This window comes from Cryptomeria japonica, chromosome 2 (genome assembly GCF_030272615.1).
Source record: "Cryptomeria japonica chromosome 2, Sugi_1.0, whole genome shotgun sequence".
Lineage (NCBI taxonomy): Eukaryota > Viridiplantae > Streptophyta > Pinopsida > Cupressales > Cupressaceae > Cryptomeria > Cryptomeria japonica.
In genome coordinates, this window is record NC_081406.1 from 312309866 (window position 1) to 312381954 (window position 72089).

General features: G+C 37.8%; 1 protein-coding gene across 3 annotated transcripts; it reads right to left on the reverse strand.

The window, feature by feature from the left end:
* Window positions 1–9155: 9155 nt before the first annotated feature.
* LOC131075345 (acyl-acyl carrier protein thioesterase TE3, chloroplastic) lies at window positions 9156–32066 on the reverse strand. 3 transcript variants are annotated; one of them, XM_058012159.2, is made up of 5 exons: window positions 31631–32063; window positions 20342–20442; window positions 18998–19107; window positions 9949–10044; window positions 9156–9699 (listed from the first exon to the last, which is right to left on the reverse strand). In XM_058012159.2, the coding sequence occupies exons 1-5, from the start codon at window positions 31846–31848 to the stop codon at window positions 9580–9582; spliced, it is 645 nt and encodes a 214-aa protein (XP_057868142.1). In that variant the 5' UTR covers window positions 31849–32063; the 3' UTR covers window positions 9156–9579. The 3 variants fall into 3 exon arrangements, with proteins under 3 accessions (XP_057868142.1, XP_057868144.1, XP_057868143.1); XM_058012161.2 differs by lacking the exon at window positions 31631–32063 and adding an exon at window positions 30651–30875; XM_058012160.2 differs by lacking the exon at window positions 9949–10044 and having other exon boundaries at window positions 31631–32066.
* Between the last annotated feature and the right edge of the window lie 40023 nt (window positions 32067–72089).

Genomic DNA, 72089 nt, shown 5'->3' on the forward strand with positions numbered 1-72089 from the left:
TTGTTGCTTTAATTAGTGTTCAAGCCTTTTATAGTCTTGTGTATACTATTTGGATTGCTCAAATTGTTTTGACTTAAAAATTGCAAGCATTTCAATAAAGTATGATCACTTGCTTTTTATTTAGTTTTCTTACAAGGCTTTCTAAAATCTTACAAATAAACATTATCTACACATTTTAATTAAGAAAGTTATGTCCATTTATGATAAAATTGTTTAAAAGTTTTATACAGAGAATGAATGGAATTTTTTTATGTCATTTTTTTGCTTCTCTATCTTTTTATAATCTTGTGTATGCGTTATTTAAGTGAATAAAATTGTTTTCCTTCAAAATCGCAAGCTTTCTATTGCTAATTTCAACAAAGTATGGTTATTGCAACTTTGTATGCAATTTTCTTCATATAGTTAGCTTAATCTTATGTACATTATTTATATAAATTAATTTAATTTATGTTATATATGTTTCAATCTCTACTTTTCAATAAAAGGAGTGTGCATATTTTACTTGTTATAAGTTGTTTTCTTTAAAGAAAAAACAAACATAAAAGCATCTTATATTGAATAGAAGTGTGGATAAGTCTTGTGCCCCACCCAAGAACTGTTTAGCTTTTTTAAAATGGATGTTCACCCCTCTCCCATTCCCCCCTGCCCGCTCCAATAAAGTTGTATATATTCTAAAAAACCTAGAGATCAAATCCTTAGGATTTAAGGTTTTGTTTAATTTTATGTTACATGGAGCTTCCCCTTCTGATTTGATTAAAAACTTATCCTCATACTTTCACAAAAAAATATAAAAAAACAATTGGCAGTTATTTAGTTTTTTTCCAATGGATTGTCAAAAACCCAAGAATCCAATTCTACACATTTTAAAATGCTACAAGCCATTTCCCTATGTTTTAAGATTTTTGTCTTATTCTTTGTTATAGGGAATCTCACTTCTAAATTGAAGAGAGCTTTATCTTTGCATCGTGTTTTGTTTTGAGTTGTACCAGAAGGCACAACTTAAAAAGTCAATACAGAGTAAATTTATTAAATTTTGGGAGTAATTTATCTTTTAAAGTTTATTTTGAAAGAGAATTGTCCAAATAACATTCTCTTATTTGTCAATATATTGATTAAGTGTTGTAAATCCTCCTGTTTTATATTAAGGGGGGATGTTGGAATGTTAATATTGTGTTGCACAAATTTATACATCACATAATATTGTAATAGTACAATGTATTAACAATTAAGCCTGAATTTATCTCACATGTTGTACCTAAAAGAGCATTTATTTAGAGACACTTTAAGTCAATTGTAACAAATGATGCCCAATGTATCAATTTTAATTTGTATACTTGTTTCTTCTTTTGCCTAAAATTACACAAAGCCGGTGTGCACTATTATTTCTAACAATAATCTTAAATATATTTTAGGAATGCTCAAAATTTCATTAAAAGATAGTGTTCACCTAAAAGATCTTTATAAAATAAGACCTGATACTACTGAATAATCTTTAACTGTAAAGTTCTACTATTATTACGTGTACCTTAAAAACCCTAAAAGATCTTTATAAAATAAGACCCGATACTACTAAATAATCTTTAATTGTAAAGTGATATGGAAGATGGCGTTGTGAGTGGGTTGTGGTCGAGCTAGTGCATGCGTGCCCTAGCTCAATTTCGTATATGTTTATGCTCTGTGTGCTAGGGGGGTTTCATGTTCCGTTGCGAGGGGGGTGTGGGTTGTTTGTAGACTGTGGGTGTCGTGTGGGTGAGGTGTCATGGGCAGGGTGTGGGTTTGGGGGTTGCAAACCCTTTGCTCATTTTGTTTCTCATTTTTTCTGGTGATTCTCGATTTTCATGGAGAACTGTGAGCTTTCATCTACGCAGGAGACTACTGGGGATTTGGAGATGCTAGACTCGTCACCTGCAGTGCATGCATGTGGTGGGGAGCAATCGGGTAAACCCCAATCTAGGGTAGGAGTTTCTTCTTCAAAAGGGACTATTCGTGTCAAAAAGGTGAATGGATGCTTGGAGAGATTCCAGGATCGCCTAGTTTTGGTTATACAACCTGAGCAAGTTTCAAATGATGTTGAATATTGGTGCTATCATGCACTCATTTGCAAATTCATGGGTCTTTGCCTCTCTTTGCCTATGTTGGAATCGTGGGTGTGTCAGGTATGGAATCCAGAGGGAGATATGGAGATACTTTTGGCGGCTAATAATTATTTTCTGGTAATTTTCACTAGTATGTCGGACAAGAATAGGGTGTTTGAGGGAGGCCCTTATTTCTTCAATCAAGTGGGGCTCTTTATCAAACCTTGGCATATTGGCTTTAATTATGTTGAGGAGATCCCTTCTCGTGTGCCTATATGAGTTCGGCTACCGAGGTTGTCGTTGGAGTTTTGGAGGGAAGACATTCTTCACTCAATCTCTCTGCTTTTGGGGAAACCTATGGGTTCGGCTACGCAGACTCGGGATCGAAAGGTAATTTTTTATGCTCGCATTTGTGTTGAAATTGATTTAGTGAACCCTTTGCTAGGCTCTATGGAAATCTGTTTGGGAACATCTTCTTGGGTCCAATAGTTGGACTATGAGACCCTGCCATTTAGATGCAGACTTAATCATGAGTATGGACATTTGCAAAGAAGATGTCTCAGAAGTAAACCTCCCCCCTCAACAGTTTTGCCCCCTCCTCACTCCACCCCTAGGGAGGATAAGGTGAAGGCTCCTACGTAGGATGGACATGCAAATAAGGAGGGATTTACTCTTGTTAAGCCATGTAATAAGGGTAAAGGAAAAAAGAGAACCTGGATGGATAGACAAAATGATGATACTTTTAACAGGTTTGATGTTCTAGAGGACTTGGTCCAAGAGGAAGGAATCCTAGTTGAGCTTTCTTCTAGGGCTAAGGTTTAGGGTGAGATGCAGGATAGTGATACAAAGAGAGAGGACTGAGCCTTATCTGCATGGAACCAATAGGATAGACAAATAGTCAAAGATTTGATCTCTCAAGTTCGGGATATCAGGGATCCCAATAGGGCACAAGTTCCAGATGGTGCAGTGGTGTTGACTTTTGCTCCCCCTTCTTCTAAGGTGCCTTCTGATTCTATGAAAAGTAACAAAGCTTCTCGTGCCTTAGGCTTGTAGCAAAAACCCCTTAAAAAGGGAACCTTAGACAAGTCTTTAAAGAGTGGGCAGAAGACTGATCAAGAGAAGGTCAAGATCGTTGGTGACACATTGGTTGAGTCGGGGTCTGTGAAGCTTAATGATTCCCATTTCTCTCAACCTCACAAATGATTGTTATTTCATGGAATGTAAAGGGGTTGAACAGCACCCCTAGACAAATGGTTGTTCACAGATTAATTGATTCTCAGTCTTCTGATATATTCTTTATTCGTTATTAATGGCCAGTTGCGCTCCTCGTATTTGGCCCCAAGGTCTTTGGCAAGGAGTGGGTGCTCATGGTAGTTTAGGGGGGGGTGTGTGCTTCTGGAACCCGAGGAAGATTACCCCATTATGGTGGATTTCTAGTCGCTCTTCTATTTCTATGGTCACTTCTAGTTTTGAAACAGGAGAAAGGTGTCTTTTCTCTAATATTTATGCTCTCACTGATCTCCTAGGCAATTCTCATCTTTGGTCTCACATTAATTTGGTTCGGTCTCTGGATCCTTTTCTCCCTTAGATTTTGGCTGGGGATATTAATGTCGTTATTAGTTTGGAAGAAAAACGTAGTGGGTTAGCCAAGTTGGACCCTTCTTCAAACTTGCTCAGAGATAATATTGGCTTCCTGAATCTCATTGATGTGAAGCCAATTAATGGTGACTTTACATGGAATAACAGGAGAAGTGATGTTGAGGCTATTTTAGAAAGGCTTGATAGATTTCTAATATCTTGTTACTGGGTGAATGACAAGTGTTCTACTAGCTCAGAAATTCTTGATTGGAGAGGCTCTGATCATTGGCCTATCAAGTTTATTGCTATCTCTTATAGAATTTCTAAGAACCCTTCTTTCAAATTTCAATTGATGTGGTTGCGGGACCAATCTCTACATGATCTTATGGTTGTTTGGTGGTATGAAGGGATGCATGCTCATGGTAGGGCTATGTATACTTTTGGGAAAAGGCTACAACATGTGAAATACATGCTCAAGAGGTGGAAAAAACAATGCTTTGGAAACTTGCATGCTCAGAAGTTAGCAGCTCAATCTCAATTGGACACTGTCACTCGTCAGACTCGGGATCAAGGGATGTCTCCTAATCTTAGTAAAGTTGAGTCCTTAGCCCTTAAGGAGTTAGAAGAGTGGGAGTTGCGTGAGGAGATTTTCTGGAAGCAGAAGTCTCAAGTTGATTGGCTTCAAGAAGGAGATAGAAACACAAGTTTTTTTCATAACTCTGTTAAGGCTCGACGGTATGGTAACTCTATTACTTCTCTCATCTCTCTAGGAGGGGCTCAACTCTCTTCTAGGGAGGATATTGCCAGGGAAGTCATATACTTTCGAAATTGTTCACCAAGGAGGATCTCGTAGCTATGGTGGAGGAGAGGGCCATTTTGGATTGTATCCCCTCTCTGGTTTCAGGTGAGATGAATGGTGCCCTCTTGCATCCCATTTTGTTGTCTGAATTGGAGGAAGTTGTGTTTCATATGAAAAAAAGGTAAGGCTCCTAGGTCGGATGGATTCCCAATTGAATTATTCCAAGAATTTTGGAAGATCATAAAATTTGATCTTTTAGCTATGGTTCAAGAGTCTTATAGGAATAAGCAAATGCTAAAGTCTATGAATTTGACCTTCTTGGCTCTTATTCCTAAGAAAGAGGGGGCTAATAGTTTGGATCAGTTCAGGCCTATTGCATTATGTAATGTGATCTACAAGATTATCACTAAATTGATTGTTGAACGACTCAAGCCATTCCTTGGTGTTTTGATCTCTATGGAACAAGGTGGTTTTGTGGGTGGTAGATAGATCTTGGAAGGTGTTGTGATAGCGATGGAGGCTATTCATTCTATCTCAACTTCTAAGGAGAAAGCTATGTTCATTAAACTTGACATTGCCAAAGCCTATGATCGGGGGAGTTGGGACTTCTTACAGAAAATCCTCTTGGCCTTTGGTTTTTAAGAGTGGGTGAATCGGGTTCTTAGTTGTGACTTTTACCTCCTTCTCGATACTTATTAATGGAGAATTTTCTGGATTATTTAGTCCTTCCCGAGGACTTCGGCAAGGGGACCCTTTATCTCCCTATTTTTTCATCATAATGGCAGAGGGTCTTGGTAGATTTATTAAATCTCAGGTGAGACAGGGTCTTATTCAGGGCTGGAGTTGAAACAATGATCTTCCTCCCTATTCTCATCTTTAGTTTGTGGACGACACTAGTTTGATGGGTAGGGCTAGAATCAATGAGGCAATGAATTTTAGGAGAGTCTTGGACATCTTTTTTGGTAGGACTCTTGGGATGGTCACCCTCCCATTCTTGCTAGCTTCCCTCATCTTCAATCCCTGTGCAATATTTTTACAAATGTTGGGTGGGTTAAGGTGGAGAATTTTAAAACAATCAGACGTACAGGATAGGTGGAGATGACTTGCTGGAAAGATCCTCAGGAATGGCCCCTGGGTGGCTCTGTTGAGGATCGCACTGAGCTGGCTAAAATCTTGGAGGGTAGATTATGCAGTTCTCTAAATGAGAGAGACACTTTGGCTTGGGGGCCCAACCCAAAAGGCAAATTTATCGTTGTTGCAAGCTATGCTATGTTAAACAGGCAATTGCATGGCTTGGTTGATGTGCCTTGGTGGAAAAAGGTTTGGTATAGCTCTTCTTGGCCCAAATGTATTTTTTTCTTATTGTTGGTTGCTAAGAGGAACTGCCTCACTTGGGAGAATCTACGCAAGAGAGGTTTCCAAGGGCCCTCTATTTGCTTTCTATATTTGCACGGTGAGGAAAATAGCTCCCATTTGTTTTTTCTTTGCCCTTTCTCTAGGGAGATATGGCACAGGTGGTGGGAGGCTTGGCAGCATGCTTATATTCACACAAGCTCCTTAATTGATTTTTGGGGGAGTTTGGGTAGGCCTCCTGCGAGAACATCCTTCCTTCAAGTGGCTTGGGCTATTGGGTCTGATTTTATTATATGGAACCTTTGGTTGGAAAGAAACCAAAGATTTTTTTGTGATACCAAGTTGGAGGGTCCTCAATTGTGGGAGAGGATAGTTTATAGGCTTCGAGAGACTATTGTTGCAAAGTGTGATTTGTCTGAAAATGTTGATCCTGGTGATTATGTTATTGTTCAGAATTTGAACTTGGGGGATAGCAAAAGGGATTGCCTTGCTAGTAAAAAAACCCGACATGTTAAGAAAAGGATTTGTAGAGATCGGAGGTGGATACCTCCTCCTGTTGGGGTTCTAAAGATTAATATTGATGGTTCCTCTCGGGGGAACACGGGACATGCTAGTATTGGTGGTATAGGTAGAGGTAGCCATGGTGGTGTTGTTTTTTTATTCTTTGTTTATAAAGGACAACACTCTAATAATTTGATGGAAGTTCTTGCTATCAAGATTGCAGTTGAGAAAGGTTACTCTCTAGGTTGGAGGAGGATTATTTGCGAATCGGATTCCCGGATTGTTGTGGATATGTTGAACAAACAGAGCTTGGATGATGTTAGCTGGCAGCTAGCCTTAGTGGTTAGACACATTTTAGTTATGAGCATACCCTTGGAGTTTGTCTCTTATCGCCATATTCCCAGCGAGTGGAATAGAGTGGCTGACTGCTTGGCGAAGTGGGCTTATGAGAATGTAGATGGTTAGGATATTGGAGGGAAAGATGGTTTATCTCCTGATTATCTCGCGACCTTGGAGAGGTTAATGTTGGAGGACAAAAGTATGTAATGTTGTAGTTAGTGGTGTCTGTTGGATTTTTTTGTACCTTTCTTGGTGGGCCTAAGGCCTTTGCTTTGTACTTTTGCTTTGATTAATAAATTTTTACCCTTTTTTCCAAAAAAAAAAACTTTAACTGTAAAGTTATACTATTATTACATGTACCTTAAAAAACTTACAATGGTAAAGTAAGGCTTATAAAATTAGTTTAAAAAAAAAAATCCGTGTGACAAAAGATGTATGCACAGTGTCGGCAATCTCCAAAGATTAACTAAATGTAAATTATGTATTCAGGAGGTCAAGAGACTAGACAACTATATGCTTAGCGCAACACACGAATGGATTAATTTGGTCATGGATGATTTCAAGAATATGACACCAAAGGCCCTTGGGATCCAAAGATTAACCAAGCGTAAATTATGCACTCACAAGGTCACAGGACTACACAACTACGTAGTTAGTACAACACAAATGGATTAACCTGGCCATGGATGATTTCAAGAATATGACAACCAAAGGTCCTTGGATTCCAAAGATCAACCAAGTGTAAATTATGCATTCACAAGCTCACTGGACTACACAACTATGTAGTTAGCGCAACACACACACAGATTAATTTGGCCCTAGATGATTTCAAGGATATGACACCAAAGGCCCTTGGGATCCAAAGATTAACTAAGTGTAAATTATGCATTCATGAGGTCAGTGGACTACACAACTATGTAGTTAGTGCAACACACGAATGGATTAATTTGGCCATGGATGATTTCAAGGATGTGACACCAAAGGCCCTTGGGATCCAAAGATTAACTAAGTGTAAATTATGCATTCACAAGGTCAAGAGACTACACAACTGTGTAGTTAGTGAAACACACGAATGGAATAATTTGGCCATGGATGATTTCAAGGATATGACACCAACGGCCCTTGGGATTTCTAAGGAAAAAAAAAGGCATCTTTCCAGGGCAATATTTCTATACTACAATTTATGTGTGACATTCCCTTGCGATAGTCTCTACGTTTTGCATTTTATTAGTAACATGGAACAGTACGCTAGCAATTGCCAAGTATATCACCTTTCCCATTTGACACTCATTTCAACATTCCTCCGTATTCAGAGAAAGGGTGACATTTTGCCATTCAATATGAGGTCATTAACTCTTCTCTTTCAAAGATGTAATGGAAGACAGGATTTCAAATTCTGATCGAATATTGTCTACTTACAAAACTTAAATAAACTAAAATCTATATTGAATATGGAATCTAAGCTCACCATTTCCAAGGTTATTTACAAGAAAGCTAGGCGGTTTTCTTTCAAACATAATCCTTCACATTGTTAATATCATGGTCACATTAAACTTACCCTGCAATGGTACAGCAAACCAAACGTGTAAATGAAATTCAATCACTAAGTTTAAAAAGGAAAAAACATGGGAAATACATATCAAATTGAAAGACTCTAAAATACTAATAAAAAAATGGAGAAAAAGAAAGCTGCAAATGTTATTAGGGGTCTCTAAACAGAAACCCATAGCCTGTTCAAGAACTGTCAGTTTTTTGAATTGCATGTGTTTTAAGCGCATTTATTTTGCTAAAAAAAAAATTAAAATTCCTAGTTTGACCCTTGTTTTGACTGGGTTTAACTGATTTTATTGAAAAAACTGGGTAACTCAGGTCAGACCGGTATGGCACCTGTTTAAAATGCAGGTACCCATTTGTTTTTCCGATTTTCTACAACTATGGTTAATAAAACTTAATATTACTACATTGTGGCTTGAATCCCTTGCCTATATATGTATCCTTAGGTTGCCAAAGCGAGATATGATTAAGTCTGCTTCTCTTATGGAAACATTTTTTTATTCTGCTATCTGAGTTTTGCTGACAGTTACAGTACTCATAAAAAAAATTCAAACTTCAAAAGTTCAATAAAATAAAACAGGCAATGTTGTTGCCCAGATAGTAACCAAAATGTTTATTAAACGAAGTCTTGATTAAGCCGGAGATAGCTGCTAAAAGTAAAGCATGATTATTTAAATTAATGTCTTGGAAGTTGGTTCCATTACCCTGCTGGCCAAAATATTAATCTTAAGGTGACTGAAACTGAAAAGTTAAAATAGAAAATGCATTGCAGTAAATTTTATTTTTATCAATTTGAGCATGAGAGGGAATGCTATCCATGTCATGACATAAACACATTACAACATAGCTTCTAATTGATTGTCAGTCAAAATTAAACTTTATGCCAATGGGATATACCAACGTGGATGATAGCAACAAAAGACATGCTATAAAATGGTCACTAAAACTAGCAAATCTCTTCAAAAAATCAACACAGCACCATAAGCTTGTGGTTATAACATGTATATAAGTAAAATACTAAAATTCCTGAAAAAGTTTAGCTAACTCACATCAGAATGTTCATCAGCCTCGAGGTAAAGATCCCTAAGTACATTTGCTGCAGCTTTCAAGTATAAGTGTTAATAAATAGTTACCAAGATAATTGGTGGCTAACATGGTGCTTTAAACGTTACCTTGTATCTTTTTTAAAGAACCTTATCAAGTGAATACTTAAAGATGTAAGATTGAAGGTATCAAATTAGACCTAAACTTGATCAAATTATATCAGATTGTATATGTGGTGTATGTTTGAATGCACATCAAATATGCAATGACAACTAATGAATTTATAACGACCCTATATGCATTACTGGTTATGACAAGTCCATCCTACCAAAGTTTTTAGTTTGTTTCATTGTTACGGAGGTACAGTGTGAGCTTAGATTTAAAATCAGGAGGAAAACGGACAGGACGATAGCTTTTATCAAGACAAACAACAGTCGCTTTTGCCTCCAACACAGGCTGCAGGAGAAAGCATTACGTTAGTACACAGCTCAAAAATATGATATGCTAGATGCTTTTGCTCAAAAAATCAACTGTCATCTGCTAAACAACTCCATGACAAATCAGCTAACCTTTTCCTAAAATCAAGCCATACAAATCATCAATTGCAACGAGGCATATGCAAAACCCAATTTAATAAAATATATTTTCAATCTTGTTTTTATTATAAAATTTGGAATAAATTAGAATGGAGATTAGAAGACTTACTTCCCTATTGGGCAACTTATAGATGAAGTGATCAAAAAAAACACGCACAGCAGATGAACTGGAAATTCTTGCAGCAACTACAAAACTATCACCACTCTGGCTGTGTAAAGTAGTACCATTAGTCATTTTCAGAATGTATTGCACTGCTTCTCTGCTATTTTAAAATTCTATTCAGACTTTTTATCTTTATTTCAGAAAGGAAAAGCAATATGGAGAATCCAATTTTTTGCATTTTAAATTAAAAGATTGAAATTTCTCCTAATCATCTATTATTGAATTTACCTAACTGTGACTAGGCTAATCCTTGTGATCTTGCAGCTCAACAGTTTTAATTTTTTGACTGAAAATTTAACATCAGTTTTGAGATTAAGATTTTTAAGACTTTAATCTAAAATCAAACGACAAAGAGAGGAAGAACAAAAAGAAACTGTCCTTATATTTTGACTAAATTACTTTTACCAGTACAAAATAAAAAGAGATTGATACAGAAACCATGCAGTCTGAAACACATGCTAGGGCTTCACAAGTAAAGAGCTTCTTTTACAAAACCAGTAAGTTAGAGGGGTATTGACTGCTCTCTCCAGAGTCCAGACAGCTTAGACTGAGCAATTTAAATCCTTACAGATTTTAGTGAATGAAAATAGTAACTCCAAATTTTTTGGTCATTAAGTGATAAATTGCCTTCCCAAAATACCACATATTGTGTGTAAATTCACCTGTAAATGAGATTTTTTCCTACTATTAAATGATTATTCAACAGTCTTCCTTTGGTTTCAAGTTATTACAGAACTATGGGAATCCTCGTTCCACGGGGACATGCGCCCCAACCCGCCCCCCTCCTCCCTTCCCCCATCAATCGGAACGCCCTCAAGATGCCAAGGGAATGTCCCTCTGCTGTCCCACCACCTCCACCATGCCTCCTTGCCATCACCAGGACGTTCCCCTCTGAGAGGGGGCATCTCCCAGGCATTTCCAAAGGCAAATGCTTTAAAAGGGGTATTGGGACATCCCAAGACTCCTAGGCATCCCTCAAGCCTGGCAGAGATGCGTAGGCGTTTCCAGACAGAAAAAGCTTTTTTTTTTAAATGAATCAAAAGTGACTAACCTAACCCTAATCCAATGCCAACCCCCAAGACCTACCAAAAAAATTATAAAAGAGACATTTGGACTCATTCTAATTCACACAAAATCATTGAGGAATCTAAAAGTGAAGACTGAAGTAGCTTAGTAGAGAGATTGAGCTAGAAGGAGAGGGAGCAAGCTAAGAGGGGGATTCTTCATTCTTGCAAGAGGAAGAGGGCATCAAGATTCAACACTATGATTCAAGATTAAAGGTAGGCATTCAAAACTTCATTTGTTCATTGTTCATTGCAGCTGTTATGATTCATGAATGATTGAAAACCCTGCTGTTTGAGATTGAAAAGTGAAAACACTGCCCCTTTTTGTCATTGTTTGTTGTTGGATAATCTTATATCAGAATTTGTTCATTGTTCAATGTTTACTTCAAAAATTTTAAACTCGTCGTTTTAAATTTGACCAATTATGACAGCAGCATATAGGATTTTTAAATTATGTTTTTTTAATCATTGTTTCTTGCAGCATCATTATCATTATGAGTTCTCACAGCATGAGTGAGGATTAGGGTCAGGGGCAAGGGATTGAAGTAGAAATTGAAAGTGAAAATGCATCATCTGTTGATCCTAGCATAGAAGCAGTGGGGGGTGACACTAACACTCAAATTGAAAGTTCTATTGAAAGTCAGAATTATGGTTGCCCTTCTTAAATCCTGCAAAAATGGGCCAAGGGCCCCACCCCTTTGATCTGAAGTCACCTTTAAAATAATTTACATCTAAGGTACCAATAAAGCCAAGGACAGTTGGGGGCACTAGGTTGTGGAAGTGCAACATGTGTAAACTTGAATGGTTTGGCAGCATGACTAGAACTAATCTCACTTCCTTCTTATCCAAGGTAAAGGTGTAGATGTATGTTAAAAGGTGGAAGGGGACCTGAAATATAGAGCTGAAATATTAAAATTATGCGGTTGTAATAAAGTACCTACATCTGCTAATTTGCTACAAACGATTAGGGGTCATCAAAGTTCTACAGTTACTACTTCTGCTTTGCAGAGTCTAAGACCACAGAATCCAACCAGTTCAGGGGCAGTAGAGCCCAATGAGAAACGTAAGGAGTAGTCTTGCATCTTCACAACCATTGACAGAATTATTCAATGTGCAAGCAAAGGATAATGCAGATGATGCCATTGGTAAATTCCTATTTGCCAATAGCATTCCATTCCATATGGTTTGCTCTCCTTATTATATAAGGAAGCTGTGGGAATGATAATAAGGTCAAGTTCATCATATATGCCACCAAGGGAGACTAAATTGAGGACAACAATCTTGGATCAGAACCATTCCAAGATTAATATTTTGATGGAGAAAATGAAGAGTACCTGAGTCACAAGTGGATGAAGCATAGTCATGGATGGTTGGACGAACATTAGGCATTGTCCACTCATCAATATCATGGTTTCATTTACAAAGGGCCCTTTATTTCCTTAAGTCTATTGATTGTTCAAGGAATCGCAAGGATGCTCATTTTCAATTCTAGATCCTCAAAGATGCTATAGAGGAGGTTGGGCCACAGAATGTGGTGCAAGTAGTGACAAATGTAGCCCATGTATGCAAAGCTGCAAGAAAGTTAACTGAGGCAGCCTATAGACATATTTGGTGGACTCCTTATTGTATGCATGCCACGAATAATGCACTCAAGAACATGGTCAACATCAGCTGGATCAAAACAATTGCTATTGATGATAAAGATGTGTAGATATTTATTTACAACCACCACACTTCACATGCACTCTTCAGGTCCTTCTCCAAGAAGGAATTCTTGAAACCTCTAGAGACTTGGTATGCATCATACTTTATTCTCTTGGAGAGGATGCTTGAGTTGCAAAAGGCATTGCAACTAATGGTTACGAGGGCAGAATGGAATTGATGGCCTAAGTCAAAGACACAATAGGGGAAGAGGGTGAAGGAGGTGGTGAAGAGTGATGCCTTTTGGCTGATGCCAAATATAGTCTCCATCATTACTCCAATCTTTAGAGTTACTAGATGTGGGGATTCTAATGCACCTTCCATTGGAGAGGTGTATGAGTGCATTGATTCTATGTTTGATCAAATGAAGGTTGTTGTGCAAGAGGACCCCTGTGATGTCCCCATAATAGTGATTGATATCTGAATATACTTACTTATCAGTTATTTAATTATATGAATTTATGACTGAAACTCTATAGTATTATGTAATCAGTTTCATAAACATAATAAATGGATTATTACACACATTTACATTAATAATACATATTCATTGAATATTACATAATATTAATATTCTTATTTACATGGTAATCAGAATGTAATATTGACAAGGCAACAATAACTAATAAGACTAATAAAACATTAATAAACAATATATAACAATATAGTGGCAGACAAGATCTGACACATGTCAGATCTGTCTGCTTTCCCATCCTTTAAATAAACCATACATTAAGGCAGCACCTATATTAAGGAAGTCTAAGATCAAAATGGTAATCGATGATCACATGTTTATCATGGAAATCGCTGTTTATACATAAAGTTGCTATTGTAATTTACTCCCACCGATTACATTAATAACTAATCACCAATAGAAGACGCCTCTACATAAAGATGCGTTTCTTATTAGAGTCACGACTTATGAAGAAGTCGTTGGAATTTATATATCTTAAGGTTAGGAATCCAGAACTAATTATTCTTGATCATACCAACTCTTATCCATAACTAGCAAATGAACAAGATAGAACAATTAAACAAGACAAACAAATTGTTAATCCTTAATATGAATGTAGTCGGAAGGTTGTCTGAATGAATAGGGAAAGGCTTGTGTAAAACCATCGGGCGTCTATCCCAAGATGGGTAGAGATCACAACCCATGTAAGACCTTGAGGGTGTTGTCCCAAAATTAGGCCTGGGCTTGATCTAAAACCCTGAGGTAGTCGTCACGCTGAGGTATCAAAGCATCCTATTCAAGATCATAATCCTTTCCAAACTTACATTAGTAGTAAGGTTTTTAAGTTGAACTCCATCGTGATGTTAATTTCTATTTCTATTTGTATTTGCTTTAAGAATGTTGGAATTATGATGTCTTAAATGGTTAAACTTACTTGGGGACATTACAACCCCACATTGCAATTCTACACCGAGCATATTCAGCTGATCATTCATCTCAGATGGGAGAAGCTCAACAATCCCTTACACATGGCTGCCTATGGATTGAACCCAAGGTGGTACGTGCAAAGGTACGACAAAATTACACCTATAAAAGATGCTGAGGTGAAGGAAGGGTTCATGAATGCCATTGAAAAAATGTATGATCCTATAGAGGCCAACTTGATTTGTACTAAGTGGACCAAATTGGCCACTGTTTGAGGAAATTCAAAGGCAGCCAAGATAGATCTAGAGATTATGGCACAAGAGGACCCCAAGTTGTGGTGGACCATGCATGGGCCTAGATCTTTGACTACCAGTCTAGCCATTCATTTGTTGTCCCAAGTTTCTAGTTCTTTCGTTGCTGAGAGGAACTAGTCTACTTATAACTTCATCCAATCCATTAAGAGGAATTGTCTTACTTCTAGGAGGGCAAAGAAGCTTATGGTTGTGCATAGTGCCTTGCATCTCATTGACCGCAACACATGTACAAAGAGAGTCCAATAGTCGAATGGGATGTAGAGCCAGAAGATGTAGCACAAATTGATGATGATGCTACACAAACAAGGCTGATTGGTATTGATCTAGATAAGCTTGAGCATGTGAAGTGCAGCAATTTCAATGACGAGGAGTTTGGCAAGGAGCATGGGGATGATTAGAGGCATCAGGTCGTTAGCCATTGACTCATGAATCATGAGTCATTAGTATTATTATTTACCATTTAATATTTATTTTTTGAAGTTTGAACATTGTTGATTGTAACCATGAATCATCAATATGAAATTTTGAAAATTCTCATTCTGATGTCGATATTTTTATTATCACTATTAAAAACTAGTTAAATGTTAATATATTAATGTTTAATGCAATCATTGCAATGTGTTTATTTATTTCTTATACAACTTTTTATAACTAAATTTTCAAGTATTATAAGTATCTGTACCAATCCCCCGTCGCCAAGTAATGTCCCATACTTGAAGGCTATTTGCTGTTATATGATGCTTACCCACAATAATATATATTTTATTTCTTCCTGATCGCTTTCTTGTGATCAGTATCAAATATCTTTCTTCAGTCCCTTTCCCAAATTGCTTCCCTAAATGATGGAACCTGCCTTCTTATATGGTATGTTTGGAGTGATAAGTCTCTTGGTAGAAGACACGTCTCATGCCCCTACATACTTGTCTTACTTTATAATAACTATTAATCGCACCTCTTGGTTATAGTTAAGACTTGTATTTATTATCAATCTTGTCTTATGATGATTGCAGCCTTTCATAAATAATGATCGTTGTTTATCATAACTGGTTCCCATTATAATCGATGTTCTTTATTCTAAAGTCTTATCTAATCATCGATTAGATATAGTTAAGGGATGTGATCAGATCACTGTTCTGAGTCTTTTCTTATTCCTTCTTCATATCCATTGCACTATTACCAATGATCGCCGTAAATCTCCTAACTTTATCGGTAATGATACAATTGCTGCTCTCTTTAACCGTCTATGGTCACTTTGATAAGTGGGGGTCAAAGCTGATCATCGACGAGCTATCCAAGCTGGTCTTAATTGATGCTTGAATAATATTCTGTATTGTATTAACACTATGATGTTGACCATGGCTAGATATAACACATAATCCTTTCTATCTCCTTGTCTTGATGATGTTTGATATTCTTTAATCAGATATCGCCAAAGATCAATCATCCTCGACGATGCCCATGGATAATAAGTGGTTTGGTTGCAGCATCCTCAAGTATTCACAGCACAGTAACATGGATCATTCAAATAGATATTAATCTTTAATTTCAACATTATGGGAACCATCATAGCTTGTTTGATCACTTACACTATTACGTGAGGGATCTATTTAATATTAGTCTTAATGAGTAGTTTTTATTAATATCTCATATCTATTGCTACCTTGGTCATTGAAGATAGTTGACTTCATCATGTATGATTATTGCAATTTTGTCTCTTCAGAGACTTCACAAAAATGCGGACATCATAATTACGGTTTCAAATGGGGGACATGACAATCCTTCCCTCCCCAAAATTGCTTGTCCTCAAGCAATGATTGAAGGATCATAGAAACCTTTCCACCTTCTGCTGCGCTGCTCTGATACTATCATATAAGTTCTCTCCCTTATTTTGAATGTAAATTATGATTTGATGGTGGAAACTTGGCGAAGTTTTAACTTAAGATAAGTTTTCTCTCATCTTCTAGAGAAAGAGGATCTAAGCCATCACACAATAGTTTTTATTAATATCTCATATCTATTGCTACCTTGGTTGCTGAAGATAGTTGACTTCATCATGTATGATTATTGCAATTTTGTCTCTTCGAAGACTTCACAAAATTGCAAACATCATTGTTAGGATTTCAAAAGGGGGACATGACACACCACCCCCCTCCTGCTCCTATCATCCCCATGCTTAGGCCCCCCGTCCCCAAAAACCGTCCCTCTGTCAAAAAGAATTTCAAGATTTTGAGGGTGACAATGCTGAATTAAGGCATCACAAGGAGGAAAATCCCATACGTGAAGATGATTTGTACAAGGATGATCAGTGACATTGTGATAGTTTCAGAAGAGTTAATCAAAGTTCGAAACTTGATCAAGATGATGCAATTTGGGAATATGAACCATCACAATTAGTTTTAAAGGCTAGACAATGTTAAGTATCAAGAGATATTTCTATAAGGAGAAAATTTACGAGATACACATGCTGAGGTGGCAACTACTCATCATCCACCAATCAAATAAATCAAGATCAACATCTCCAAGTTCATTGAACCTGACTCATGCTACGAAGAAGAAAAGTGGACATGCGGGTGCATTGAATGAAGTGTCCTCATCTAATCCTTGTTAATTGTGCCATCAAGGCAATGTCAATTATCATTCGCTATTTTCCTCAAAAGGATATATACTCAAAGCAATGTAATTTTCTTATTGGGTGATATTAAATGAATAATAAATATAGGTGGTTGTTGTAACTACCCTAATCAGGGTTTGCTTTGAATTATCTTGGCCATTGATTTCAAATCAATCCTTGCCCTTCATTTGTAATTGAGAGCTCTATATAAGGCTTTCTCTTCTCATTTTTAAAGGTTAACAGTAATAGAGCAATAGCAATAGAAGTTAGAAGTAGGAGGAGGAGGAGGAGATCAGAGATTGTTGCCAAGACTATGTTGGAATAAACATATGATTTTCGTTGAAGATATGGTGGATCTTTGTATGAGTTTCAACATGTTGCATGGTTTCTACTTCTCAAGTTTTAGATTTGTTTACATGGAGTTGATTAGTTAAAAGGAAGATCTTATTGTTGATTAATGGTGAAACCTATATGTTCATACCATTTGGAATTTGTTGATTGCAACTTGCAGTGCATGGTTAGTCTGACCAACTCTAAAGTCATATTGAAAGCTTAACTTCAATTGCTCTATGCTCATTCTTCATGGTGTTGATGTACATAGGTGATTTGAAAATCATTTGTATGCCCTTAGGAGATTGCACCATCTTTGTTTAGTTGTTTCCTCATGCCGAAGCAAAGCATGGTTTGGTTTCACTAAGTTAGCAATCATTTCTTGCATTGTTAGGATTTTAGATTAGATTTTCTAAACCCTAGTCCCTTTTGTTTTTATTTTCCAAGTTTAAAAGTATTCCAAGTTCCAGCAAAGCGTAAGTCCCTTTGTGATATCAACAAAATCACATCATTCGCTAGGTCTATCCAACATAAAAGTCACATTCTTTGCATTGTAAACCTTGGGGTCGCCTTATTTTGTTGGTGTAATTAAGGTATTTTACCTTGGTTATTTCTCCACCTAGATCTTAATTACACGTCACTTTAGCTTACTTAGGGAACTACATAGGAGTAGTTGGAGCATTTCCACTTTAGGTGGATTTTTCATGTTATCACATCATCATATCCACCTTTCGTGGTTGCACTTTTCCACCTTTGGTGGGAGATCCACCTTTAATGGTGTTATCACACTATCACTCTTCCACTTTAGGTGGGATGATAGCTTTTCACTTTTTTGTCTCATGTCATAAGATTATGACACTGCACTCCTATGTTCTCACCTTGGCTATATAACCAAGGGATCTCCTATATAATAATCATCCAGTTCTATTGCATCATTGATAGGAATACAGCTTATTCTTGTCACATTTATTCTCTCTTGTTATCGTGCGAGCCTCTAGATCTTGGGTGGCTACCTTCATAGCCAATTCTTACATATTTGATCACAAAGTTTAGCATTTGAGGTTTCCTTGTTCAAGAGAGGATAGAATACATAGTATTTTATTCTATGTTCGAGGTGTCATAAAAAACACATCAACAGGTAGGTTAACCCACAAATACATATATACATTATTTTAATCAGTAAATTACTAGATATGGTTTGCTGCACGTGTTTACAAACATATAAATGATTGTTTGTTTACAAAATAGTTGTTTTGTTTGTTTAATATGTTTACAAACAATATTTACAACTGTTTGTTTACAATAGATGTACAATGTGCAAATACTGAGATACAACTTGTTTTAACTGAGACTCCAAAAGAATTTTAACGAATCAATATAATGTTAATAATCAAGTCAATAATGGATGAGATAGCTACTAGTAGGGTTAGTAAATTTGATGAATACAGAAGAAGAAAATGATGTTATATTGTTGGTTAAAAATGGGTCAAGAAAATGTTATTTCAACACGAAGTCACATTTTGCAGCTTACATTATTTATTATAGACCGCTTAAATTTATCAAGGTCTAAATAAAAAAGTTTGAAAGAAAACCTTACTTTCAGAGGTGCAAGGTACTTCAAAGATAACTCTGACAAGGCAAGTGCATTTCCACTACGAGCTATTGCATCTGGGCTCATACCAATAGCTTCACAAAGTTCATGGCGACCTGGACAATAAAAAATAATAGCCATATGATCTTAAAAAGCACAAGATGCATGTTCAAGAACTAAAGATACATGAATCTAGAATATAAGAATATCTCCATCAAAGCAATAAGGTATTCTTTTTATGTAAAATTTTAAATTTTTGTTTTGTTGTCTGATGTTCATCATTTCCATTAAGCCTTTGTTATCGTGAAATCTAGCAATGAAGACCTTAGAGTTATGAGTTTGTTTTTATTACTTCTATTTCACGAAATTGAGAGTAGCAAGTATTTTATTCATTTTTTCATCTAAAATTCCCTTATTCCTTAACTATTTCCTGTGGGTTATTTTACAAATTATCGTTGAAGTTTCCAACCAAATGAAACCTAGCTGTCCCAGTTTCCAAATCCCTCTATTATGCCATTGCCAAATCCCCAATTCTAAAACTCAGTGTAGCATCGAACACATCTTAATAGAAAGCATTTCCTTTATGGCCAATGTAACCCCTCACATTTTTATTATGAATTTTGACTAACAATCTTATATTTACTCAGATCCAACAAGGGTTTGGAACATAAATCACAAGATTGCAATTCCTCCACTAATGATTAGTTTGTTGTCAGTAGATTCTCTTTTCTTGTGGATGAAATCATGGACTATAACACTTACAGGAATGGAATTAACCTATGTGGGAAGGGTTATAATTTAGTAACTTCTATAATAAATTAAAAATATAATATACAATCATCTTACAGAGGGATCCCATGGAAGGGGCTCTGGCTCCTATTTGTGTACTGCAGGTGGATAAAAAATATAAATCACTGCAAGTGAAAATTCCAGAACATTCTAAAAATTGGAGTGGCTATTTCTAGGAAGGAATCTTTCAGCTGCTATTAGCAATGGTCAACAAGAAGTTTCTGGGAGCCGCTAAGGTTTCTAAAGAATATATTTGGACAGATGTCAGTGTGTGAAGTTAATTTACATGGGCATACTTTTTAGAATAAAAATTATATTGAAGACCCTCAAAAGCTGTAACATAGCAGAGGATGTTATTTTCCTTAGGACCGTATAACAGCATAACAATTCTTAAATCTCTCTACAGAAACTGCTGAAGAAACTTTAGAATATCTCCTCCATGGATCCATTAGATAAACCACTTTTACAAATATGAGAAATAACTTGTGCTGTGGATTCTAGAAAGCTTGACAAGCATCGCCTCAGGCACTACATATTTTAGCATTATAGTTGGATTCTTACAATGTTGGCAATAACTTGCATAAACTGCATTGTTGACAACCCCGTACTGATCCAGTTCATAATCACGCACCTTCATTTCAAGCTCAAAGGTTCCAGTCATACTGCATATCCAACCAAAACAAGATTATTATTGGATAAAAATTTAAGTTTTTGTTACCATAACAGAAGTTGTTATTCTGAAATATGAAGGCTACTATCTTTGCCTAGATGTTTCTAAACAAACCTTCATCATATGATGATAGAAACTATTAACAGTTCAGATCGAATGTTTAAAGATTAAGAAATAAGGGGGATCAATTGAAATAATAGCATCAAATGTAGCCAGAATCTAATGATCAACAATAGTTATATTAGGTTAACTGATAGTTGATATTCAAGCTGCTCCAAAATAAATTCATATTTCCATCCATTATACCATAATTTTAAGCCCCTGAAAAATATTTACACTGGTCTTTAGAGGAAGGATCCACTGAGATTATAGCAAAACAAAATCCATTGCTTACAATAAGGCGTGTCTCTAACATTCAAGAGCATAAAGTGAATTGTCTACTTTGACTGTCTTTGATAGTCATTAAGAAAGTAGCTATTGTGCATAAGGAATAATAGGTTAACAAATTTTATCCTCATATAAGCTTTGGAGGAGGATAGTTTCCATAAAAATATATTAAAGCTGAGAAAATCAGGAAAAGCCATGCAAACAGATTACAAGCTCTTACAAAATTACAACATATGGCTAAAGAAATTTGAAGGTGCACCTGGATAATTCAACCCAAAAACGATGCTGAAAATGGCAGAAAATAATGATCCAATTCAGCATAGAGCTTAAGGCCTCACTCTTACTGATAACACTAGTAGCAGCCAATACAATGCATCAAAGCCTTTTTTAAGGCTTTTTCATTTTTTCCTTACACCATCTGTTTATTTTTCTTTTGCTATCAATTCCTTCTCTTTTATCATTTTCTACAAATGCTGTGGTCTAAGTTACCAATTTTCAAGTTTTTCAGCCTTCCTCATCTATTCCCCAAATAAAAGTACTAGCCAATTATTTCCAGTGTTGTCAGCTTAATCATTCTACCTTTTATCTTCCTCGTTCTAAGGGTTTATTCCACTGCTTCCTTGACAAATTAATCATCCCTTGGATCATAGTACTTAAAGCAAAAGAATAAGTGCATGGCTATATTATATTTAAATAGTCACCGGGAGATTTGAATGTGGATAGAGCTACAGGGTCCCATCCCTAAACCTGTGTTTGCAGGCAACTACGCTTTGGAATTATTATTTCTTACTCCTCAAGGGACCTTGCTTCTTGGGCTTACTGATTTGGCACACTTGAACCTTTTTTTTCTACTTTCTCCTTACCTTCTAAAAAAAATTCTGATCCATCTTTCATTTGTCAGTTCCACCTTCTGAGTCTTCTTGAGACATGATACCATAAAAGGTCACAAATTAGGAGCTATCTTTCACCTAAATGTACCATTTCCATAGTCTAGCAATTGAAAACATTCAGTACCTTCAATGCCAAAAATAATCTTGTCTAAAAGGCTTTTGCTAAGGTATCCACAGCGGCTGTTGTGTGCTTTGCAACAAACTTCATTTATTTACCTATTGTAATGACTAAATCCTTCAAGTGATAACACTTCATGCTGTATACGCCACTTATGAGAAATAAAGGCCTAAAAGACAAGGAAAGAAAAAAATATTAGTATGATGTAATCGGTTCTTTAGGGTAATTTACACATTTTAGGGTTTTGCCCTTTCATTGTGTTACCCCATTATTTTGTCGATAGTTTTGTCTTGAGCAAAATAATGTGTCATTAATGTTGCCTCCCCCATTCGGCTTGATCTGTCCTTGGCTATGTACCTTTTTCTTTACAATTCACTTTTTTTGTCCCAATGAACCCATGGGTTGAACCAGTGTCTTGGTTCAAGGTTCAAGGTTCAACCGGTGCCTTCGTGTGTGTCGTGGCTTTGTTTTGTTGTTAAGTGGGTGAGCATCAAAGTGTTAAGTTGGCTTTGAACTTGAACCTTTGAACCATTCTTAAAGCGGTTCAAGGTTCAAAGTTCAAGGTCCTCCTTTATGTTTGTTAAAAGTCTTCGCTCATTCCCAGTTTAGTTGTGTTGAGCCGCAAGGTGGAAGTCCTTTTCTTCTCTCATGTTGAACTTGAACCATTGAACTTCTTGTTAAATGGTTCACGGTTCAAAAGTTCATTTCAAGTTGGCTCCGAAGACATTAATAAAGCAAAGGTGGCGCGGCAAAAGGAATATTCCGAGCATATCGTGTTTTAAAATTCTAATTATGGAAAGAAATCATGAAAACTCAAGCCGTTTGTGTGGAGTTGATATGTAATAAAGAAAGTTATCAAAATCCCATCAAATCATGGGTTATCTCACACGCTAGAATGAATTGTCATGAGGCGTGCCTAGGTATTACTCAGTTTTTCCGCCTCTTAATATGTAAGTTCTCAAATTGTGAAATTGGTAGCTGTTATTGTTGAAGAAGCGAAGGGCGCCAAAGGTAATTTCAGCTCCATACTTCCGAGGGTTTCACAGATTTGATGGTGGCAACAGGTGAGTTCTGATAATTTCTTCTCCGCTATGTTACTAGCTCAGAAAGTCAATATAATAAAATTCTTTGCTTTGGAATAGAATTTTATTCTTTCTAGAAATAGTTTGATGAATGCAAAAGCGGCCATCATGAGGCCGACTCTTCCAAAGCTTGGTCGCACATCATGCTTAGTCAGTACACTTCCAGAATTGGGTGACACTTCTTTAGCCCAAGTTGACTTAGGAGATTTTTTGGAAAGAGCTAGAAACCCTGAAGCTAACTCAATGATGGAATGAATTGTTAAAAGTGGCTTGATTGAAGCTGCTGCATTCCCAACTGTCGCCCCTTGCCCAGAATTGGTGATAGCATGTATGAACAGGTATGATGTCGGTAACAGGTGCATTAGGACCAGCAGTGGTGAATTGTTAGTAGAAATCAACAAGGAAACAGTGATGGCTGCAATTGGAATTCCTCATAAGGAGCCGTATGAAGATTGGTTCATTGGTACTTCATACGCATTCTTCTCTGAGAAGAAAAGCACTTATAAGAGTGTCATTGCTAGGAATTGACTCATAAAATTTCAGAAAGGGGGTTCCCAGTTACCCAAACCTCTTACAAGAGAGCATTTCATAACGGAGGTGCGAGATATTGTGATTTTGTTAAACAGACTCAAAGGGAATTCACACGCTTTCTACTGGGAGGACTAGATGTATTTTTACATTCAGGTATTGTTGGCTAGTGAAAAATATCTTGACTGGGCACAGGTTATTGCTGAAAGGCTTCATGAGGGTTTGAGTAATTTTGTTGGAATGTCTGGTTTTTATATGTCCTCGTATTTATTTTATATACTGGCTTGTACCAGAGAGTGGCAAGGGTTACATCATGAGCCTTGGGTGGATGGCATGAAGGTTTACGATTATTATCCACACCTGCAACAACAAAGATATGCTGAAAATGTTACAAGATGGAATGATGTTTTCGCAAGTAGACTTGTCTTTGAACTGCAAGGAGACACAAATAAAAGAATGTCAGCCGAAGCCATGGAGCTGGTCAGTATATATGGAAGCTATTTTATCCAATTTCCCAGATTTACTTACATTAGAGTAGGGGGCTTTGAAGGTGAACCATTCAAATTGCCCAGGTATGCCTTCGATAGCTATATACTTATTGAAGTTTGCAGACAGCTTGCCCGCATTAATAAAAAGTTAGGGGCGAAGAGTAAATCTGGAGTTGCCTTCCCAATTGAACTTAGATATTATAGTTGCAAATCTGTTTCTGATGCTTTGAACCTAGAATTAGAGTTCAAGAAACTGAATTTACAGCCCTACATTGCCCGACGTAAGTTTGATAGTAGAGGCTATGTTGTGGAACATTTAAATGTTGATGCCAATTTCTTTCATGAACCCCAATTAGAAGATTATTGGGAAAATTGCTGCGATGGATTTGAAGTAAGAAGGAGATTGTGGTCAAGGTTCACTTTGCAGCAGATTGTTACAATGAGATTGTCAATAAATGTGACAGGAATACAAGAAGAAGAGGGGGAAGATGTGTTAGATCCTAAATTCAATGTAAGGGTTCAAGGGAAACCCATCCCTGAAATTGATTGGGGCAGGAGAGAAGAAGAAAGTATCCAAGCCAAGTCCTTCAATGTTATAAGGAGAACAGAGAAGTGGTTAAGGGACCGCAAATTTAGAAAGGAGCCAATCATTACTCCTAAAGAGATAACAGTTGGTCCATTTCATGCTGCAACACAAATTCCCACTTCCTCCTCTAATGTAATTGTTGATATTGCAGGTGAGAAAATTGACCGAAGAGTTGCTTCGAGAGCTATGGATGCCAAACATTTGGAATCCTCCACCAAAAGAATGATATCCAGAACCTAGAAAGATGAGAAGGACAAGAGGGAATTGAAACAGGTTGTTACACAAATGGCAGAATATATCAATGCCATACATCACCCGAGTCCTCAGCCTCTGTCGCAGATGTCATTGTCTTTTGATCCTAAATCACCAGCAAACCAGAAGCTATTAGATTAGGTTCAAAGTGTTGAAATAATAGCTAGTTCGGATCAAATATAAGTATTACTTGTATTGGGTTGGACCCAACCGCATTATGTAACTTGTAACCATTAAGGATGTTGATATGTGTATGTAACTTGCAAATATGAAAATTGGGTGTGACCCATAATGTAACTTGTGGGTGACTAATTGGCCTATCAGCCTTAGTCACATTAAATGTGCAAAATTAAATATAACTTGTAATTTGGTCTGGCCCTATAATGGGCGATGTAACTTGTGGATAGGGCTAACCCTATATTGAACATTGTAACTTGTAAATGCAATGGGGCTGACCCTATATTGGGCGCCAAGTTTAGTCCATCATATTATTATTAATTGATTATCCTTGTGAGCCGACCTAGGATGAATTAGGTGGCTAAGATCACATATATAGACAAGGTTCATTCATTCATCATTACACACAATGGAAGACATTGAATTACATCCTTGATCAGCAGCAAAATTATCCAGTCAGCGAATATAACTGCAAATTGCATCATAAAGATCAGCGAGCATATCCCTATGGAAGCGAATTCATCTCCAATAACAGCGAACTAATTCTGGAGCAGCGATTATCATTCATGGTCAGCGAATTGACTCCTTGATCAGCGAATGGTCCTATGATCAGCAGCAGCAAATCATCTTCAGTCAAGTATATTGCAGATAAGTTCATCATACTACTGTGTATATGCTGATGTTCATATTGCTTCAACTGTTGAAGTAAACTTGTAAAGTCACATATTGATTATTGCCTAATATAAACTGAGATTAATTGTTGGGTTTTTCACCTCCAAGAGGGAGGTTTTCCCAGGGTACTCTTGTGTTTTGTGTGTTCATTGTGTTATTTCTGATTATTGCTATCAATCTGATCTAAAATTAACATGGTATCAGAGCCAGGTCCAAGCTAGGAGCCCCAAGCACACGAGAGGTGTGGCTTAAGGGAAGGTGTTGGTGTTGGAAATAAGCCACACCCGGACTGACGATGGACTGGTCCAAGAGGGGCCAGTAGCTCAGTGGTAGAGCACTCCAGCAGCGTATGGAAGGTCCTAGGTTCGAGTCCTAGCTGGTCCATGTCTCAACACAAAGAAGTCGTATGATAGTTGAGATTTTTGATGAATGGCTTGACTCCATAGTGCAGCAAGGCACAAATTACATTGCTAGCTTAATCAAGGCATATGATAATGCTATAGCCGTGAGTAAAGAGCTGGAGTTGGGAGCTACAGCATGGGACAAAGAAAGAAATAAATGGGTAGCGGTTTTGGCACAAATGAATGATGTACAGAAATTTGGGATCATGAAATTTCTTGCCGAGAAGCCTGTGGATAACCTGGATGATAATGTATTGTATGTATCAAAGAAAAACGTTGAATGGAGAAATTCAATCATCAAACAGGGTCACGAAGAATCCATCAAATTATTAAAAGGATTGAAAGAACTCATCGATACGATGCAGAAAGATTTGAAATGCATCGATATACAGCTCTTGAAAGATGATGGACAGACAATCGAGCATGCAGCGGACATGGTCAAAACTTTCAAGGAGAGAGTGCAGCTCGTTAAAGAAACAGTGTCTCTAACTACGGATGACTTCTCCAAGGTGGCTAGGATCGAGTCAATGTTAGCAGTTTGCTTTGATCATCTGGAAGCGCATAAAATAAAAGTCATGCAAGTAAACATGGATAAAGAAGTCTGGAAACAACGCATTCCACATATTGGGCTCCCGCATTATCAGGTCATCCTCAACTTCTTAACGGCACACTTGGAGTGGCAGAATGTACATGGCACTGCGGCAAAACGGGATAAACCAGTCGTTTCCTCTAACACGTTGGAATCTTGATCGGGTTATGAATGAGCTGTCATTCTGTCCGTGGCTCTTGGTAATTTAAGTTTTATTCAGTTTTAAACAAGACAGTTTCTTTAACTCTAAGATAGAGTTTAAAATGAACTCTGGTTATTTTTCAGAAACTATCAGCCTAGAGGCTATATATGTAATTAAGCAAGATTTTATGGGGGTCCGAAAAACTTTGATTTGGATTAGCAGACTTAGTTTTCTTTTGGAATTTTCAGTGAAGACATTTTATCTATGAATGAAATGATATATTTTGCACAGCCTTCAAATCTATGTGTTTGAATGAAAGAACAAATCTCTATTGGGATATATGTTTGTGTGCAGAATATTTTACTTCTTTGATTATCCGCTTATTATAAGTTTGTGAATTCATTTGATTAAGGAAATTAGCTGTTTGTTGTTGTTTGAATGAATCTGATCCCTCTTGTCCTTTGAGGCATGAGTGAGTCTCGATCAGAATTCATAATACATTGAGTACACTTTGTGAAATAAGTTTTATAAGAGTGAAATATTCAAAGTTCAAGTCTGTGGGCTTTACATTTATGAATAATTATTTCGTAACATTCATATTGTGTTGACAAATGGATGTGAAAAGCCTTTCTCATTTTCTGGTAAAATGTGCATTTCTTTGTGATTACTTTGCATAAAAATTCATTGAATATCATATGGGGAGCTGCACCCTTATGCAGAGGGTAAACCAATAATCGGTTCACCCAACTGTTGGTTTCTTTGCTTTTCAGCAGGGGTATGCATGAGTCATTATAAAAATATTAGAGAAAGGCAAATCTGTTAACCAACACACTGTATCTTGGAATCCTTTTGTTCTATTAAAACACGCTTGGATGTGCCAGCATCCATCACCCTCTTTTGAAAATTTGCCTTGCATTTAATAGTCTTTTATTTTTTGTTTTTTTTGATGAATTTATAAATTTTATTTCAAAAGGAATAAATGCCATTATTATAGAGATGCAAAGACAAAGATAAGAGTTGCTTCAAAGATCATTAGAACTAAACTTTGAGCAGGAACAGAATGCAAGAAGCTTAAGGACTCTCATCAAAATTGTTCTCTGATTTGACATCTAGAGGGTAATCATTGTTCCTAACTCTCTGAACCCTAAAGAAATCCAGTGGTGATTTTGCCCCTCACAGCCACCCAAATCATTAACCAGGGTGCTGAGAGTATCACGAACATCCTCAAGATAAACTAGATTAGTGTTTACCAAGTTTGAATTATCTGCATTATCTTCATCAAGAAGCTATCTCCTCCATTCTGCTTCATGATGAATCTAAAGCAGATGGCTATTAGTGTTATCAAGGAGATCATGGAATGAAATGGTGAGATATTGGGCCATGATTCTATTGTGATGGTAGCCCTTGAAAATATTGATCTAATTATCATTCATATCCTTAAGATAGGAACAAAAACTAGATGAAGCATCGCTATTGATCCCTACTCAGAAAAGGGCCAGAACTACTAGAAGGAGCTCCTTCCGAATTTCCAGCATGATGATGAGCACTATTCAGTGCTGATCAGCTTCTTAGCAAGGTAGTTACCCTAGAAATTTTCTTTCCTTAAGACAAGAACTGGATGCCCTAACCGATCTCTACCTTAGACTTAAAAGAGCTAGGATGAGTCAGGTCCTCAATACCTGTATCATGATCAAATCAAGAACCACCAATTCACAAAAATATCCTTAAAGATTGACGTCCACAAAGGAGGGATCCAAAGAGGCTTTGCAAACAAGAGGAGAGCACTAGGTGTGGAGTGGAGACCCAGAAGCGAAGGTAGAGTGGAAGGAGGTGGTTGCAGCAAAGAGAGAGGATTACAACCAGCATGACAGATAGTAGACAAGACAAGGAAAGATGACGACAACCAAAGAAAAGCCTACACCAAAAGGACAAGGGTTGGAGGGGCACAAAGCAACTTCCCATAGTTTACATCCTTAGCAAGTCATCAAGTACTCGCCTTTGCCTTTGATCCGGGATTTTTGGTGAGGTTTACTCACTGAGTTATTTTTCAGAGCTTTCTAAAAAACTCACCAAGACTGCCAAAAAATGGGCAATTTTTTCCATTGAAATCACAACACCATTAACATTTCAAAATTTAGGGACAAAAATATATAGCTTAGACACTGCAAAAACTAGTTTTTTAGCTTTGTAAGCATTGCTTTCTGCCTTTTAAAAGATTATGAAAATGGTGTGCACCATGAAAGTTTGTGTGGCTTTGAAGGTCTTCATTTGAGCTTGGTGGTGGGGACTCCACCCCTCAACCCTACCCTATATCACAAGGAATGCACCCAGGGCACTACCCCTGGACTCTGGACGCAGCGCCCCCAAACCCCCACCGTACTTATTTGATACATTTTGTAGCTATTTTGCATAAAATTTATATTTTTTTCGAAATTTGTGTTTCTTTTTTAAATTTAAGTGTCCTTTAAGGTGCCAAGTTTTTACACTCTCCAAGTTGAAATTTTTTAGCTTGCTAAGTAGTCCAAGTTTGTGAACTATGCAAATGGCAAACAAAAAGGTGTAGCAAACTCACCAAAACCAAATAGAGGCACCTGTAAATTCTTTTCACAGGTAAAACTCAAGTTTAAGGAAAACACCTAGAGAACAAGCAAGACTTTATAAGGATTGAATAAGGATATTATTCCTATCTTAGTGAACTTATCCAAACCTTCCTTATGGCTCAACTTTACCAACCAATATGCAGCTTTATTCTTTTCACTATTTGTGTGATTAAAGCAACAATTTTGTAAGAATTGGGATAGAATGCTCTATAATATGCAAGATTTGGCTGCAGACTGTAGCCATTCAAGTTCTAGGAACTTCTATGAGAGGACAAGAGAGATCAGATATGAAAGAATAATACCATTCTATCAAAGAAGGCAAATATACAGTGAAGACTTGGTTACAAGTACAACGGATTGAGATTATAAAAGGAACCTCTTGGTTATATGAGCCAAGGTGAGACATAGGATTGCATGAGATTATAACATGTACCTTAATCTTATGACTTGAGACATGAAGTCATAAATATTTGTGTGTACCCTAAGTAAACTTAAGTAACAACTGTTAATAGGACCTAGGTGATGAACTAGCAGGGTAAAACACCTCTTTCGCACCAACAATTTCTCAAATTGACCTGGAAGGATCTTTGCCTCCAATAGTAGATTCCTGAGAAGATACTCTTTTTTCCAAACTTGTTAATGAGTCTTGGAGTCTCCTTCAACAGTCAAATTGTTAACATGAAAATTGATGCCAAGTTTGAGACCCAACACCAAACCATTGACTTCAACTTTATTACTGGAGAATTCCAATATACAAGCTACCAAAGAGCAACATTTCAGCCTTATGATCCCTAAGGATGGCACCCACTCCCGAAATCCCAGGGTTATTCTTAGCCGCACCATCAAAATAAAGTTTAAACCAACCTTTCTAAAGAGGACTCTAGATTATTGCATCCTTACTCGTCATAGCTTTAGAAGGTTCGGCACCAAAATTAATATCATCATGCTTTGCTCCATGAACTCTAGGTGTTACCTGTAGCAAAAGCAAATTTACATGGTTGAAGACGTGTACCCTTCTGGATTTAACTCCGATGCTTATGTTCTCTAGTGTTTCTTTGAGTTTGCAGGATGCGAGTGCAGATATATAGAGGCAGCTTCAGGGATGGCAAAAATCTTGCCGAATTTTGGCAACAGACGGCGAAGCAGAAAGGGTACAGCTACTTAATAACCTAACAAACTAAAAGCTCTAAAATATTAAAAAGTAAACGCAATATGTTGAATTTGCAATGACAATTCTCCTCACTTTACTTGTTTGTGGATTTTGAGCATTTATTTCATTTAAAATTACCTTTTTCTATTTCTATGAACTAAATGAAAGAAACTGTCCAGTCCTGGAAAGGGGGACAGCCCTTCCAAATCCTCAAGTTCAAGGGACGTCCAGAACATCATCCAGAACCTTCTTTGTGTAATGCTGCTTTGATCCTAACAGTAACCACACATCACTTACGATGGATTAACCTATTGTCCAATTTTCCAAGAGCGGCTGTCTCCCACAGGATTTCTGATTTTGGTAATTTTCAACAGATTCTTCAGTCCTGAAGGTGACTGCCGAGCTGTTTTGTCTCAATAAGGCTGTATAACTTAGGCTGAAACCAGGCTATCTTTATTGCATTTCTATTGCAATTAATGCTGCAAAAATAATTGGGGAGGCCATCCATAAAACACCTAAACTTCGCTTCAAAATAAAACAACGGATACCCTTATATCCGAAAACGTCAAAATTATGCACGCTGGCATTTGGAGTCGATGCTCTCCTCGTAATGTGACTAAAGTACTTAAAGGATTTTGTAGAGAGAGTTGCAGGTACCCGCAATAACAGGATTTTGAACAGGGGAGACATTTTTAAGCGTGTTCCGAATTGAGATGCCACCCAAGCTTCCCTTCACGTCAATGCACATCACATGTAAAAAGGACAAGTTGAATTTTCTTTTGAGCAATGTACGCAATTAACTAAATTTGGTGCCAGAAAATCACGCTTTTGCTGAGAAATGCCCAGGTAGTCCTCGAATTTTGTCTTAGTTAGAAACATTGGTTTTTCTTTTATTATTGTCGATATTATTGAGGGGAGTACTTTGTATTTCTTTCATGAATACAAAGGTTCGGGTGACGATCTCCCGAGCAAAAGGATTTGTCTTCAAAATTTTGATTTTAATATTACAAAACATCAAAGAAGATAGACAATTCCATCTGTAAGATATAGCGCAATAATAATCGGGGAGACTGTCCATAAGACACCTAAACTAAACTTTAAATATAAAACAACCATACCCTTTAGCTCCGAAGACGTCAAAATTATTCACGCTGGCAACGGGAATCAGTGCCCTCCTCGTCATGGGATTAAAAGACTTAGAAAGAGGATTTCGTCCATAGAGAAATGCAGGTACCCGCAAACATTTTTTGACGGGACTTTGAACAGGGGAGAATTTCAGTGTGTTTCCAACTGAGATGCCACCTGACCTTCCCTTCGCCGCAATGCCCATCGCCATGTCAATATGAAAACTTGGATTTTCTTTTGACTTGGTTAGGAGTTATCAATGCACTCAATTAACTGAAATTGGTGCCACAAGATCGCGCTTTGGACTGAGAAACGCCCAAGTCGTGCTCGAATTTTGGCCTGGTTTGAAACATGCCATTTTTATTTTACTATCCTCGATTTTATCGAGGCGAGTGCTTTGATTTTATTTCCTAAATAAATGACGATCACCTAACCGAAAGGATTGAAATGAAATGAAAGTCTTTAAATGAAGTTCACCAGATTCAACTCACCAACAACAAACAGAAGTTCATCTAATAGACCAAAACACTTAATTCTCATTAGTTCTTATGACTTTGCTGATCATGCATAGTCTTTGAAATTAACATAGGGAAAAGGATCTAAGGATTCCCATAGCAGTTGTTGATTTAATATTCACATTTATTGATTTAATTTTCAATTTTTTTTGACAATATTGTATCAATACTTGTGACTTTAAAGTTGTTAGTGCTGATGATATCTACTCATAATTGAATGAAATGTATCCCTTAATTCTAAAAAGCAACCAATCATGTAATGCCACATTAACTACACAAGTATGGGTCTCCTTTATGTATGACCCGGTCTCACTTTTTGGGGGGGGGTTGTTTTGGACACCTTGGCAAAAATTGGGAGTGATTTGAAATTTCTTCATAGGATTTTGAGAAGCATGAAGTTAGAGTGCTCAACTAGTGGGTCCTCTCTCCTAATTGATTTGTGTGTCTTTTTATGTCATACACTCTACGATGTAATGTTATTACATTTTCATTGATTGATTTTTTGTATTCTAAGGAGGTTGAATTCACAATGTAAGAACAAGATTTTATACCATTCTAGACACTTTTAAAAAAAAATCTATAATTATTAATAAGTATAATAATCTTCATCCATATTCTAGAGAAACTAGATAGATTTTTCTTCTGAGGGAACCTATCCACTTTCTCTTTCAGTTTGAAGGCATCCATCTTCCCCTACTTAGGCTTTGATCACTATCCAGTCCAGTTATCGATCTTCAAATACAAGAAGCCAATGAAATGCCCTTTTAAGTTTGAAAACATGTGGATGAAGGACAACAACTTCTTTGATCTCATTGACAAGTGGTGGCACGAGGAGCAATTTACTGGCTGTAAAATGTTTTGTTTTGTTTCTAAATTGAAGGTCATCAAGCGTAAGCTTGTATAGTGGAATAGAGATCACTTCAAGAATATATTTACCACTAAACAAGAACCGGAGACGAATTGAAACAACTTCATGAAGAGACACTTCAACATGGTATGAATTCAGTGAGATTTCTAAAAGAGAAAGACCTGCTCAAAAACTATGAAGACAGTCTAGCTAAGAGACCTTTTGGGGGCAAAAGTCTAGGGATACATGGATGGCAGAGGGAGACAAGAACTCCAAATTCTTTCACACTGTGGCAAAGTGGAGAAGGGATGTCAATTGGATAGTGAAACTCAAAATAGTTGATGGCTCTTTAATTGAGAACTTGGAGGATATTGCTAAGGAGGTTGTCACTTACTTCCATAATGTGCTCAAAAATTGGGAGGGGTCATATTGGAAATCTCAGAAGGAGTTCCTAAACCATATTCCTTTCCTTGTCACTGAAGTACAAAATAATCTTTTGAAAGGAAAATTCACTAGGAAAGAGATAGAGGAGGCTCTCAAGCAATTGCATCCTAATAAGGCACGGAGGCCTAATAGGTGGGTTCTTTCATAAATGTTGGCATATTCTCGAAGATGAGCTGCTAGAAGCATTTGAAGAGTTACTAGAAACTCAAAGATATTTTTCCCAAAGATTAATAACACTTTCATTACCCTAATTCTGAAGAGGGAAAATGTCACAAGCTTGGAGAAATTCAAACACGTTTCTCTTTGCACCATGCTATATGTAAAGCGGAAAATCGCGACCGAACCCTAGTTGTTCTCCCCTCTTCCAACTCCGAGGAGAGAGAAGGGAGGTTCGCTAGGATTCGATGGTTTTCACTTAGGGGAGAGACTTTACATTCAAAAGAGGGGTTGAAACCCACAAGATCCAATCCCACGCAATGCAAAATTGGATGCTAAATGTGTTTCAAGGGTTAAGACAGCAAGGCTACCCTCTTTCGTAAAGAATGTTGATAGGAGAATTAAGCTAAGCATGCATAGAAAGTGATAAAGATTCGCTTATAAACTGAGATAGGAATACAGTATGAAGCTGCGGACCTGGAATTAGCAGTAAAATGTCGATACGGCGCTGTCCTGCAAATTTGAGCAAAAGTTGTCGGGACGATGGCGCCCGGCGCCACGGTCCACCGACAAATCCGCGAAACGAAGGGGGATCTGTTCGTCTCTGCACAAGGATTCCAGATCTTCAATTTCAGCCGCGTACCTGCAACCTACACACAGAAAAGCGAAGACGATTGGGGGGTTAGGGATTAGGGGTTTGCCTTTAGGTCAAACCCCGGTTTTGGAATTAACCAAGAAATGAGCAAGTGCTGTAAATGTAAATGACTGTAAAATAAGTACTAATACCTTGTTCTAAGGATGTTTGTATCCTTATGTGCGAAGGTTTAGATGTTGTATGTTGTATGTTGTAGCATGTAGTATGTGATCTCCTCTTCAATGGTTGAATCCTTGTCTTGAATGCAACACTTAGCCTTGAATGGAGACTTGAAATGATCAATTGCTTGAAGGAATGCTTGAATGCTTGAATGCTTGAGTATAATTTCCACGCTTTGTACACATATCCTCTTCATCCCAAATGAGAGAGAAAAATGTAGTTTATATACTTGTCAATTAGGGCTGATAGACTGATTTTCCCGACCTTAGGCCGACCAGGAAAGTTAATTTCCAATTGCAAACAAAAAGACCCGAGACCCCTTAGGAGACCGGGCCCAAAATAGGACCCAGGGACCAGGGCGCTGGGCGCCATGGTCCTGGGGACCAGGGCGCTGGGCGCCATGGTCCTGGGGACCAGGGCGCTGGGCGCCCTGGTCTTGAAGGACCAGGGCGCTGGGCGCTCTGGTCCCACCTCCCGGGACAACAGGGTGCAAGGAGGTTCAGGCCAAGGTGCTTGAAAAATGCAGTTTTCAGTGTCGTGAGCAAGTTTCAGGGTCTCCATTCAGGTTGCGTGTTGCGTCGCCATCGTGAAGACCGAAATGCAGTCGAAATTGCAAGTGTCGCAATTTTAGGACGCTACATTTAGCCCCCACTTTAGCGGGAGTATGTATGCTCATACTTCCGGTAAAGTACAAGGAAACAATATTGAAAGACTTTCACCACGTCAAGGAGGCAAGATACACCAAGCCCCCAGTGGACTAAGGATCTTACGACTTCGATTGACAAAGTAAAAGGGAAGATCACGAGGGAGAACCATGACTATCAGTAGTAAGATTCCCTCACTATGAGTCATGCAAGAAAGATATCAAAAATTTTCAAGGCAAGGTTAAATTTGCCAAGAAATTTTCAAGTATCTTGAAAAGATATGGACGGGATGTATGCCCCCCTACGTTAAAGCGATTGCACACGCCTCACCGGGGGTGATTGCTTTAAGGTAGTGATACACATAAGAAATGAGAAAGGAAAGGAGCACGTTATCGCAAGGATTTAGCCCCCAAGTGTGAGATAAGCCCAAGGATAATAGACACAAAACACAAAGCACAAGGTGACTTCACTTTCCTCGGGGTCAGTATGTTGTATGATAATTCATGTATATCATATGTATGTATGCATAATTGTTCTTCATTCCCCAATCAAGGAAGGTCACCTAGAAGAAGGGAACACATGTGTCTTTTGAGTCAACATGAGAGAGATCGAGAGATCTCAATGCTTTGCATCGTCCTCAAGTAGACAACACCAAGGACAACAAATAGAAGAATGAGAATAACATATAGAAGAAGTAACAAAAGAGAGGGGGAGAGAATCTGCTATGCTAATGTAACTAGTCTAGCATGTCATCTACCCCCCGATCTTGCTGATCAATGTTTCGGGAAGGCAGGGAACAGGCTAGAGGAGGAACATCCAACACAGCAGATGGAGCTATCACAAGATCCAAACAAGGGCTATGTTCATGTTCCGAGCCACATTGTTCTTGTCTAGGAGCTAGGATAAGTGCTTTAGAAAATTCATTAGATAAATGGTTATCGACATCAACAAGTTCATATTCACTATCAGAAGCAAGAGGAGTAATATTTTCATCATGAATAACATTTTCATCCATATCATCATCAAGATTTATAAAAATAGGATCTTTAACTCGCACAGGATCAAGACCATCATGCATCTTATGTTTAGGAGATTTAGGCTCAACGTCCGGCTGAGGAGAAAATGGAATAATGCTTGTTGAAGGTGTTTTTGGAGATTGCAAAGTTTGAGAAGCAGCTGCCTGAGCTCTAAGACGACGCTTTCATCGGCGTTCACGTGCAGAACGATTTCGTCTAGTCTTAGTAGGAAGTGGAGAAGACTGAGGAGGAGGAATGTTCTCATCCTTAGCACTTGGGTGTTTAGGTTGTGGTCTCTTAGGCTGGATAATAGGAGAAGAAGAAGGTCTCTTCTCTCTATAAAAAGAAGGAGGAGGAACTGCTCCATACAAAGGAGGAATATTTGGTTTAGGGAGAAGACCAAGTCCATCATGACGAGGAGGTATAGGTCTACTCTTAGGAAGTTTATTAGGTATAGACATAGTCACATCCATAGGGATGGGTTGAGAATCTTCTTGAGGAAAGACATTAGTTTTATCTTTCAAAGGAAGAACTTCCTTCTCAAGAATGATAGGAATATCAAGTTTAGGTGCTCTAGGTTCACTTAGAGATAGGATCATATCTGTTTTCCACTTTTGATAAGATTTGAAAAGATGATCACTTCGCGGAGGAAGAGATTGGAATTGTTTAGGCCAAAAGTAATCAATAGGAACACTAGAGGTTCTTTCAGCTGGTTTAAAGAGACTATGATTGACAGTAACAACTTCACCATTATGGGGAAATTTCAAACACTTATGAATAGGAGAAGCAATAGCTTTCATGGAAGATAGCCAAGGATAGCCAAGCTTCACACGAAATTGTTCGGAAGATGGAATAATAGCAAAGTTCACATCAAGAGATTTGTTATGGACCTCAATAGGCAATGTAATAGAACCAATTGCAGGAGAAGAAAATGCATCAAATAGTTTCACAATCACATCTGTTTTGTCATATATCACTTGATTCAATTGCAAAGTAAAAAGAAATTCTTCAGTAATAACATTAATCATGCACGAAGGATCAATAAGCACTCCACGGCAAGGTGTATTCTTAACTTTTGCAACTATGTATAAAGGACCATCAGGTGCCCTAATGGTTTCACTGGAATCAAATGTGATGGAAGGTTCTTTAGGGATTTCTTGCTGCTCTACAAAGTTAATCACATTCGGAGTCATAGACACAAGACCATCAGATGAGAGAGAGGAATCATTAGCCTCAATTGCATTAGAGGTATGAGAAGGCAATGGATCAGTGAAAATCTAAAGATTTTGGTTAGGAGGAGCTACAGATGTGTTGCCTTTATCATTCACTCCAGAAACAGAGATAGTATTGTTATCAATCAAATCTTGAATTTTACCCTTTAAAGAAAAACATTTTTCAGTATCATGCCTAGGCTGACGGTGAAATTGACAAAAAGATTTGTTATCAAAATAAGGTGAAGTAATCTTTGCAGGATCAATTTGTCTTATAGGAGGAAGAGTAAGCACATTTTGTTCCAATAACTTATTCATAATACTATGCAATGATTCATTCAAAGGAGTATACTTTCTTTCTTTCTTGAAAAATTTAGAAATAGGAGGCACACCTGATGCTGCATTCACATTGTTGTTGATGATGTTTTCATTGAATTTGATGGAATCTCTGTTCGGTTTAAACTTCCCAAATGGTTGTTGACTGCTATCACCCTTATCACTCGGAGCCATAGGATGTGATTGTTCCATTTGACTCACAATCAGTTGATAATTGTGAAGAGTGGCGCACAACTGTTGGAAAGAAGTAAACTCAGAAAACAGAAGTTTGTCTCGAATATCTTTTTGTAAATTAGAAATAAAGATTCTTTGAATATCATTGTCAGGCACTGGAAAAGAAATTTGAGCATACAAATGCTTATATCTACCAATGAAATTAGTCACTTTTTCTTTAACACCTTGTTTACAATGCATTAAATCAATCAAAGTAACCTTAGGACTTATATTGTTTTGAAATTGTTGAATGAAAGCATTTGCAAGTTGTTCGAAAGAAGTAATAGAATAAGAAGGCAACGAGCAATACCATTGTAGGGCTTTGTCTCTTAATGTTCTAGTGAATAGTTTTGCAAGCAACCTTTGGTCATAAGCAAAATCGGTACATATTGTTTGAAAAGTCTTAACATGTGTTAGAGGATCTCCTTTACCATTATAAAGTTCCAAATGCGGGATTTCAACATGTTTAGGAGGGATAGCTCGAACAATGTCAAGAGAAAGTGGGCTCGCAACGTCAAATGTGGGCACACTAAACTTAGATTGATTCATAGAGGCAATTTGTTGCTGTAAAGAAGAGACAGTTTGTGCAAGATTGTTAATGGTCGCTTCGGTCGAAGAGTTCATATTAGATGTGTTAGATTGAGATGGAGGTATTATGTTATTGAAAGAAGGTAAAGAGTAAGGTGGTGGGACTCTATGATAATTAGTCATAGGAGATGATTGGACAGGAGGAATACTACAAGGAGGGATGGAATGGTTAAATGAATTGCTCCCTTGCGTCATGTTCATTTGTGGTGATATAATAGGGACACTCATTGAAGGAATGAATGAAGAAGTCGGATTGAATGAAGGAAGAGGGTTAATTGAAGAAGAAGGATTTCCCCCATGACTAGTAATCACGGGAGGAATGTCTTGTATAGAAGTAGCCATGATGTTTGATGTAAAGGTAGGTATACTAGCAATAGGAGTTGTCAAAGGAATAGAATGATTGACTTGAGTAGGAGGTTGTGTATAACCTAAATTTTCAGCACAACTCTTCATAGGCATCACATTTGAATCCACAATGTGTGCAATACCACGCAAAATATCAATTCCATTCTTATCACTTTGAAGCATACATTTTAGACCCTCAACTAAAGGAAGAGCTTGACTATCAGGGTATTCTTGAGACATCCATTGTCGAAAATCGTCAAATTGGTTATCCAATTTCGAAAGTTGTTCTTTAGAAACCTCATGGAGAGCTTCTTCATCATTAGGAGGATTAGAGGAATTACCCATGTCTTCGTTAAAAAGGCTATTCAAATTAGGTTCCATCTCCTCAGTAGTTAAACCTCGGAAAGACTTAATTCTACGGCTTCGTCTAACGGGAATAGTGTAAGTAGGGCTTATTGTTGTAAAACTCATGCACTAGAAAGAGAGAGAAGATTTTGAATTTAGAGGTAGCAATTTTCAGTAAAATCAGCCAATCTTCTGGATTTAAGCTGTTAAATGCAATCATGACAGTCTCCCGAAATTTTGGAAAAAATGTCCAGGACCGTGGCGCCCGGAGTGCAACACGGTCCTTGCAACTTTTTTCGAAATTTGCAGGGATGAAAGGTATGATGATTTTAGAGCTAATCTGAAAAAATTGAGTGATTTTACGATCTGTAGATAGGCCAAATTAAAGTTGTAATCTCAAAATTGAACCTTATCAAGATTGTCGAAAAATGCAAAAATTTGAATTTTGAAAAAGAGAGGGAAACTGAAATTTTGAATTTTATGATTTTAGAGGGAATGTCAAGAGCAATGCAAATTTTGAAATTTGAAAATTGACTCAATTTCACGCAAAATTCAATTTTGAAAGCGGAAATCAAAGTTGTTGTAATTAAGCACTTCATTTCAAAAGTCACAAAATGCAAGAATTTGAATAAAGCACTGAAATTTTTAATGAATGATAACACACTTTTCAGATTTAGGACAGTAAGAACACAATTTTGACACAAAATTTCAATTTCAATGATTTTTAAATGTTTAGAAGCCTTAATCCAAGCAATCACAAGACCAACTTTGACTGTTATTTTGAAGGTGTTAACATTGATAAAATCAGCCAAAATTCTGGATTTTAGCAGGAAAATACAGTAAGATCTCGCTCCCGAAATTTCGGAAAAAATGTCGAGGATGATGGCGCTCAGCGCCACAGTCCTCGCAACTTTTTTCCAAATTTTCAGGGATGAAAGATATTGTGATTTTATTGCGGAATCCAAAGTTACAGCTGATTTGGAGATGTTTTGATCAGTGAAATTGTCGGACAAAGGTTGAATCAAGAGGGTTTCAAAAATTAGGGTTTTGACATTTAACCACTTAATTTTCAGAATTAAAGCACAAATATGAATTGAAAATTTGTAATAGAAGGGCAGATCTGAAACAGGCATTAACATTTAGACATTTCGCAGGTTCAATTACTAAAAAGAAAATTTAGGGTTTTTATGCAATCACCTCTAAAATTTTGCAAAAGATGAAAATGTAATCAATTTTTTTTTCAGATCTAAGCATGAAAAATCAGAAAGGATGTTCACGTCGGGTTCACCAAAATGTAAAGCAGAAAATCACGATCGAACCCTAGTTGTTCTCCCCTCTTCCAACTCCGAGGAGAGAGAAGGGAGGTTCGCTAGGATTCGATGGTTTTCACTTAGGGGAGAGACTTTACATTCAAAAGAGGGGTTGAAACCCACAAGATCCAATCCCACGCAATGCAAGATTGGATGCTAAATGTGTTTCAAGGGTTAAGACAGCAAGGCTACCCTCTTTCGTAAAGAATGTTGATAGGAGAATTAAGCTAAGCATGCATAGAAAGTGATAAAGATTCACTTATAAACTGAGATAGGAATACAGTATGAAGCTGCGGACCTGGAATTAGCAGTAAAATGTCGATACGGCACTGTCCTGCAAATTTGAGCAAAAGTTGTCAAGACAATGGCGCCCGGCGCCACGGTCCTCCGACAAATCCGCGAAACGAAGGGGGATCTGTTCGTCTCTGCACAAGGATTCCAGATCTTCAATTTCAGTCGCGTACCTGCAACCTACACACAGAAAAGCGAAGACGATTGGGGGGTTAGGGATTAGGGGTTTGCCTTTAGGTCAAACCCTGGTTTTGGAATTAACCAAGAAATGAGCAAGTGCTGTAAATGTAAATGACTGTAAAATAAGTACTAATACCTTGTTCTAAGGATGTTTGTATCCTTATGTGCGAAGGTTTAGATGTTGTATGTTGTATGTTGTAGCATGTAGTATGTGATCTCCTCTTCAATGGTTGAATCCTTGTCTTGAATGCAACACTTAGCCTTGAATGGAGACTTGAAATGATCAATTGCTTGAAGAAATGCTTGAATGCTTGAATGCTTGAATATAATTTCCACGCTTTGTACACATATCCTCTTCATCCCAAATGAGAGAGAAAAATGTAGTTTATATACTTGTCAATTAGGGCTGATAGACTGATTTTCCCGACCTTAGGCCGACCAGGAAAGTTAATTTCCAATTGCAAACAAAAAGACCCGAGACCCCTTAGGAGACCGGGCCCAAAATAGGACCCAGGGACCAGGGCGCTGGGCGCCATGGTCCTGGGGACCAGGGCACTGGGCGCCCTGGTCCTGAAGGACCAGGGCGCTGGGCGCTCTGGTCCCACCTCCCGGGATAGCAGGGTGCAAGGAGGTTCAGGCCAAGGTGCTTGAAAAATGCAGTTTTCAGTGTCGTGAGCAAGTTTCAGGGTCTCCATTCAGGTTGCGTGTTGCGTCGCCATCGTGAAGACCGAAATGCAGTCGAAATTGCAAGTGTCGCAATTTTAGGACGCTACACTATATAAGATAATGGCTAAGGTAATGGCCAATAGACTAAAAGGCATTCTCCCTAGTATTATTCCAAAGGAATAGACTAGTTTTGTTCCTAGGAGATCTATTTTTGATAGGGTTATCATCGCTCAAGAGGTGATACATTTAGTCCAAAAAAATAGAGAACCTAGTATGCTCATGAAGTTGGACATCAAAAAGGCCTATGATAAGATGGACTAGAGATTTCTCTACAAAAATCTTGAGGCCTTTGGATTCTGCAACAAGTGGATTAATTGGATCTTCTATTGCATTCGAGGCCCAAGATTCTCCATCCTAATCAATGGGTCTCCCAAACAGTTTTTTAAGATATCAAGGGGCCTTAGATAGGGGGATCCTTTGTCTCCCTTCTTATTTATCATTATGGCAGATGCACTAGGCAAAACATTCAAGAATTCACAAAGAAATGGTTTGATTTAGGGGATTCAAGACACAAATGACTTTGAAATTTTGACTCATTAGCAATTTGCTAATGATACCATGTTGTTTGTTGTGGGGAAGAGGAAATAAGAAATTCAATTCAAGAATATTTTGAGGCATTATGTTGAAGCTTTTGGTTAATCAATTATTCAAGATAAATTAGAAGTATTTATTTATTCACTTGAGTTGAGGAAGGAGACAAAGATTTTAAGGATTTTCGACTTTAAGGAAAGGAAATTACCATGTTGATACATAGGCCTCCCTTTAGATAAAGGAATTAGAACCACTAAGCTATGGGATCCACTAGTAGATAAGATGGATAAGCGATTATCCACATGGAAAGGAATATGGCTCTCTCGGGTAGGTCAAGTCATGATGTTGAAAGCAATTATCTCTGCATTGTTGATTTATTTGTTGTCATGCCTAGCTCTTTCCTTTGGGGCTAACAATAAAATGGTCCAAAAGATGAGGAAAGTCATTAGCAAGGCCTTGGAGAGAAGAAGAAGATTGCTATGATTTCGTGGGATGAGATTTGTAGGGCGAAGGAATATGAAGGTGTGGGCTTAATGAACCAAATATGGCATTGTAGTCACATAAATCTGTCCATTTTAATTAAATGAATATTTCATATTTATTTGATTAAAAATCCACTAGCCATCAGTTAATTAAATTAATTTAATTAATTCATCTTCAAAACATTCTCCTATTAATTAAATAAATTATTCAATTTATTTTAATTCATTCATTCAACCAAATTCACAAACAATTAAATGAATAAATTCTATTTATTCAATTTAATCCTCTTTCCTCTTTTAAATAAATTAAATAAAATATTTATTTAAATCATTTATTCCCCCCCACTTGCATTTTCCTACATCTCCCACTTGCCCTTCCTAAATTCTTCTAGAACTAATCAATTAGCCTAATCCATCCCCTAATTATTGTCACATTCCTAAGCAACTTGGAGTCACTTCTCAAAGACTTCAAAGTCTTTGAAAAGCATTAAATGTTTGGTGTGTTCAACAATTTAACCTCTAAAGTCTTCCAAACCATTTATGGCTCTTACATGACCATTTATGGTTAACCCCTAACTCAACCCTCATGTGACTCATGTGTCTCCTCAAGCATTTATTGTTTTGACTCTGGTTATCCATTTAACCCTTGCACAAGAGTTTATCCATTGGATAAAGGCTTTATTCTTTGAATAAAGAATTTATTCACTCAACCCAACCTTGACTTTAACTCCCAAGTTAACCTTCAAGTCATGTCAAACATTTAATGTTTATTCCCTCTCCTCTCAACTTATCTCACATTGACACTTGTCATCCTGGGATGGGGTTGAAAGTCCTCACATGGATTTGATATCATTCAATCCTGACCCTTGTTGAGATTACTCAATCTCAACCATCCATTGCTCCATTTTTCCTATAAATAGAGCCCACTTCTTCATAATCTAGATCCTGAAAACTTGTATGCATTTAATCTATAGGCACTTTTAGAGAGCATTTAGCATCATCATATTCACTCTTTTGGTTTAAAATCAATTAGTTAATTAGATAAATATCTTATTTCAGCTTTTATTCACACTTGCATAACATAAGTCATAATCATCTACAATCTTGAATCTTCATAAGTATCCATAGTGCAAAAAGCTGCTGAGAGCTACACTAATTTGGAACTTGGAGAGGAGAGGAACAAGGGAGAAGGAGCTAAGAGCATGTTAAAAGGTATTCGGAGATGCCTTGTTGTATTTGCTTTCATAAGTAAATATCTTATCATGTTTTTAGTGTCTCTTTTGATATGCCTGCTTAGATTAGTTTTTGGTTGATTAACACTAACGGTTTCTTGTGTTTTTGTGTGTTATATGACCGCAGGATTTTGTCTAATCTTTGCCCCATTTCACAGAGCATCATTTGGTGAACCCGACGTGAATACAACAAACAACAACATTTTTTTTTACCAAACTAACTTTTTGATTGTTTAGCTTGACACACAGGTCGCGCTTTGGCGCTTTTTCTCGCGCTTTAGCGCTATTGCAATTTGATATTTTAGCGCTACTATAGGTACAATAGCACTATTGTCTCAAATTTAGCGCCATTGTCCATATATTAGCGCTTTTGAGCCTTAACTAGCGTTTTTGTCCATATTGTAGCGCACTTGTTTTACTATTTAAATTTTTTAGTTTGGGGCGTTTGTCTATCTTTTAGCGCGTTTGTGTTAAGTAGCGCTTATGTTTTCACACAGAGTGGCACTATTGTAACAGAACGTTGTAAAAAAACGTCATGTAACCGATAAAATAAATTTCCTTAGGCTTGTGGAAGCCCACCATATGGTCGGATTTTACTAACCTTTCGCTTCATGTGCAGGTTTTAAAACTAATCATGTTTTGTTATTTAAAAATCAAAAACTTTCATTTGGTGCTCTAAAAAAAATCACAACACAAATTTTGTTTATTTGCAAGTTAGGATTCAAATTTTCATTTGGTGCTCTAAAAATCACAAAAACAAATTTACTTTCATTGCAAGTTAGGGATACACTCTATTTTGGTGCTTAAAACAAGACAAGACAAATTTTATTTCTTGCATCAAACTAAAATTCACAATCAACACTTCATTTTTGTGCAAGTTAAAAAGAATCCCAAATTTGTCAAAGTTGTTCTCAAAATTATTTACTTCATGCATACGTGTTTCAATTTCAGTTGACTAGGATTTTCAATTCTTAGTTACTCAAACATATTGCCTTTGAAGTTAAAAAGAACATCATGGTTGTTGGAGCAACATCTCCAAATAGATAGAACATCATTGCAATGACAAGTTAAAAAGAACAAGTGTATTGTATGCTTGGCACCCTTGTGCAAAAGAGTTGGTCGAGTGGTCCTACTTCTAACACACACTATCCTCTCCCTTGGCTTTCGTGGTCCTAGGTGCAAGATAAAAATGTTAGTAACACTCAAGTTTTATATTTTTAAGAGAGGCTTGCCAAGAGACACATCACTCTTGGGAACAACCTCGCGTGGTAAATCTTTTGAGCCACTATAGAAATTAGGTGAGAGCGAAAGTTGTAGCCTTGGGTATAGTTTTTCCTACAGTGTAACTTGCCGAAAGGACAAATGGGCCCCACCACAAGTTACAAGGCTCTTAAGTGAGTCACTGCATAATGAACTTATGTCCAAAAACATCAAAAATTACTAAACACCTTTAAGTAGTAGCCCACTCTTTCTATTGATTGAGGATATTTGTGAAAAAATCAGTGCAAGAGCATAGATGGTTTTGCTCCCAAGATACTCACCATACATATTTCCTTGAGTAGAAACATAGCTTTTTGAAAGGTTACTTGTAGCCCGATAAAAGTGGTGACTCCCCCATCATAGGGATCATCTATTTGTTATGCTCGCGCAAGACTTAGTATATCACATCCTTACCTGCCACAACGGGATTCGTAAGGTATGTAGTACCAAAGTCGAAGAAATATCAAGATGTGGGCTGAAATTATCGCAACTAGCCATTTGACCTTAGGGATAAAAAGTGCTTGAAGTATTTTTGTTTTTGAGTCAAGACCAGTGCAAATTGAGTCGACTTCAGGCTTTGGAAACACCTAAAATACATTTGAAGGAAAGGGTCATAAAAAGTTCAAAAGATTGGGTTAATCTAGACCCATACTTACTTGTGCCTTTTGAGGCAACATTCTTGTGTTTGTGTGCTTGCTTTATTTTCTTGTCAAAGAAACATCATAAACCCAAAATCAAAACAAGTATTCATCCAGCACAAACATTTTCAAAACACAAAAAGATCAAAAACAAAGAGCAATAATCAAAAGTATCAAACTATATGACCATTCTTCACATCTTGAGAAAGAAGAATCTTCATCAAAACATCAACTTGAAGAAAAGACCATTAAGCTCAAAGGCTCTTATCAAAAAGAGGAAATTCTTCTATCTTAATAGACAAATCTTTGTCTCTCATAGAACCTTCCTACATCACATGTGTCTTTACCTTCAAGGGAAATCAAACGAGTTTGATCAAAAATCATTAAACCGCAGAGCTTTTATGCAATATCGAGCTTTGAGTTATCACAAGAACAAAGGAGGCAAAATCAATCCTGCCTTCTTTCCAGATATTTGTATCACATATAACTCGGCTAGGGAAGAACCGACAACCCCTGAACAAGAAGAGGAAGAGTTTGTTCCTTTTGTAACACAAAGTTTCTATTCAAGTTCACATCTCATCCATTATCATATCCATATCTCATCAAATCCACTTCCAACTCTCAAAACATCAAAAGGTTTTTGTCCTAAGTTCTATTTCAAAATATTGCTTGAATCAAACACAAACATATCACTTTTTAGAGTGTCTCTACATCTAGGATAAACTCATCCTAAGAGACATTTCTACGCAAGTTAAAACTAGTCTATGAGTGAATCCTCTCATTACTAGGTGGTTGAGTCTGTAACACATCTCAGATCTCTCTCAACCTTATCACATCAAACTTTGTCAATCAAACACAACAAGCAATTCAGGAAAGCACTTTGGTAACATTTACCTTTAGTGCTAGGGATCCGTATGCAAAACACTTCACCAAACATCAATCTTTCATTCCATCACCAACTCATCATCATTTTCATCAAAATTCAAACAAAAACTTGTAAAACAAAATGGCTCATACCAGATCCAGGTCTAGACAACAAGAAATTGAAGAGGAAGAGGAGGAAAATCTTAATGAATTCCAAGAAGCTCTTAGAGGAAACGCAAATGATAAAAATCCAAGTACTCCTACTCCTGCAGCAATAGAAAGGGCACAACCCAACCCTCTCTTTAATAGACTTTTTGACGAAATACTCAGGAGCAATGTGGATGCTCACTTTTTAAGACTGGCTCAAGAGGGGGCTAAACTACCCTCTGACTTTGACGTTGCACAACTAAGACAAGCATCAGAATGTCAAAGTCATAATGAGGATGAAAGAGGTCGAGATCACATCAGATATAACCTTCATCAAGGTAATCCCCCACCTCCTCCTCCTCCAAATGAAATAGACATGTTGCGGCAACAAGTCGAAAATCTCACCCAACAACTTCATAGTGGTGTAAAAACTAATCAATTTTCACTCAATGACATTTGTCCCTATCCCTTTGATAGGAATCTTCATATGCCACTTTTCCGCGAGGGTTTGAAACACCCAAGTTTGAAAAATATAGAGGAAAAGGAGATCCTCGTGATCATGTTAGAGAATTCCATTCAGCTTGCCTCAAAGTGGCATACGAGGATACTTACCTAATGCGACTTTTTTCTCAAAGCTTGGGAGGAACAAACACATCATGGTTTTCCCGATTACCAGGTGGCATTAGGACCTTTGAAGAGCTAGTCTAGAAGTTCTTGGCACATTACTCACACAACATTGAATGTGATATCACCATGGTTGATCTATGTAACACTAAACAAAAACCAGGTGAGCTATTTTCAGTCTTTCTGCAACGATGGCATCAAATGTCTAGCAGACGTTCTCTTCAGTTACCTGAACAAGAACTAGTGGAAATATTTATTTCCAACTTAAATGATGAAATGGAATTTCACCTAGACGTAAAAGACATAGATTCTTTCAATGACATGATCACCAAAGGTCTAGAATGTGAGCGGGCTCTCATCAAAAAAGGGCTTATCAAAATATATAATGAACCAAAGGATGGCCCTCGCCCGCGCTTCAATAGTGACAAGCCTAACTTCTAGAACAAAAATAAAAACGTTGTCAATGACGGGGTTGTGGATGCAAGAACTATCAAAAGTGCACAACCTGTGGTCCGATTTGCAGGACAAAACCCCCCACCCAAGAATAACACAGTTGCTCCTCCAAATCAAGGATGCAACACATCTCAAGAGGAACCTAGACAATGTCAACAAAATTTTAAACCAAAACGAACATACACTCCCTTAGGGGAACCCATCAAAACAGTGTTACGTCAGTTGGTTTCTCAAAATCTGGTTACCTTACCCAAAACATCAAATTATGAACCTCAAGTCAAACCTTCATGGTGGAGGGATACTGAACATTGCGATTTCCATCAAGGGAAAGGACATAAGACAAGCAATTGTCACAGATTGAAAGATCTTATTCAGGATCTTATTGACCGAGGTGAAATCAAAATCAAAGGACATGACCCAAAGACAACAAACAATGATCATCTCATGTTTAAAAATCCACGTCCATCACATGATCAAAGGGGTCCTTCCACTTCAGGGAGAAACACAAATACCACTGATTATATGCAAGCCGCGTATAATTACACTATGAATCACCTATATGATGCCAATGAACAAATTGCAACTATTACCATCAAAAATCCCAACTCCACTAGCAATGTTGTTACACGTCATGGCAAGATTAACATAAAAGCAGCTCCACAAGGCACCACATCTATCCCAAAGCAGTATAACCTTGTGGAACAGTTAGACAAAACACCCGCATTGATATCTATCTTAGAGCTATTGCGCCTATCCCCATCCCGTAAAGCAATTTCGGATCAAGCTCTCCAAGAGGCGTCAGTCCCTGCAAATATAAATACAGATCAGTTCCAAGCCATGGTTGGAAATCTAAGGTCATCACCTTGTCTCACTTTCTCTGAAAGTGACAACACATCCTTCTAGCAACCTCACAACGCCTCACTCCACATTGAAGGGTTTATCAACCAACATAGGATCAAGCGAGTCTTGATCGATAATGGAACAAGATTGAATATCTGTACACTACAATTAGTCACAACTTTGGGATATGCAATTGAATCAGTGGATCCCTGCAAAAAGATCACAATCAAAGCCTATGATGATGCTGAGCATTCATCCAAAGGATCTGTTGTGCTACCAATCCGAGTGGACCTTGTGGTGAAACACATCATCTGTCAAATTCTGGACCTTCCTCTGCCATACAATTTATTATTAGGAAGACCTTGGATACACGCCATGCAAGCCATTCCATTCACATACCATCAGTGTATCAAGTTCCCGCATAATGGTGTAGAAATCACAATCCTGGGTGTTGCAAACCCCTTTGCATATTATCATAATATCAGTCATCAACCAAAGATTACCGTTCCCAACAATAGAGAAGCCATCTCCTCCACATCATACGTAAGTCCAGCCTCTCTTTCCAGTTCAAACACTACTATACCCAAGCAAGAGAATCTCAAGATGAAGATAGCAGAGGAAGGTCCTGGGGAGTACAATTTGAGCCAACTCTTTTGTGTTGGACAAATGCCTACTTCTCCTAGAACTCATGGTAAACCTCAATGGTTACTTCAACAACCACTGATCAAGCCAGCATGTACTTTGACAACATTGATCCCTGGAAAGAGTCAAGAAGAAGAGACCAGAGATGAGGACTTAGCAGAATGGATCTATAAAGATCCTATGACCACAAAAATACCACAAGCTACGCTTCCCACAAATCAGTATGGCAAAGGTCTACTCATTATGTAAAGAATGGGTTATGATGGTCAGAGTGCTCTAGGACCTTGCAAGCAAGGATGACATGAACCGCTGCAGCCAGAATTAAAACCCAAAGATAACACTGGCCTAGGTTTTCAAAAGGAGATTCTTCCTAAGCTCAGATTCAAAGGAAAACCCAGCAAACCACTATATCAGCCTATTACAAAGAGGTCATCTTTGATTATAAAAGCAACATCAAGCACCATAGCAACTACCCCATTGAGACTAAAAATCCCCGCAAAACCATCTACGACACCAATCATCCCACCAATCAAACCAGCAACCTCATCAGCAGTAGCAATAACATCAATAGCACCATTAGCAGCAACAACTGTATCAGCACCCACAACAGTATCTATGACACCAGCAATTCCAGCAGAAGCAGCAGAGTCAACACTACCGATACTCCCCGTATCGGATTCATTGATCCTCATAATCCTTCCTGTAGCACCAATAATTTCATCTACAAAGGTACATCAACCGATCACACCTACAGTATTTAACTCAAAGGATATCCCAGTATGGTACAATAATCGGTTACTAGAAAGTGACTCAGAAACTGACTCACATGAGTCAAAAATTGATTCCATACAGCTTAATACTTCAGATGAGGATGACACGTCACCACCTCCACCTCGCAAAGACATCCCTATTTACGGAGAAGCACAGATAAAGACCTCTTGGGTTCTTGAGTTGGAAACTTCTTCCACAGACCCTATGTCACATACTACGTCTGATTCTGACAGGGTGAGTACCATCAACAACCTTCACCACAATGTCTTAACCCTCACTGACACATCTAACGAACTTAACCTAATCGATGAGGTAATGCCCATTATCCATCCTGAACTCATCAAATGGAACCAACCTAATCCTCCATGTCTTGACCTTTTCCAAAACGATGAAGCGATCATTGAATTTTTGGAACTATGGGATAACATACCAAGCGGGGATCACAAAGCTAGATTCACCATTGAACTTAATAGCGCAACATACTTTGGGGCAGATGCCAAACCTTTCAGCTGCAAAAATATAACAATAAAACATGGATCTTCCAGTGAAAACCACACTGTGGCGCTATTTGATCCCACAAAAGTAAAAAGAAAGAGTGTATCCAATGGTGAAAACCTCTCTGAGGCACAGAAGGATGAAAGGTTTGACATTCTCTCCTCTAGTACACAACAGGAACGATCGACAATTCTCATTGAGGAAACAAAAGAATACAATGTGGGGACTCCTGAAACTCCTCACCACATACATCTGGCATCTCTTTTAACTCCAAAGGAATAACCTAAGTTTGTAGAGTTGTTCCAGAAACGTCAGATCAACTTCGCATGGTCATACGCAGACATGCATGGGCTTGATCCTGATTTAGTCATGCATCACCTCACCATAGCATAAGGAGCCAAACCTATCAAGCAGAAGCTTTGCAAGATGCATCCTTGGATTGTAGTACTAGTCAAAGCAGAACTTAAGAAACTCCTAGATGTTGGTTTTATCAGACCAATTGATTATGTAGATTGGATATCCAATATTGTGTATGTCGGCAAACAAAATGGGGACATCTGTATCTATACTAACTTCAAAGATCTGAACAAAGCATGTCCTAAAGATGACTTCCCTCTACCAAACATCGACATAATAGTGGACCTAACAACAGGACATGCCATGCTTTCTCTCATGGATGGCTTTTTAGGGTACAACTAGATAAAGATCACACCTGAGGATCAACATAAGACGACCTTCACATGTCCATGGGGCACATACTACTAGAATGTCATGCCTTTTGGTCTAAAGAATGCATAAGCGACCTATCAAAGAGCAATGACCACCATCTTTCATGACATGATGCATACCATAATGGAAGATTATGTTGATGACTTACTGGTAAAATCACTAACAAGAGAAGGTCATCTAGACATATTAGAGAAAATCTTTGACAGACTGAAACAATATCATGTTCGACTCAACCCAAAGAAATATGTCTTTGGAGTAACCTCAGGGAAGCTTCTAGGATACATTATCTCAAGCAAAGGAATTAAGGTCGACCTCGCAAAGGTCAAAGCAATCATGGACATGCCACTCCCAAGAATATCAGTCAACTAAGGACATTGCAAGGACGACTTCAATCCATCTGAAGATTCATTGCACAATTGGCAGATAAGTCTCACCCATTTACACACCTTTTACACAAAAACATCCACTTTCAATGGGATGCTAGATGTCAGCAAGCATTCCAAATGCTAAAAGACTATCTCATGAATACACCATTGTTGATTCCACCAGATCCAAGTAGGCCTTTATTACTCTATATATCAGCAACAAATACAGCATTAGGTGTACTATTGGCACAACACAATGTAGAAGGGAAAGAGTGTGTTGTTTACTACATCTCTCGTACACTGGTTGGCTATGAACTCAATTACACACCTATTGAGCGAGCTTGCCTAGCAGTAATCTTGGCAACCACTAAACTGAGGCACTATCTGTTGACACATAAAGTACAGCTAATTGCAAAGATTGATCCACTCAAATACTTACTCAGCAAAGCAACATTGACAGGCCGCTTGGCTAAATGGGTGATGATTCTAAGTGAATTTGACATCGAGTATGTGGACCGTAAGGCTATCAAAGGACAAGTTATTGCAGATTAGTTGGTTGATGCTCCCCTCATAGGCGATCATCCTCTCATTTCCAATTTTTGAGATGAAGAGATATTCATGATCACAGCAGCACAACCATGGATACTATACTTTGATGGTTCATATACTAGGCATGGCTCGGGGGCAGGCATTCTGTTTATCACACCTCAAGGTGATAGCATCCCGAAGTCTTACAAACTCACATTTCCATGTACAAACAACATAGCTGAATATGAGGCCTTGATCATGGGACTCAGGCTAGCCATACAATGGAAGTTACAAGAACTACAAGTATATGGCAATTCCCAACTAGTCATTCGACAAGCAACAGATGAACATCAGACCAAGGATGACAAATTCATGCCATACAAGCAAATGGTGGACAAATTAAAAACATCATTCACTACTATCACCTTTGAGCAGATACCCAAAGATCAGAATCAAGCTGTTGACGCTATGGCTACCATTGCATCTCTCCTAGATCTTCCACATAATTCAACATGCTATGAGTTCTTGGTAGAACAACTTTGGATTCCCGCTTATGATATCCCCAAATCCGAGATGATATGTCACCTTGTTGGTTCTGAATCCCCATGGTACGGTGAGTTATACACCTACCTCCACGATCACACACTCCCTCCTAACCAATCAAATAACCAGCGTAAAACCTTCATTCGCCAAACCACTCGATATACCATTATTGTTGAAACCCTATACCGACGCAGTCTTGATGGTACTCTCCTTCGATGCCTAGAGCAAGATGAGATAACAAAGGCCTTGAAAGAGGTACATGAAGGAATTTGTGGAACTCACGCAAGCGATCTATCACTAGCTAAGAAACTCCTGCGCACTGGATACTATTGGCCATCCATGGAAAAAGACTCCTACTATTTTGTCAGAAAATACAAGAAATGCCAAGTTCATGGATATCTGATACATGCACCAGCACAGGAATTGCAACCAATCACAACACCATGGCCCTTTTGCCAATGGGGCCTTGACCTTGTGGGTAAAATCCATCCATCTTCATCCAACGACCACAAATTCATTATTACCGCCACCGAATACTTCACAAAGTGGATCGAAGTTGTTCCACTTACTCGAGTTACCAACAAGCAGATCGCCTCATTCATCCTTAATTACATCATCTGTCAGTATGGTGTACCCATGTCTATCATCACAGATAACAGGCTTCCTTTCAAAAATCAAGATGTCTGTGAACTTTGTGAGAAGTTTCACATCCAACACCGCTTTTCCACTCCCTATTACCCACAAGGAAATGGTCAAGCCAAAGCATCAAACAAGAACATATTAAGAATCCTCAAGAAGACAGTCAATGATGTCAGTCGTGATTGGCATGTTCAATTGAATCCAACACTATGGGCATACAGAACTAGCATATGAACCCCTACAGGCGCAACTCCCTACTCACTAGTCTATGGCATAGAATCTATCTTACCTATTGAGGTCGAGATACCATCTCTATGGGTTTCCTTACACAATCTCATAGATGATGAAGCATATAGAGTATCCCGTCTCCAAGATTTAGAGCTACTTGATGAGAAGCGACAAGCTGTACACAATCATCTCAAGGCCTATCAACAGTGTATGAGCAGAAGCTATAATCATCGAGTTAGACCTCGTACATTCGAGGTAGGTGATCTTGTTCTTCGAGAAAATCCTCATAACCAACCCAACAGAGAACATCAGGGAAAGTTTGAATCAAACTGGCTGGGTCCATATGTTATTACTATTGTATTTGGGTTCGGGGCATATCAGTTGGCTACTTCAGAAGGAGAACTGCTAGCAGATCTGATCAACAACATGTACCTCAAACGGTTTTATACATAAGCTGCACAAAGCATCAAGATCCCATACATATCGGCAACAACATCAGAAACATTCAAATAAATGTCCTAAAGAAAATACAAAAACATCAAAATAGTAAAGAAAAATTATGCATCCAAACGGTGAACAACCACTCTGGTGGCACCTTGGGTAAGTGCGATGGTGAAAACCTGGCAAACAAGTGCCACTCATAAAGGCTATGGCTCCATTGTCTTTCAGACTTGTTGCAATCACATTCACTCATCCATTCGTCCAAACCATGGCTTGTTATTAATCTGCAATCAAGGATAGTATTGCATGTGTCTCGCATCCCACTTTTTCATAGTCATGTCTAAGTTGGGGCAATACCCTTAACTTATTTGATGGAAGTGGATTCTGCATTACTTGTAATTCATTGGTTCTTCGTTCAAAACTGTCTCACAAAATCCAAAAACATTCAAAACAATCACAAAATCCAAAAACACTCAAAAACTATCTCACAAAATCCAAAAACATGATAAAACATAAAAAATCAATCAAAAACATGGCAACGCATTGTACATACATTTTTCAAAGCAGATACCAAACAAAACATTGTGAAAGACTCCAACAATGACCACTTATCCAATCAACCAAACAATCAACATCAACGCACCCACTGTCTTAAAACAAGGATGCATCCTTCCTTACCAAAACAAAGACAAGATGAAATTTTCTTTGACAAGAAAATTTTGTTTAAGCTATCAAATACTTGGTTGATTTGTAGGTTATTCATTTCGTTTATATATATCAGGTTCCTACAGCATTGTTTGTGTATCTTCTGTGAATTATTCTGATGAAGTATTGGGGCATGCACTAATGGTGTCTATGTGGGAAGTTCACTAAGCTACGTGATCTTATGAGAAATACATTCATGGATCACTACGGCTTGCTGACTACAGCGTATACCTCAACCATATGAGCATGAACCATTATCAAGGGTCCATATTCTTTATTCTTTATATATGTTGTTTGCTTATAGGTACCATGCTCCATCCTTGGTTCCTACTGCCTCCTCCAAACTCGATAAATGGTTTATCTCTGATTACGATATGAACTTGTCTCAGGATATGATCGGAAAAAGATTAGGGAGGGCATTCCAAGTCATGCAGGAAAGGAGATAATCCTTGTCTGTTCCACAAGCAATACTCAGGTCAACTTGATCCTTTATATCAAGTTGCTTGTATTAACTTGCTATATCAAAATTCATGTAAGAACTACTCAGATCATCTTGAATCATTATTGCAAGTTGCTTGTATTTTTCTTACAACATTTTAAAAGCTCAATGATGAAAATAAAGCACTATGGATTGTCATTCCATCTCATCTGTTTATATTGCATTCTGTTGCATATCGCCCATCCATTTACTCATTCATTATTCATATGCATAATTTTGTATGCAAGTGCGAACAAAGTTAATATGAGCAGTTATGTAAAAATTGAGTTGGTCTTGGATACAATCATGATAGAGTACTCTGATACATCATCAGTACATCATGCAAAATCTAAACAACCTTGCATTCATCTATCATGATCATATCTTCATCATTACATTTAGTTGCACTTGCATAGAGTAAATTTCATATCATTTAGTTGCATTTAACTACATATAGTTCATTATCATTTATTAGCATTAGTCTCATTATAAATCATTTCATCATTGCATAATCATGACACTTCGATTCATTTATATGATAAAATTGTCCTTGTTTGCATTTACTATCATTAGCCATTACTATGCATTCATTTAGTATCAGTTACCAATCTTCATTTATCATCATTTAAACACGTTTGTACCATACATTTGTTTAGATTTCCATAGTTGCATACATTTATTTATCTATCCATTAGTTAAGTGCATTCATTTATCCATTTAGTATATTCTTATACTCATTCATTTCATTTCATTTAGGATTCATTACAAATGCATTCATTCTCCTTTTTAATTGCATTAAGGTGCAATTATTCATTACCCATAAGTTGCATTATCATTTCACTTCATCATATGTTCTAACATTTAGAATCATAATAAAAACCATTTTGTTTCCACATTGGTTCATGTATTATCCATATACATTCATTCAGAAATCATTATTTCAACATTTGTACTTTACATTTGTTTATCCATATTGCACTCATCTAACAAACATATAGATGCATTTACATATATAAATCATTCATTTAACATCATTACACGTCATTATCTCATTATCTCATCAAAAAAAAAAATACAAATCCAAAGTACCATCATAATCATCATTTCATTATGCACATATAATCATCATCGTATTTACATACATAAATCATTCATGCATATCAACCTGCATCCACATATTAGCATCACATCATAAAATATGCATATAGACATCATGTAAAAATAAATCATCATAAAAACATGCATATAGGAATCATTTCATAAACACATACATATAGCAAGTACAACTAGCCATCTAAGAAAAATCATAAAATCATCATCCTGCATAAGCATTCATACATGTCATCAAAATGCATATCAGCACAAAATATGGGATATCCTTATATATCATATCATATCGCCACAAATATACATGTATCAGAGTACAATGATGTCCAAAATATCAGCTACCAAGAGCCATACAAGACACAGTCCAAAATGACAATGATAAAATACATGCATACAAAATGCTCTCTCAGATGCCACTCTGACCAGATGCTGCACCACCATCACCACCTGCTCCCCCACTAGCCCCTGCACCACCTGATCTATCTCTCTGTGGAGGACCCATCACACCACCACTGCTCTGCATCCTCTGAGACCGCTCTAATCTTGCCCATTGCATCTGTGAATAGTTAAGTACTCACTGACTAGCTGGCACCGCCTGCTCATATAACCCCCGCCAATAATCTATCTCCTCCCGCGCTCGTCGCATCTCTCTCATCGCATCCCCAGTAGGACCCTATGCTCCTACTCCTGCTCCCACCTGTACTCTCTCCTGCAATGCCGCAAATCTCTCCACGGCCTCATCCCTCTCCCACAACACCGCAGTCAGCTCTGACTCTTGGGAAAACAACTAAACATCTTTAGTTGCTACCTCTACCTCCAAATCCTCTACGCGAGTCTGCAAATATCCTATCATATGATCCCGCAGATCTCCACCTGTAGCTTCGTCCCCCATATCCATAGGTGCCTCTCCAGTGGCTCCCCCTCCAGTCGCTCCCTCCTCTGTATCCATAGGTGTTTGTCCCTCACCTGCATCCCTACCACCTAATCTCATGCCTCCCTATATCAAAGGTACCTGAGATAGCCGCAATGGCTGCTCACCTCTCCCTCTCCGCTGTAATCGACCACCACCCCCACCTCCACCTCTGAATCCACCACCTCCTCCAAACCCACCACCCCCTCCTCCTCCTCCTCCATCCCCACCACCACCATCCCCTCTCCCCTGTCCACCTACTACTCTGCGACCTCCTCTCCTCCTCCATCTTCTTCCCCTCTCCTCCTCAAAATCTGGAATCAGCTCTGCCGAATCTGATATCCGCATAATCGAATGTGCTGCAATATACTGCGTATACTCCTCTAACACCCCAACATCCACCATCCCCGGCCTCATATGTCATGGTCTCACCTGTAGTGTGTGAAACTCTGCCAATGCCTGATCATAGGGTAGCACTGGCCCCCATAAGTACCTCTCTTGGACTACCCATGCATACTCTCCCGAACCACTAGGCAATCCCTGCCTCCGCCCAAACTGTCTCAATACCCTGCCAGGCAACTGTCTCTCCACATTGTAGGTTGTCCTACCAATGAGGTACCGCGTCATGAACACATATGGCAATGCCTCTGCATCATCCTCCCACTGCTCACACTCAATATACAGCCTCCAGATCACTGTATCCAAGTCATCCAGTGCTCGCCGCCACCACTCTAACTTCCCCAGGTGGGGTTGGCTCATCATCCCTCCATACATGTATACATAGGGCTGATCCACTACTCGGAATCTCAAATTGACTGGTCAGGTAACCGGTAGATGCTCCCATGCCCAGATATGCAGTAGCGTGATACCCACTCCCAATGAGCCCATCCCTCGATATGCTACCTCATGTAGCTCCTGATATAAGTGTGATAGCACGCACGATCCCTATGCAAACTGAGTCCCCTATGTCATCATCTGCTCAATCACCTACCCCCAACCAACGACAAGTCCATGCAATCGTCGATCTAGACATAGCAGTCCCCCAACAATCCCTAATAGCACTGCTAGTAATGGCTCATACAAGGTTGCTATGTCCTCCCAGGCTATCGACCCATCATCAATATACACATCCTTCTCAAAAAATCATTGTATAGCTGCTATCCCCCAAGATCAGTCATATGTCACCAGCTCTCCTCGAATGGGAATGTGCAGGATGTGCCATACATCCTCTAGTGTAACTGTCATCTCCCCCTGCGCTAAGTGAAACGTACATGTCTCACTATGCCACCGCTCTGCCAATGCTCTAATCAAACCGTGATTCATCTGAATCACGAGCATATACATCACATCGTACAGGCCTATCACTGCAATGCAATCCACCTCGGCCTCTGTCAACCGATCGCGCAACACCTATGTGGCGGGATGCCTCTCGCGCAACTGTAAGACATGAAGATCCTCCTACACAAGTGCATCAACCATCATCATCGGTTGTTTTGTTTTAAACTTTCTTAATTTTAAACCTAGACTATCAACAGATACTTTGATCAAGTATATTCGGGTCTCAACAGGTAAGAAATCATGACACACCTAGACTTCAACAGGTATTTATCCTAATGACCTAGGTCTCATCAAGGCTGCTATGGTTCAAAACAACTCTCACCTCATCTCTCCATCCATCCATCATTGACATCGCGAGATTTTTGTTCAAATAAACTGGGGCATCTATTTTCCTACACAAAAGCGCTATCTTGCACACAACAACATTAATATCCTGACAAAAGTGCTCAATCAACTAGGCAATAGCGCTACCTCACAGCAATAGCACTCAATCAGCTACTCAATAGCACTACAAAAACAAACGCGCTAAAATAGCTATACCATAGCGCCAGACTAGACAAAAGCGCTAAACCACTATGCAATAGTGCTATAGCGGCACAATAGCGCTAATTAAATTGACTACAGCGCCAAAACACAGTTTTAGCGCTATTGTGTTGACTCAACTTGGACTCAGCAAAAAACATATAAAAAATGCATAAAAATCCAAAATTCAAATTCACATACCGCTGGTCCGTAGTCGTCTGGCCGCTGGAATCGATGGACTCGCTCTAATCGGTGCTCCGCTATGGGAACCGACATCCTGACTGTTGCTTACTCCTCTAAACAATCACTCCCAGAGCTCAATTTTCACTATGGACGCGAATGCAAATGAGCTTGTTTTCACCCCTTCCTCTCCATATAAACCCTTCGCCATAACCCTAATTTTCCCCCGCTCACCACCATGGTCCCCATGAACTTCCTGAGCCTCCCATTTCTTCATTTTATCTCCGATTTCTTCTATTTTTCACCAGTATTGCTAACTTCTTCTCTTCTACCACCTTGCCAATTTTCATTCTTTTTCGAGAGATCGCCTAATTTTTTCGAAATTTTTCGGCCCATCTCTTGAGGGGGCATACCACCCACTAAATTAAAATTTTATGGGGCATTTCTTCACACCTATGTTTCTTTCTTTGAAATGACGCAATAAACCGCACTGTCTCAAAGAAGGGCAAATGTAGTCACATAAATTTGTCCATTTTAATTAAATGAATATTTCATATTTATTTGATTAAAAATCCACTAGCCATCAGTTAATTAAATTAATATTTAATTAGTTCATCTTCAAAACATTCTCCTATTAATTAAATAAATTATTCAATTTATTTTAATTCATTCATTCAACCAAATTCACAAACAATTAAATGAATAAATTCTATTTATTCAATTTAATCTTCTTTCCTCTTTTAAATAAATTAAATAAAACATTTATTTAAATCATTTATTTCCCCCACTTGCATTTTCCTACATCTCCCACTTGCCCTTCCTAAATTCTTCTAGAACCTATCTAATCCTAATCAATTAGCCTAATCCATCCCCTAATTATTGTCACATTCCTAAGCAACTTGGAGTCACTTCTCAAAGACTTCAAAGTCTTTGAAAAACATTAAATGCTTGGTGTGTTCAACAATTTAACCTCTAAAATCTTCCGAACCACTTATGGCTCTTACATGACCATTTATGGTTAACCCCTAACTCAACCCTCATGTGACTCATGTGTCTCCTCAAGCATTTATTGTTTTGACCATGGTTATCCCTCTAACCTTTGCACAAGAGTTTATCCATTGGATAAAGGCTTTATTCTTTGAATAAAGAATTTATTCATTCAACCCAACCTTGACTTTAACTCCCAAGTTAACCTTCAGGTCATGTCAAACATTTAATGCTTATTCCCTCTCCTCTCAACCTATCTCACATTGACACTTGTCATCCTGGGATTGGGTTGAAAGTCCTCACATGGATTTGATATCATTCAATCCTGACCCTTGTTGAGATTACTCAATCTCAACCATCCATTGCTCCATTTTTCCTATAAATAGAGTCCATTTCTTTATAATCTAGATCCTGAAAACTTGTATGCATTTAATCTATAGGTATTTTTAGAGAGCATTTAGCATCATATTCACTCTTTTGGTTTAAAATCAATTAGTTAATTAGATAAATCTCTTATTTCAGCTTTTATTCACACTTGTATAACATAAGTCATAATCATCTACAATCTTGAATCTTCATAAGTATCCATAGTGCAAAAAGTTGCTGAGAGCTACACTAATTTGGAACTTGGAGAGGAGAGGAACAAGGGAGAAGGAGCTAAAAGCATGTTAAAAGACATTTGGAGATACCTTGTTGTATTTGCTTTCATAGTTAAATATCTTATAATGTTTTTAGTGTCCCTTTTGATATGCCTGCTTAGATTAGTTTTTGGTTGATTAACACTAACAGTTTCTTGTGTTTTTGTGTGTTTTACGACCACAGACTTTTGTCTAATCTTTGCCCCATTTCGCAGAGCATCAGGCACAATAAGGCCCTAGGGGCTAAGTTGTGTGGAGAATGTATAAGGAGCCATACCTAAAATGGGTCAAAATTATTCAAAAGAAATACCTAGATATTGGTACACTTGCGAGCATATTTAGAACCCTAAATCCTCGTAAAGGGTCACAGGTTTGGAACTTCATGCTTAGTTATGGGGAAGTTATTATAGAGCATCTCTAATGGGACATCTGAGATGGGAGACTTGCATTGCTTTGGAAGGATTATTTGAGTGGATATCAGGCCATTGATAAGTTAATGGTCACATAACAAATCAAGAACACTTGCATCCACCATTCGAAGATGATGGTCAAAGACGATGTGGAATTCTATGATAACAATCTCTACTCGGGATGTAGATGGAAAGATTTTATAAACCTGGCCCTACCTGATAGATACATTGACCAACTCACACAAATTATCAAAAGTCACAATTTTCTCTTTAGACACAAACATGATACCTTGGTTTGGTGTTGGAAATCTATGTTTGGTGCTCATATTGTTGTGTTTGTTATGAGTTGTTTTAACAACTCTTTGGGAGAACTATATCAAGAAAATTTAGGAAAGACCCAGTCCTATAAATGTATTGGCCCAAATGCTTTCAGTGAATACAAATATTTATCTTTGTGTGAATGTTAATATGGTATCTGAGCGAATTCGATTCTATGCCTACAATTTAGTGTTAATGAGCTAAATCTAAGATTGGCAATGAATATTCATTTGTATATTGTCTATTGACGTTGTTTTTATTCGGTCACATTTTGTGTGTGTGGCTCGGCTTGCAAATTGACCTTCATATCCTTTCTCGGCACTTATCTAGTCCATTCTCTCATGACATAGAAGACGTGTCTCTATTATCTAGGCCATTACTTAAGCGGCCGCCTTGCGCTTGGCGCAATACATCATGTGGTTGTCAATGGTGGCACAAATGATACACAACCCTCTCATAATGCATAGAGTGAATGTATGTGGTCCTTTTGTTATATGATCGATAACAAGATCGACATTGTTGTACAACTTGTGGTGTGTTGGTGTCACATCAAATTGATGTCGATATTTGCATAAATAGCTTCACCTACATCAAATTAGGTGAGTGTATGCATAGAATCATTGTTTTTTTTTCATCAGATCGAGCACATCTGATCTGGTTGACTGTTATTCATTTTGGCTTGGAGTCAACATTGTCACATGTAGATTGTATATTGTATTTTCATCTGCCCTTCACCTTGTTGGTAGTAGTATCTTGTGGATCACGTTGATGGTTACTCAGATTTGGCAGCGACTGGTGCTTCATCACTTCAAGATGTCATTATCGTGCAAACTAGTAGGAGCATTGAAGCACCATCCAAAGACGACATTAGAACCAACATGGAGCTGAGTTGAAGTCAAATCCTCCTCAAGTTTTCTACGACGAATATTAGGTCAAAGCATTCAGTATCTAATAATCATTTGAAGTGAATGATAGGTCAAATAATTTAAATTAGTGGTATTTATTATTTAGTTTAAATTTTCAAGTTTGCAAGATGTCTTAAATATAGTGTTTCAAAATGTTGTAAATTAGTTTTTAGAGAAAAAAAATTTGTGAGTCTAAAAGGCCAATAAAATATTCTATGCAAGTCAAAGTCAAGTTGTATCATTATTTTTATAATGGGGTCTATATTCACAAGTCATTAATGGTCATGTTATCAAAAGTATCAAAAAATAATATTATTTCGAATGTAATTAGATGCACTTTCACTTGTATGTGAAATCCACTTTATGGGGATCATTCTAAAGTTGAGATTCAAAGTCAAATTCGTTAAGAGGTAGGAGGCAACAGAGGAAGGAGGACATTAAACAACCTCTCGTCAATTACCAACAATAGGGTTGCTTATCAACTCTGGTGGCATTTTATATTCTTTTCAGTATGGTGTGTGAATGCTGAAAAAAATGAATGTATTGGAGAGTAGATGACTATAGAGGTCATCTTACTATTTTACTTCGTTCAAAGATGATCATTCAATGAATACGTTCATTGGCAATGGTGACCATGTGCAACAAGATCTAGACAGTAAGATCTGGATAACAATATGCAACATGATTCACTTTTTAGTATTCCTAGTTGTGTGAATAAGTGGAATTTCACATTGTGTGTGTGTGTGGGGGGGGGGGGGGGAATATAACCAATGTTTCATTCCCATTTCATGCCAAAATGACTGAAGTCAAGGGTAGCTTCCAGTGGCAGTGGCGGTCATCTATGTTGTTCGAGATCGAGTAGCAGCGATTGATAACAGTGACTACAATTAAGAACATTGTAATCTTATGGAATGTAATGTTTTTCCGATATGGGTTTTTTAGATTTGTGATATGTATGTTGATTTCTAAATAACTTCCCTGGTGTACAAGCATAGTGGCAAAAAAAACACCAAAGTAAGTCAGTTCATGGATCTTGAAAGGGTTTGTGGGAGGATCCAAAAAATAGACAAGGTGGACATTTGGTGGGTTCTTATTCATGTCTAGGTTTGTGGTAAGCCTTTGTGAAAACTATGAAAGGTTGATGGGAGGTGCCTTTTGTTTTGAATCAAGATCATGAGAGTTGGGCTTATTGCAAATGGAGGGTGTAATTTCTTACCCTGTTCACACTAAGGGGGGGAATGTTGGAAATCTATGTTTAGTGCTCATATTGTTGTGTTTCTTATGATTTGTTTTAACAACTCATTGGGAGAACTATATCTAGAAATTTTAGGAAAGGCCTAGTCCTATAAATGTATTGTCTCAAATGCTTTGAGTGAATACAAATATTTATCATTGTGTGCTGCTTTGAATGTTAATATTTAGGCTAGTTCACATAATGGACTCTATAATGCAAAGGATGGCTATAAGGCTATCAACAGGAGAGCACAAATAAGAAAGACAAAATTTCCAACTCAATTATGTTGGAATAATTTTTGTATGCCTGAAGCTGATATTTTTGCATGGGTAGTGCTTTAAGGAAGGATTCTTACTGCAGACAAATTTAAGAAGATGGATTTTGAGGGTCCTTCAAGGTGTGTGCTTTGTGGTATGGCAGAAGAAACAGTTTCACATATACTCCTTGGGTGTTCCTTTTCCCAGGCTTGTTTGAGATAGTTATGTACTAAACTTGGTTGGACCTCTGCCTTGTCGAGAAACATTCTTAATATGTTTAAGGGTTGGGCCATTCTCTATAAAATAGGTCTATTCAATAGTCTCCATATTTCTTGCCCCGATCTATTATTGTGGGAGATTTAGAAAGAGCACAAGAAAAGGCTCTTTCAGGATAAGAACATGTGATTGGAAGCTTTCCTAAACAAATTCGAAGTTGCGATTGTTGAATTGCTTGATATCAGAACCAAGTGGCATCCTAATAAACACAAAATATTTACATGTTGGGATAATAAAATGCAAAGTAATTGGCATGGGCTCAAGATACCTCATTTCTTTGGAAACCAAGGTATTGGCACTGTCGAGAGCATAAGTGAAATGGATAGCGCCTCAATTTGGAAGGTTTAAGATGAACTTTGATGGTGTCTCCCATGGTAACCTAGGCCCATTTGGTGCAAGGTGCATTGTCCACCTTTGGGATGATTCGGTTGTAGTCATATTAGCTATACCTTTGGAGATCGACACCAACAATGTTGTAAAATTTAAAGCATTGAGGGAGGGACTTCTTCTTTGCAAGGATTTAGGTATCGTTCAGGTTGAAATTGAAGGTGATTCGACAATCATATTAAACCCAGTAATATGGCATCTCTTTGGATTGGAGGTTGAATATGTTGTTAGGAAGGATTCTAGAGTTAATTTTTTTTATGAGCATACGATCAATCATGTCTATAGAGAAGGCAATATCATGGCTAACAAATTAGCCAACATGGCACCTGATGACATTGAGTTTGGGGCAATTGGGATTGAGGAGTGAGTTGGCGACAATAGTGGTAGCTCTCTTCTCAATACATCCTGCACAAAGCATTTAATTTGCTCATTTGGCACTTTGGGTGGTTGCCTTAGAAATGGTAATATCCCCTTGTTGTTGTTCTTTGGTCATCACATCCATTTAGTGGATCAAAATTTTATAGAAAATTTGGCCTGTTGCTACAATTCAGTATGGATATGTGTTGATCGGCTAGGTTGTCGTAGGGAAGCTTAGTTAATGAAGCTTGGTAGCCAACTATGTTTGCTCGTTAGAAAATTAATTAGAATGGCTATAAATATTTCCTTGTAGTATTATTTATTCATATTCAATTTCCAACTGTGATGGAGTCCCCAATATGCTTGAGGAGTGATAAACATTAGATGGCCTTCCTTGGGTTCATCTCGAATCTTCATTAGCAGGCCATTTGCAATGTGTCCATAGTGCTCACTATGGAAGTGGTTTGAATGGTCCTCAACAAAGAGTTCCTAACAAGCACCAATCAACATAGAGTTAATACGGATATCTCCTCTAGGTTTTTGACATCACTCCTAGACCTGGGAGATCCGAATGTGCAAACTCTCCTATTGTTAAGGATGGTCTTCAAGGAGGATAGCGTACTTGATGACATAGATGCCATGGTCCTTGCAAAGATAAGAGATGGAATTTCATGGCCAGATGATATCTCCAAGATGTTTGAATCAGAGGAAAAGATGCCATTGCAACCTTGGGTATGTGCAAGATCATGGTGGGCCAAAACATGCCCTTAAGTGGCAATGGAATTTCTGAAAAACAGAGTTAGGCAACTTGACGTAAAAATTTGAATAAGTTATGAACATTATTTTAAAAATATGTAAGAAGAGAATCTGTAGCAAATTGAATTTAGTTTCTAAGCTACTAGTTGTTTTCTAAAAAAAAAAATCTATTTGACGAAAATTTGAAATTTCAATGCACTAGTACTAAAATTTCAGGAAAAAGATAAGAAGTAGGTGTATGTCTGACCACCCTAACCACAATCAAATCATACTATTTTTAATATAAGTAGTAGACTCATGTCCAGATGTGGCACATATTTTTTTCTAATTTTTTTTGAAGTAAATAATTAATTATGATTTTTAACTACAACTTTTTCAAAAATTCAAAAACTTGTACGTCTGACAACCTTAACTTGGTCTAAACTTTATGAAATTCATTTTTTTTAATCCTATAGTAGACAAAGCATAGAATGTGACGCATGTTTTAGATTCAAAAAATGTGATGCCATTTGAAATTTATGGGTGTTTTTCAATCAACCTATCAATCAGGACTTTAGTCAGAATTCACTTAGAAATTAAATAATAATAATTTATTAAAGTCAAAATAAAGCAAACCTTATATTGTTGGAAAGCTGAGAATGTCCTTAAAAACCCCTTTCCGTTTCATCAATATTGGCTAAAAAAAAATTCATCAACCACCAGAGTGAAGTCTGAAAAAACAAGGAATACTCAAAAACATGTTTTTTTTTGTTGACTTTCTAGGTTTGGCGTTTCCTAGACAAATCCCAATGCGATCCCAAGCCAAATACTAAGATTTCAATTATTTATCAAAGAAATTGAATATTGAATTAATATCAGATATTAATCCGATATCCGATTTTTATAATTTTTTATTATGAATCAAATTAATAATATTTTGTATGTTATTATATATTGTATAGTATTAATATATAATATATTAATAAATATATTTTTTCACTTGGTAATATAATTTATTTTATTGAAATCCAAAAAGAAAGTCTTACAATCCAAAACAACATCTACCAAAAGATTCACAAAAGTCTCAATAAAAGCACCCCCAACACAACTCCACGTCGATACAAAAAACGCCCTACCACGAACTCCAACTACAGTATCAACAAAAAACTACCTACCCAACATCACCTCTAAACAAATAAACTAACAAGTTACATTAGAGTAGATAACAACAACTGACAAAAACTACCCCAGAAACTACGAGTACAACAACTCATTGTTTACGCCTTCTTCGTCTGCCCGAGACCACCCCTGTAGTGCTTTCCTTTGCCACCTTTGGCTTCTTTGGCTGCAACACACTCCGAGCAGTCCCCTCCACTTTTGCCTTGGCAATTGAAATAATTGCATCACGCTCTTTAATCTCCACCACCAATTGGAGCTTATCCCAGTCGTGCCTCACCTCCTCTCTGCGATGTAACCTACATAATCCTCTCATCCGTCTCAGGAAAGGAAATGAGACTGCATGTCCTCCACCCGCTTCTGTCTCCATGCCCTCCTGCACCTCAAACCCAACGCCTAGCTCTGTCCATTCTAGGAATGAATCCATTCCTACCAGGAAGTCCTCATGGACAATCATCTCCATTACCCACCTCACCATTGCAGTGGACTACCCCAACTCCAAACCCCATGCCATGATGAGTGAATAGATATCCATCCTCATTTTATACCTATGTTTTATCAAGTTGATAGCTCTACCCATAACTATAGCCACACTCTGTGCCAGTAATTCATCTGAGAACCTGAACATTCCCCTCAATCTTTTGATGGTGATGTCCCCATAAAATGGATATAATTGCTTCTTACTCTGCAATGTGAATTTTGCCTCCATTTCAACCCCTTACACCGCTTCACCACCCACCCTACTCTGGACTGTATCACCTCTGCAACAAACCCTCTGCAAAACTCAACTTCCTTCACAATGAAGCCTTAGAGGTTGTGCAGACACTATAAATGATAATGCACTTAGCTCGGAAGCCAACATCAAAACCTCTTCAAGCTTTAAATGTCCGCCACCCTTTGCCATCACCCTTCTATCCTCCATACTTAACTCAAATCCAATTCCATTAATGGAAAAATTCCTACCTCCTCTTCAAAAAACACTTGCTGAAAATCTTCTACACTTAATTCACCTATCGAATCAAATGACAATGCCCATTTGGAAAGGATATCGGCCTCTGCATTCCTAGCTCGCCTTATATGACTTATATGGTATTCATCAAAAGTTTTAAGTTCTTCTATAATATTTAAAATCCAACTTTGCAAATGCCATGCCTCAAACTCCCCCTTCATTATTTCCCAAATAACAATTAGTGAATCTCCCTCAAAATGTAACTTGCTAGCTCCCAGCTGCTTACTTAACCTGACTGCTAACAATATCGTTGACGCTTCCGCTATATTATTCATGCCTTCATCAATTTTTCGAGCACCTAAAGCTACTATATCACCCTTCCAATTCCTAATAATGACCCTAGCCCCAGAGGATCCTAGATTGCCTTTAGAAGCACCATCAAAATTTGCTTTCCACCATCCCTCCAAAGGTCTCTCCCACTCCACATTAGATGAATAACCACTGCTAGTTTGAACCCATCTATGCCCCTTAAAATGCCAATATATTAATATTTAATATACATGTCATATATTAATATTATAATATATAAATCTATATATTGAAATATTTTAATAATATATTATTAATATTTTTATTGATATATTAATAATAAAAGATCAGATATTGGATAATATCCAATATTTGGTACTTTGTTTAGGATAGGGAGAGAGAGAGGGGGGGCCAGAGGGAGAGATAGGGAGAGAAAGGGTTAAGGGTTTTAGAGAGAGATGGGGGGAGAGGGAGAGAAATATCTAATACCTTGTTTAGGATAGGGAGAGAGAGAGAGAGAGAGAGAGAGAGAGAGAGAGAGAGAGGGCTAGGGAGATAATGGGATAGGGAGAGATGGAGAGAGAGACGGGGGGAGAGAGTAATTAGAGAGAGAGAGAGAGAGAGAGAGAGAAAGTCTTGGGGATAGTGAGATTATAGATGTCCTAAGGGGTCATATGGTGTCCTAAGGGGTCATATGGGTCATATGGTGTCCTAAGGGGTCATATGGGTCATATGGTGTCATTAGGGGTCATATGGGGTCCTAAGGGGCCATGCATGTGTTAGAACACCATATGACCCATTAGGACATCATATTGTTGTTAGGGGTCATAAGATGTTGTAATGGGTCATATGGTGTTCTAAGGGCTCACGTGGTGTCGTTAGGGGTCATCTGAGGTCCTAAGGGGCAACACATGTGTTAGAACACCATATGGCCCCTTAGGACACCATTTGGACATCTTATGGTCATATGATGTTCTGAGGGGCCATATGGTGTCCGTAGGGGTCATATGGTGTCCTAAGGGCCCACACATGTGTTAGAACAACATATGACCCCTTAGGACACCATACGACCCATTAGGACATCATATTGTCCTAAGGGGTCATATGGTGTCATGAGGGGTCATGTCATGTACTAGTATATTAAAAGGGTCACATGGTGTCCTAAGGGGTCATATGGTGTCGTTAGGGGTCATATGGGGTCCTGAGGGCCCACACGTGTTATAACACCATATGACCCCTTAGGACACCATATGACCCATTAGGACATCATATTGTCCTAATGGGTCATATGGTGTTCTAACACATGTGTGGGCTCTTAGGACCCCATATGACCCCTTAGGACACAACATGACCCATTAGGACACCATATTGTCCTAAGGGGTCATATGGTGTTCTCACACATGTGTGGGCCCTTAGGACCCCATATTACCCCTAACAACACTATATGACCCCTTAGGACACCACATGACCCATTAGGACATCATATTGTCCTAAGTGGTCATATGGTGTCATAAGGGGTCATGTTGTGTACCAAGATGTTAAAAGGGGTCATATGGTGTCCTAAGGGGTCATATGGGATCGTAAGGGGCCACACATGTGTTAGAACACCATATGATCACTTAGGACACCATATGACCCATTAGGACATCATATTGTTCTAAGGGGTCATATGGTGTCATAAGGGGTCATGTCCTGTACTAGGATGTTAAAAGGGGTCCTAAGGGGTCATATGGTATCGTTAGGGGTCATATGGGGTCATAAGGGCCCACACATGTATTAGAACACCATATGACCCCTTAGGACATGCCCCTATTCAGATTCAGATTCAATTCAATCTAGACTCAGTATTACCATATGGGGTACAGGCTCAATATTACAATTCAATTCAGATTGCTATTTTTGTTCACATAACATATAGACATGCCCCTAATAGTACAAAAGAGGACAAGAATATAATCACAAAGTATCATTTTATATGAGTGATGATAGATCTCACTCCTCCGAGTATTTGCAACATTGTTTTGAGAATTATTTTGAGTTCTTGTAGGAGAAAGGTATTTCAATAGACCAACATCTCATATGGTCAAATAACTACAAAGGTCAATTTAAGAATGTCCATATGTTTTATAACAACCTGTCAAATTTTGACAATTTTCGCACTTAGGGCGCTCAAGGGATGACGCTAGTAGGGTATGGCCCTAAGCATTCGACCGAGTGGGGGGCAAAACAATAGCATGCTTGGGGTAAGAATGCCTAACTGGATGTGTTGGAACTGACGTTACAATGCATTATGAAGCACAATATGCCTACATTCAATGGGGGGTGGAGATATTTTGCACATGATAATAAAAGAAAGGAAGGTAAAATTTGTATGTTTCAGTACCTGAATGGCAATCAAAACAAGTTTATGTTTAGAGTTCATATATTCAGGTCTTAAATTTAACAGGCACCATGTGGAAATGGACCTCTTCATAGTATCTCCCTACTGAGATAGCTTTAATGATGGGGGATTGTTACTGAATATAACCAATGGATTATGAGAAAATTGCATTATGTTGTAGAAGATGTTATGCTACTTTTCATTTTTCATTACTAAGTATCCATGTTATGATTAATAACAATACCAATAAGGTCCTTAAATTTGGTGAAGTTGCCAAAGGCAACCAAATTTAACACTTAAGATTTAGATGGAACAAATTATATCAAATCTTCATATTATACAAATAACATTCTATTGTTCATTATTTAACCATTGTTACTTATTGGATTGAAGATTAAAGTTTAAAATAATGATGTCGGGCACATTAGGAACAAGTTATATTGAATATCAACTTCTATATATCAAAATGTTGAATAATTACAAGTGTATTTCCATATACAAAAATGGCATAATTGTTGACTCAAACAAAATGTATGTCAATATATGTAAACGTATGTCCATATACAAAATATACATGCCAACTAGACATGTAAGTATCCCAAAATGTTCTATCACAACCTAAACTACTGATGGATCATCAAAATTGATCCTCTTCACAACACTCCTCGGCTCCGAAGGATCCTACACAAGAAAAATCAAACCACAACTAAGATTAGTTATACTATATAATTTACATTCAAAAAGTTAACATAAAAATCAATATACATTGAACTCTAAAATTCAATTCTTGATTACCTCATCTCCACGTTTTCTCTTAAGTTGGGGAGGAGTCCTGGAATATGTCTTCGCTAGAGCAGGGATGTCATCAATATTTTTGTAGACAACCTATATATGTTCACAAACATAACATTGATACAATTTAGCATATAATTGTTGATGATAGAAACAAACTATATCTTCTAAACACAAAATAAAATAAACACATGTGCCTAAGGCATCTTTTCTGCTTCTTCAGGTATAGTGGGTGCAGTCAACAAGGATGTGAAGCCAACAATTATGTGTGCATAAAGATGACAAGTATGTAAAACTATCAATTTGTGTAGACATGTATAATCATTATAGGTTATTTAAACTTGATTCAATCATGTTTGCATTCAATTACCTTTCCCTTGTCTCCGACTACACTACCAAAGCTTGGATCACGCGGCACTGCACTCGCGCTAGGTGAGTCCTACAAGAGTAAAATAAGATAAACATGCAAGTTACTATATAATTTAATTAATGACAATTTAAATGACGAGCATGTATATACAATAAAAAATGTAAATGACTAGGTGCAATAATATATGTACCGTATAGTTGTCAAGGCCAAATGAAATGGTCGTCAAGGTGCCATCATGGACCTGTGATAACTCCTCCTCAGCCATCAACTATTAAATAGAACATACATAAAAATATTAG

Bases quoted from the DNA above. Each gene is read 5' to 3' on its own strand.
- LOC131075345 (XM_058012159.2), bottom strand. From the start codon at position 31,848: ATGGCGATGGGCATTGCGGCGAAGGGAAGGTCAGGTGGCATCTCAGTT. The intron at 19,108-20,341 runs GTAAGAATCCAA...TTTATTGTCCAG, and splicing joins TGCAAGTTATTGCCAACATT to GTCGCCATGAACTTTGTGAA. The intron at 9,700-9,948 runs GTAAGTCTTCTA...TTTCTCCTGCAG, and splicing joins ATAAGTTGCCCAATAGGGAA to CCTGTGTTGGAGGCAAAAGC.